General features: G+C 38.3%; 7 protein-coding genes and 2 long non-coding RNA genes across 15 annotated transcripts; 5 read left to right on the plus strand and 4 right to left on the minus strand.

Moving 5' to 3' along the window:
• The first annotated feature begins 13,999 nt into the window (after positions 1-13,999).
• Positions 14,000-14,491, plus strand: LOC147503283 (uncharacterized). Its single transcript, XM_086604769.1, has one exon. The coding sequence runs from the start codon at positions 14,000-14,002 to the stop codon at positions 14,489-14,491; it is 492 nt and encodes a 163-aa protein (XP_086460895.1).
• Positions 14,492-19,318: 4,827 nt separating this feature from the next.
• LOC147503284 (uncharacterized) lies at positions 19,319-25,900 on the plus strand. 3 transcript variants are annotated; one of them, XR_015221976.1, is made up of 3 exons: positions 19,360-20,178; positions 20,329-20,746; positions 25,375-25,900. It is a non-coding gene; the product is annotated as an uncharacterized LOC147503284 (long non-coding RNA). The 3 variants fall into 3 exon arrangements; XR_015221975.1 differs by having other exon boundaries at positions 19,362-20,498; positions 20,638-20,746; XR_015221974.1 differs by having other exon boundaries at positions 19,319-20,746.
• Positions 20,920-23,423, plus strand: LOC147503285 (uncharacterized). Its single transcript, XM_086608024.1, has 3 exons — positions 20,920-22,384; positions 22,472-22,700; positions 22,780-23,423. The coding sequence occupies exons 1-3, from the start codon at positions 22,013-22,015 to the stop codon at positions 23,259-23,261; spliced, it is 1,083 nt and encodes a 360-aa protein (XP_086464150.1). The 5' UTR covers positions 20,920-22,012; the 3' UTR covers positions 23,262-23,423.
• LOC147503286 (uncharacterized) lies at positions 23,700-24,229 on the plus strand. The gene is made up of 2 exons (XM_086603691.1): positions 23,700-23,880; positions 23,951-24,229. The coding sequence occupies exons 1-2, from the start codon at positions 23,719-23,721 to the stop codon at positions 24,227-24,229; spliced, it is 441 nt and encodes a 146-aa protein (XP_086459817.1). The 5' UTR covers positions 23,700-23,718.
• A 17,209-nt stretch (positions 25,901-43,109) lies between the features above and the next one.
• On the minus strand, positions 43,110-47,610 carry LOC147503287 (sucrose-phosphatase-like protein). 2 transcript variants are annotated; one of them, XM_086608026.1, is made up of 6 exons: positions 47,267-47,610; positions 47,147-47,189; positions 44,847-45,066; positions 44,339-44,671; positions 44,002-44,261; positions 43,110-43,583 (listed from the first exon to the last, which is right to left on the minus strand). In XM_086608026.1, the coding sequence occupies exons 1-6, from the start codon at positions 47,319-47,321 to the stop codon at positions 43,343-43,345; spliced, it is 1,152 nt and encodes a 383-aa protein (XP_086464152.1). In that variant the 5' UTR covers positions 47,322-47,610; the 3' UTR covers positions 43,110-43,342. The 2 variants fall into 2 exon arrangements, with proteins under 2 accessions (XP_086464152.1, XP_086464153.1); XM_086608027.1 differs by having other exon boundaries at positions 44,847-45,082; positions 47,267-47,359.
• A 677-nt stretch (positions 47,611-48,287) lies between these two features.
• Positions 48,288-53,114, plus strand: LOC147503288 (F-box protein At3g07870-like). The gene is made up of 3 exons (XM_086604770.1): positions 48,288-48,327; positions 50,053-50,982; positions 52,662-53,114. The coding sequence occupies exons 1-2, from the start codon at positions 48,288-48,290 to the stop codon at positions 50,958-50,960; spliced, it is 948 nt and encodes a 315-aa protein (XP_086460896.1). The 3' UTR covers positions 50,961-50,982; positions 52,662-53,114.
• A 5,638-nt stretch (positions 53,115-58,752) lies between these two features.
• Positions 58,753-59,136, minus strand: LOC147503289 (uncharacterized). Its single transcript, XM_086604771.1, has one exon. The coding sequence runs from the start codon at positions 59,134-59,136 to the stop codon at positions 58,753-58,755; it is 384 nt and encodes a 127-aa protein (XP_086460897.1).
• A 1,455-nt stretch (positions 59,137-60,591) lies between these two features.
• LOC147503290 (uncharacterized) lies at positions 60,592-63,279 on the minus strand. The gene is made up of 6 exons (XM_086604773.1): positions 62,884-63,279; positions 62,521-62,661; positions 61,916-62,431; positions 61,515-61,843; positions 61,221-61,339; positions 60,592-61,073 (listed from the first exon to the last, which is right to left on the minus strand). Exons 1-6 carry the CDS (start codon positions 63,277-63,279, stop codon positions 60,592-60,594), a joined length of 1,983 nt encoding a protein of 660 aa, XP_086460899.1.
• A 4,168-nt stretch (positions 63,280-67,447) lies between these two features.
• Positions 67,448-69,444, minus strand: LOC147503291 (uncharacterized). Of its 4 annotated transcripts, none has more exons than XR_015220160.1 (3): positions 69,074-69,444; positions 68,153-68,324; positions 67,448-67,934 (listed from the first exon to the last, which is right to left on the minus strand). It is a non-coding gene; the product is annotated as an uncharacterized LOC147503291 (long non-coding RNA). The 4 variants fall into 4 exon arrangements; XR_015220159.1 differs by having other exon boundaries at positions 68,153-68,304; positions 69,074-69,441; XR_015220157.1 differs by having other exon boundaries at positions 68,153-68,307; positions 69,074-69,438.
• Between the last annotated feature and the right edge of the window lie 1,889 nt (positions 69,445-71,333).

The following is a 71,333-nucleotide window of genomic DNA, read 5'->3' on the forward strand; positions in this document are numbered from 1 at the left end:
CGGCTAGTTAAAACCAAATCTTTTATTATTAATCTCTCTCTGCCTCAAGTTCTGGAGACAAGAGTATAAGTGAATTGGAAAATTACATGAGGCACTTAGGTCCTCTATTTATAGGGGTTACAATGAGTTCTAGAAGCATTCCAAACTCCCATTTGTTTCCTAATACAAATCAACTTCTTTTAGAGTCCAACTTCGTCTCCAAAACTGAGAAGGAATTGGCTACAGTGTCATTTCATGCGTCTCAGACGTGAGCAATGTGTCTGGACGCGCGATCCATGCGTCCCAGACGCGGAAGTCTATTTTATCTCTTCTGCTCTATCCTTCTATCCTCTTTTGCGGACTTTGGTCCAAGCAACAAATCATTTGGCCTTGGGCTTCCAAATAGGCTTTAAAATAGGTCTAACTCGCATCTTTAATAGCTTCAATTCCTTGGCCATCTCCATTATTGTCCACGGGCTTCCCATTTGATCCTTAATGCTCTGAATTGCTCTGTTTTACCCCTTTTTCTCTAATATTCCACAAAACTCTCTTTTTCACCTGTAGAATCATAAAACATAACTTATAAACATTATTAGTCCACTAAGATGGCTAAACAAATGGCATAATCGAGGGTTAAATTGCACTTTTTAGGCACTTATCACAACTCCCAACTAGCCTTTTGCTAGTCTCTTAGCAAATAAGATAAAAAAATAGATAAGTGATCAAAATCAAATCCTAACTCACTTTTGCAGGCATCGCAATTGCATTTATCATATGCAACAAGGCTTTAAACCTTTAAGTTCCCTAAAAAGGACGAGTTATAGTCTCGTGAGGGTTTTCAGGTGATATACCCACAAAATCAATCAATAGCATGTTTAAGAATGATAGTATTTTTCAGAGAGAGAAATTCTTTACCTACTTACTGCTTACTCCAACAGACAGTCTCCATTGCTAACTACATTGCTGCAAAGACTCATAGATTATGATGGGAGATAGTAAAAATTGACAAAATTCTCAATCAAGGCTTATGTGTGTACTTAGTCAATCTCATGTACTCTCCTATCCAAGAAACGAAATCCCTAGTTTACCATAGGCAGATAATCTCGACTTTCAATCCCCACTGGTCATACTCTCAGAAAAGAATCTCTCAGAAGATGGTATACTATTTTACTTCATGTATGTGGGGAAAAGAATAATGCATACGAACATCCCACATACTACCTTGAAAAACAGACTTCTGAATAAAAATAGTCTCATGGAAAGAATGTCAATCATATATGAAGTGTCGGGTCCTTCACTTTAGCATCCTCTCACCTATTCTAGACTTCGTACTATACTGTAGTGATAAGTCATGGGTTATAACTTGGCTTGGATATTAGTTTATGAAGGAAAGGTAAAAAGGATTCAAAGGTTGTTTCTGAAAAACACTAAGGGTTTTGCTTCATTCTTTGGAAGATTTCTTCAAATTCTGTATTGCAGAGAAAATTCTTCCTTTGTCTTAGCTTTTCCATCCATTCTATTTTTTTTTTTTTTTTATAGCTCATTGGTATATCCTTGATTAGTACTAGATATGCTTGTTTTCCACTAGCTTCTTTCACTTTGAACAGAATAATGGTCTTCATTGTATCTCTCTGATATTTCCTTGTAATCTTCCTTTTGTGCTCTTTCTTCCTCCTTGTTCCCCTCGTATTCTCATAAACATATAGGTATGGCTGATAAAGGTTTTTGGCTATATTCCTTGTCTGGAGTTGGGTAAAGGGTAAAAGGTTTTATAAAAGAAAATGGCTTATTGTAAGGCTCAAAAGGGTTTAACATGATGGTTCTACTAGGTGGGATAAAGGCTAAATGGGTTCACTACTTGACTTATCAGTATGATACTCTATTTTGAATAGACTACAAGACCTAATGGCTATCTCCCCAGTTGATGTCACTTCGTGATTAACCAAATCAACAAATAATGAGACTATATTACCACGACATAAAGAACTGAAAGATGTTGAGTCATTAAAACTCGGATTTTTTTGTAAGAACTTTCCAAAGAATGGGTATAAAGCTCAAGTCTCACAGGCTAAGTCTAAAAATTCTACTTCCAGTTTACTAGGGGTTTAAATCTCTCTTCTAGAAAAAGTACACAAAACTGACCAAGTACTATCGTGGTGCCTTGATAAATAATTCTATCAACAAGAAACTATGTCTGAGAATAATAAATAGCCTAAGCGGTAATGAAATCAACAATATCAACTATCTATCAAACTCAACACTAAGCAGTATAGAATCTATATCCCAGACTCATCATTAAAATTCATTTTTCTCATACTACTGATATAGAAAAAACAAAAATATTTTTTATTTTTGAAAACTAATTTTTAAAATTCATTTCTCAAGTACACCCTCCCCTAACTTAACATATGCATTGTCCTCAATGTATAGAAATTAAGTAAATGAAATGAATGAGAAAAAGGGAAGATGTTACCATTGATGCCGAATATCAAAATTAATCCAAAAAATAAGAACATTTCCTTTTACCAAGATTTTTTTTTTTTTTGTTAGGTCTTTTTAAGTCAGATCCCTAAGACTATATATCATGCATTATCAATTTGGAGTGAGGAGATCAGATTTTCTTACCCAAATCTGACGAATGTTTGGAGGACGAGGAGGTCTCACCTTGTGGGTTGTCAAAAATACTCCTTGATATGCTGGAAAGATTGCTGGTGAAGTTGCTTTTTTACCTTGAACTATTTCAGGTCTGATGATTGTGTGATAGGCCTTAAGGTTCCTCTGTGTAGAAAATTGACGAAAATCTTTCTTTCTAACAGGACAATAGTATCTGATGTGCCCTTTACCACCACAGTAATGATAATATATATCTGACTGACTGCGCTTAAGGTGGGCGGTAGACTGGTTCACATACTTCTCTCGTTCAGACAATGATGGTGTAGAAGAGGCTTCAACAGTGTAATGCTTCTTATCAATATGGTCCACTTTCTACTTTAGAAGACTCGATTTCAGTTTCTAGATTCTGTTATTTTTCAAAAACTTCTTTAAGCTAATTCTCTAGCAACTGATTTTTCTAGGTAGAATTCTGTTGTTCATCCTAAAATGTAGAGTTCATTTTCTCAAGGTATGATACTCTCTCTGCCAATTTTCCATTCTGCTTACTTAAATCCTGAATTTTCTGCAAAGATTCCAAGAACATGGCTAGCAACGCCTCTGTGGTGGGGTTTTCAGGTTTATCACAGTTTTTGTAGATTGAGCACTCTCAATTGTATCTTCGAATGGGAAGGATTCTTGTATCATGCTATCAAGGAAGTACACCTCTCCACCTTCAGCGTCATCACAAACCTTATGCAACAGGTGAAAAATATTTATGACCATGGACATCTTACCAAAGTTGATCTTCATTTCACCGCTGTAACAATTTATCAAAGCTTTTGCGGTAGCGAGGAAAGGTCGGCCTAAACTAATTGGAATTTTATCAAAGGCCTCCTGGGTGTCTATCACAATGAAATCCACTGGATAGTATAAATTGGCTACTTGAACAAGAACATCCTCAAATATGCCTCTAGGGATCTTGGTAGAATGGTCAGCTAGCTTCAATTTGACTTTTGTAGGCTTTAGGTTCTCCAGGCCCAACGCTTGGTACACATGATATGGCAAGAGATTAACACTAGCACCAAGGTCTAAAAGAGCATTACTTGTGAATTTTTCTCCTATCTTGCATGATATTGTAGGAATGCCTGGATCTTTGAGCTTGACTGGAGCTTGCTGATGGATAACAGATGTTGTTTGTACAGCTAGAAACGCTCGCTTTGGAACATGAGTACTTCTTTTTATGTTGCATGCATCCTTCAAGAATTTGGCATATGATGGCAACTGCTTGATCGCTTTGAGAAAGGGGATATTGATGTTATCTTTCTCAAATGCCTCCTTCATCTCTAAAAATTGCTTGTCCTTTTTGCTTTGAGCAAAAAACATAGGAAAAGGTGCCTTTGGTACAAACACATCAGCACGTGTCTGCTCTTCTTTCTCTTTGTCATTCTTGCATATCTTGTCTTGGTCATCTTGACAAATGGGAGTGGAAAGGATTTCCCCCACTTCCTTTTGACCTTCATTTGAAATCTTGACCGATTGCTCTGTAGCAATGTCATCATGAGAAGGTAAGTCAACCTTGTTGTCTATCTTCAATCCTGATCTAAGAGTAGTAACTGAGCTGATATGATCATGGAGGTGATCAGTACTAGAAGTTGTCCCAATGTGGCATACATCTTTACTCCTCAATATTGGTTCCAATAAGCTAGGTTGAGTGGCTTGTGTCTTTACAGATAAAGCAGTAGTGAGTTGGTCGACCTTAGCCTCTAGAGAGTCCATTCTAGAACATTGACCTGCCTGAGATTGCTACAGATTGAGCTGAGACTGTGCAAGAAGCTCTAGAACACATTCAAATTTCTGATTTTTCTGTGATAGTAAGGTAATATCATTCTCCAGGTTGGCAGGTGCGGCATAATTTCTCCTAGGATCAGGCACTAACTCTCCACTTGTATTGGAATTCTGCTGAGAGTATAATTGTTGTTGAGAAACCAACTGTGAAGCTTGACTTGTCTGTGGAATATAACTTTGATCTTGAGAAGCGTGGGGGTCCGCGTTACGTCTCCAATAATTACCTTGAAAGTTATTACCACCGTGGTTGGGCCCCTGAAATGAGTTTATATTGTACTCTCAAACTGATGCATGTTGATAGTAACCAGGACATTCTAGAGTTACATGAGAAGTGTCTGAACAAACTTTGCAGTATCGGCTAGCTTGCATGACTGGGAGAGATTTAGCTTGAGACTTGTTGATTTTGGTGGGATTCATGGAGAACTGATTGAATTTCTTACTCAAAGTTTCAATCTTTGGTGGCAGCCGGGCCAATGTAGACTTCAGTTCTTGATCTGATTGTTCATGTGCTTGGTAACCAAATTGCTTTGGCTCCCCCTCCATGCTAGCGACATCTTCATTGCTAGTAGTCCACTGTTGTGTTTCTTCAGCTAAATTCTCAAGAAAGTTGTAAGCTTCCTCTTCATCCATCAATGTAAACTTGCCTTTGTGCATTGACTGTATCATCTTCTTGTTCATCATCTAGAGTCCTCGATAGAAAAAATGAGCCAGTGTGCTCTTGTCGTATCCATGATGTGGACATGAGACTAGTAGATTATTGAATTTCTCCCAGCTTTGATGATATTCTTGACCACCTCCCCTTTGAAATTCTTGATGGCTTGCTGCATGGCATCATCTTACAGTGGGTAGAACTTGTTCATAAACTTTGTTCTCAACTTCTCCCAATTATCTATTGAATTGATCGGTACGTGCGGTTAACCATTCGGAGGCTTTACCTTCGAGTGAGGCGGAAAAAGAATCAACTTGATACTCTCATCTTTGATATTACGGTTCTTGAAAGTTCTCGAGGACGATAGAAATTTGTTCATGTGAACATATGGGTGAACATTATGCGAACCATTGAACTTTGGAAGCATAGAGATTACTGATGCTCTAAGTTCAAACTGGTTAGATTCTGTCTCTGGAAAAATAATACTGCTGGGTGGGTCTCCAATGATTGGTGAATAGAAATCGCTCAGCTTTTTCCTCTGTTGTGCTTGCATGGGTGGGATAGCTTCCGGATTATTGGTGTCCATAACATCTCCATCATTGCGTGCGGCCATTGTATCAATCTTGTCTAGTATTCTTGTGAGTCAGTTGTTAAACCTTGTCTGCTGTTATGTTCTTACCGGACGACAATTGGGACGACGGGGCATACACTAGAAAATGCTATGCGAAAATGACGAAAAACTATCCTACTATGCTTGAATGCAATTAAACTAATATGCAACTATTCTAAATTATACTAAAATGCAATTATACTAATTTTTTGGATTTTTTAAAAATAAAAATAAAACTATTTTCCTTCAACTGGGTTGGGCTTTTGCGACTAGTATCTCGCCGTTGTCTAAAAGTTTGTCTCTTCTAGGGTTATGGTGAATCACTTGGATTGCTTAAGTACCACGGCCTATAGACGATAGTCCGTTTGTCAAGATTCAGACAAGAAACAATTGAGTTTGATATTTCACTGTGTTGGCTTACAACTTCAATTGTTGAAAAGGTCCTAAATACAATTATATTATAAAGCAATAATATTAAACTACGATGCAATTATACTAAGATTTAAATAAAAAGAATGAAGATTCAACTAACCTGGATGGTAGATCTTGTCTTCGAGATGTCCTTCAAGCTTCTCTCTTTCCCAAAAGGATGGATGATGCGGCTAAAATTACCTCAAGATCCAAAGTTCTAATCTTGAAAGAAAACGTTAAACATAAACTTAAAACTGCAGCGGCGCCATTTGACACGCGCTCCTTTTGTGTGTGTAGATGAGATATGGATGATGTAGATAGATGATGGTCGTTGAACAAAACAGAAGCGTATCAAAACCTAATTATCCCTCAATGAGTAAAGGATGAGTAGGGTATTGTTCTACTTTTAAGTGTATGTTTATATGAAGGACAGGACTGGAAAGGGGGTTTGAGGGATTAAAAACTATGATTATAGATATTGTAGATTCTAATGCTAAACTAAACTAAACTAACTAAACTATTGAGAATTTATAAGAGAGAAAATTCAAGAGATTAGAATCCACCAATACTTTTGATCTATGACCTTCTGCTTCATGGTTGTTCTCACAAGTAGACTACAATTAGGCAATCGAGCGAGTATCGATGCCCTCTTGGATGAAACATCGTTAACGAATAACTCTACTTAAGGTTGTTCCTATGTTTATGTTATTAATATCTTCTTTCCTTTTATGTGAGCTTGGGCAGCTATTCAATGAATCACCATCTAAGGCAAACACAAGGAATACTTCCCTTACTCTAAAACACTACACAACTAGAAGAAAATTAGAAAATAATAGTATAATATTCAATTACAATAAATAAAACCCTATTCTAGCATTATATTCAATTGCAATAAATAAAAGCATGTCACTAGCAAATATTCAATTGCAATAAATAAAACCCTAAACTAGCATGATATTCGATTGTAATAAATAAAAACCTTAATCTATATTTCCATCCCCTGGTCTAGGCAATGGAACTAATAACTAAAACCATAATGAACTAACCTGATTGAAGAACACCATGAACCAGAACAATCATTAAACCTTAAGCAGCGGCTTCATCTTCTCCCTTGAAGGAGAAGATTAGCCTTCCATAAAGAAGAAAGAACACGAAGAACGAGAAGAAGAAGAGTCGAAGAACATAAGACTAGAAAGACTAACTTATTAAGACTCGGATAGTTAAAACCGAATATTTTATTATTAATCTCTCTCGGCCTAAAGTTCTGGAGACAAGAGTATAAGTGAATTAGAAAATTACATAAGGCACTTAGGTCCTCTATTTATAGGGGTTACAATGAGTTCTAGAAGCATTCCAAACCGCCATTTGTTTCCTAATACAAATCAACTTCTTTTAGAGTCCAACTTCATCTCCAAAACTGAGAAGGAATTGGCTACACTGTCGTTTCATGCATCTGGACACACGATCCATGCGTCTCAGACGCGAGCAATGCGTCTAGACACACGATCCATGCGTCCCAGACGCGGAAGTCTATTTTGTCTCTTCTGCTCTATCCTTCTATCCTCTTTTGCGGGCTTTGGTCCAAGCAACGAATCCTTTGGCCTTGGGCTTCCAAATAGGCTATAAAATAGGTCCAAGTTGCATCTTTAATAGCTTCAATTCCTTGGCCTTCTCCATGATTGTCCACGGGCTTCCCATGTGATCCTTAATGCTCTGAATTGCTCCATTTTACCCCTTTTTCTCTAATATTCTACAAAACTCTCTTTTTCACCTTAGAATCATAAAACATAACTTACAAACACTATTAGTCCACTAAGATGGCTAAACAAGCGGCATAATCGAGGGTTAAATTACACTTATCATCAGGTCCAGTGTTTCTTGGGGCAATAAAAGTTTTGAGGAAATCATTTGGTTAATATCCAAATAGAAGTCCACTGCAAAATCTGATCTTGAAGGTGCCTATATGTAGCATTATAGGATATATGAGTGGTGGTATTCCTGGTTGAAGGTTTTTGCCAACAATGATGTCCCACATTGGTTTTGTTTCATCCCAAATTTGGAGTAGAGGTGACCTCATCTTCTTACTTGAAAATCACAGTTACTTTTGATTTTCTCTTGCAGTTTTCTCACTTTCGTGGTTCTTGTATGTGAGCAGGAATGTCATATACTCATCACATGCATATAGGATAGTCTTGAGAAGATGTTGAATGCGTGTGATTGCAACCTCGCAGCATGGAACAATAGTTTGGTTCCGAATGTCAATATTGAACTCTTTCAATATGAACTTGGTTAAGTCAGCTCATCCATACATATATTCTACACTTCATACTGTGTATCTGTTGTGCATTTGGTATGAACTTTCTGTCCCAGTCTCTGAAGTATGAACTATGAAGCACTTACCAATAATCCAACATCAAGGCTACGTCCAATGGTATTTCATCCCCCAAAAAACTTGAGAAGCATTCCTCCAGTGGTCCGTGAAGCCTCCATTCATCCAATAGTCCCTAAAGCTGTTACATTTCGAGTTGAATCTTTGTATTCACAAGGGCTAGCCTAAGATAAATGAGGATGACTTCAACATAGCTGGGTTCATCTAGTTTTTGAACTTCCCAGTTTTTTAATTGAACGGACTGTGTCCAACTATGGACGTCAATATGGGTTGGGTTAATTTGATGTAAAAGAATAGAACATTGGTTTGGTTCTATATATACTACTAGAGTCCTAAGGTGTTGATACAATATTTGAAGCTGCTAATCCAATAGAAACTGTGTAATGAAAGTTTGACAACTTGTTAGATGAGGAGGAGCCTTCCATACGAGGTGGTAGGCGAGATACTGTCGTGGTTGGTAGCCAAATACTTATTCTAGTAACCTGGCTTCGATTACTAAAATTAGATCCACATTTCGTCAATTTACATCTCCGTCGTTCTATCCAATCCAACCACTATAGCCTTTTACTTCTATGCAATGATAATGACACAAAAAACACAATAGAGTTCAAGTCTACAATTTACATGAATTTTTGAAACGTCGTTGGTATCTGTAATGGCTTGCTGTGTTTACGTATGGAAGCTTTGTCTCACCAAAATTGATCAATGGAATCAGCCAGTCAAACACATCATCGATATAGACGAATGCGGAGAAATTAAGGTATTTTGTGTTGGGATATTTGGCCTTTACAAAGCCAATGAATATTTATTGATTATACATGATGATGTTTAGTTAAATACATGAATCTTATTATTATGCATATGGGTAAACTAATATTATATGATGAAACCATAAGTTCCATAGGTAATAGAATTAGAACAATCAAGCATATGAAGAGTCATGTGCGGGAGATTTGATTGTATATATTTACCTAGAATGCTCACAGTTAGGGGTAAAGTCAGACGCTTCACTTATAAGATTGTAATATACATAACTGCTATATGATATGATGATGATATCTCAATCATTTGAGTATGACTCGAAGTTTGTATATTGGTGTAGTCACATGACTGACACTGAGGGGATCAAAGTGAGAACACACTATAAATTTGCTGTTAAGGTTAGTGCGCAAATCTCACTGTACCAATTAATCCCTAGACTTGAGGAATTGTGAAAATTCATTGTGTCTCAAATTTATTACTTTGAGACGTTAAAAAGTAATGTCTATTCATAGACTAGACTTAACATTTTGGATAATAAATGTAGGACGTCTTGAATCACGAATTCTAATAAAGGATCCACCACTCTACAGAGTTATGTATTAGAAAATTGTGACATAACTAATTGAGCTCAAACCCGGCCAGTATAAGAAATAGTTTCTTAATGCTCAATTAATGTTAAATGTCAAATTGGGTCAATTAAACATGGGTGTGATAGTGAAGAACAAATTCCCAATGGTCTAATTGTGAATACAAGTAAAGTGGAGGGACTTAGATGTAATTAATGGTAGGAAAGGACTTTCTTGAAAGTTCCAAGGACCTTATTGTAAATATGGATTTGTTAATGGGCACTTTCCATATTAAAGAGATATATATTAAAAGTGTTTTAATATATCAAGTACAAGTACTTGTATGACAAGGACTTGTCCTCTTAAGATAAGACTTGGAATCTTAAGTGGATCCCACTACACACACTTACGTATTCTCAAAATTTCTCTATATAAGATAATGACTTTTTGGAGAAAGGGACCATTAGTCTTTCCAGGAAAAGTACAACTAAAAGTAGGAGTAAAGCAAAAATGTTTTGTAGTGTGTTGTGTGGTGAATACTACTAGAAGGCTGAAGACTAAGTGATTTGGATTCAGCTTTGGAAAGTTTCTATTTACTGTCAATCTCTAATTCTGGAAGCTTTGAAGGTATTTTTATTTTAATTTCTTTTTTGATCAATAATAGATTAGCATGTTAAAGATGTAGGATTAAAGTAATCCCAACAATTGGTATCAGAGCGGGTCATGCTATAATCTAATTTTGATTTGTTTTTAATAGAATAATCATATCTGAAATTTTTTGTTTAAACATATATATATATATATATATGATATATGGTAATTTCATATTTGTATATTCTAAGTAATAAAAGTGATTTTTTTTAAGTATTAGAATATACTATAAAAGAAGGTGTTTGTTACTGTCGGACCCCATATTGTGTTGGGTAGACCCCAAAAACAAAAACAATTATTACAAATGTGTCATTGGCCCCAAAAGTTGTTTTGTGTTGGGCACCTCCCAAACCAAAGTGAATTTGACTTGTTGCAACCTTTTCAGCCCTTCTCTTCTATTCTCTTCTCTTCCACCATCAAAAACCTTAAACCCTTAAACCCTAAAGAAAACTATATCCTAACACTAACACTAAACACTAATGGAAAAGCCCAACCCCATTTTAGAACATGAAGATGAAGAAGAAAATGTAATGCATCATGACCCCATTCAAGAAGAAGATGTAGAACAAGTTCCAAGTGACCCCATTCAAGAAGAAAATGTAGAACAAGTTCTAAGTGATCCCATTCAAGAAGAAAATGTAGAACAAGTTCCAAGTGACCCCATTCAAAAAGAAATGTAGAACAAGTTCAAAGTGAAGAAAATAGAGGAATGGATGATGACGCATTTAATAGGAATAAAGTAAATCTAAATTAAACGTAATTATACATGTAGTAATTATGCATGTAATAATTATTCATGTGTACAATGATATACAGGACTTAAAAGAGAAAATTCGAGGCTTAAACTACCCAGCTAGGTCATTCGTATTGCACACCAAACGGTCTGGTCACACCGTCTGGACTGAGTCCAAAACGATGTGGCCATGTCGTTTGGGATTTGGACTTAAAAAAAACTTACCGGTGTGGTCACACCGTTTGGACTAAGTCCCAAACGACTTGGCCACACCGTTTGGGACTCAGTCCAAACGGTGTGGTCATGTCATTTGGGATTTGAACTTTGAAAAAATATGAAGTTCTATTTTTTGGTCTCTTGACCGGTGTGGCCACACCGTTTGGACTAAGTCCCAAACGACTTGGCCACACCGTTTGGGACTCAGTCCAAACGGTGTGGCCATGTCGTTTGGGATTTGAACTTTGAAAAAATATGAAGTTCTGGTTTTTGGCCTCTTGACCGGTGTGGCCACACCGTTTGGACTGATTTTGAGATATCCTCTCGAGATGGGAATTTCCTTTTCATCCACTTCTTCTCGGGCATGGATTGATTTTTCATGTGACCATTTTCCTCTCTATATGGGAATTTCCTGTTCGTCCACTTCTTCTCGGGCATGGAATGATATTTCATTTGACCATTTTCCCTTAAACTTTTTTTCATGAGAAAGTTTGCCTTTCCACGACCCTTATTAACCTTGTGTGGTTGAGAATTTCCAAATGCCTGGTTTCTCTTTCTTTTGTTGTTATCAAGATTTTGGAGCAGGTACCAAAGTTTCGATGGTTCGGATGTCTCTTGAGGCTTTAGACTTCTGCGCTTTTTCAACCTGCAATTTAAGTAAAAAAGGCATTTTAGCCAGTGCATTTTATGAAAGAGAAAGAAACGAGACTGAAAATTGGTATGCAATTAAATGAGTTGCCATTTTTTTTAAGTGAGTTTATGGAGCCATTTGACCTTTCCAAGATATAGGGTTCAGAGAGTTCAAATTCCCCTTCCTCATTTCTATTCTTTCCGCGTACATTTGGAGGAGGTGTCCTTTCAAAAGTCTCTGATGGCTTAGAGTTGCCATTCTTCATTTTGTTTTTGGTTTTGGTCGGTTTGTTTGTGAATTTGACGAAGGGTGGTAACTGGCTATTGCCGGTTTCTCGGTTTGTTGAGTGTTTTGGTTGGGGGGTGTATGGTTCGAAGTTGCGCCCAACACAATGGGCAAACCCCGACCCAACTCGGCCCAACACAATATGGGGTCCGGCAGTAACAGGACTCTAAAAGAAAAGGATGAAGATGTATATGGGTTATTGACGTGATATATTATTTTGTTAATATGATCACATGTTTTGTTTTAAGGTTAGCATATATTGATCGGTTTAAATATCTAGCTTTAATATGTTGGTTTCGGTAACGTGAGTGAATGATGGATTTTTACTAGATCTGTTTTATTCTATGAGGTACTGTTCACGTTTATGCCTTGCATAAAGTTCTTTGTTAATATATAGAGCATTACCAATGAGCTAAAAGACAGAAATCACTTTACAAAAAGTGGATATGACGTTGGCATCTTAAGTTCTTAACTTGGACTTGTTAAAAGTATTGTATTAGTATATGACAAAGGTTTTTTTCTAAAAGTGGTTGAAAAGATGAAGGACTATGTTAATAGTCTTGTTCATAGCTAACGACCACATGCAGTGACACGTGTTTATATGTAAATAAAGCTTACATTGAAAGAAAAGTAAAAGGTATATACATGCACGTTTTTTTTAACAGTAGCTTTTGAGTTAGTTCTTGGTACTATGGGCCACATAAAAGATGCATAAAGGATGTGTACTTGCTGTAAGAGATAGGAATAAAGTCACATGTGAACTTCTTTTCCTTTTATGCTTAAGCTTTAATGTTTTATGTTTGTCGTCTCACACCTCCTGCATGGTAGTTATACATGTGTTTAACTGTGTAATTATTAGCAATATTAAGCTAGGTACATATAAGGCATAACATGTACCAGGGACTATTGAACGATATATGCTTCTAGTTTCTATATCTAGACTTTCCATAATATGACAGTAAAATATCTATGACATTATGCATGTATTTATTTTGGCATGAGATGCATGAGACGTTATTGTCATTATTATTAGAAGCATATTATGTAATCGGTTTTATTTTTAACTTAGAAGCAAGTGTTGATATTTAGGCACTAATACCCTCAGTCTATATAAAGCAAGTGGTAAAGGCATTTAATTTACGAATTGAATCCTTTGCTACACCGTTATCAATTCAATAGGAATTATATTTTTAGATGTGATTAATATGATCCCTTCGGATAAATTAATTGCATGCTAAAATATTTTTGTCTATTGTCTATTCTTAAGAAGAAAAATTCATGTATGGCTAGTGAGAGTGTTTTCCCTTACGGATTCATTATCTCGCGGTTACATTAATGAATTAAGATGATGGTACACTTGGCTGAAATATAATTGACAGCCCTATGGTTTGTGCAATTATGTTTTAGTAGCAAAAGGAATAATAATAGAAATCATATTACATGTATGTAAAATTGTTGGGTCTAGTAGAACTCGCCTGATTAAGTTGAATAATTTTGATGCCCTACGGATAAGAGATTATTCATAAGTATTAGGTTTCCATTGCTTATATTTGTCTTATTGATACAATATGGAGGGTGTTGTATTTTTATTATATAAGCGGTAAATTGGTTTATTAAATTCCCAAAACCAATATTAAATGCATTATAATATTTTTTTGTGTATATGTATATGTTCCAGATATGTCTCAATCAAATTTCAGTCCCTTAGCATCTATCTTGAAAGAGAACAAGTTAACTGGTCCTAATTATGTGGACTGGAAGCGTAACATTAACATTATCTTGACTGCTGAAAGTTATAAATTCGTTCTTACTACCCTTTGTCCCCCTAAACCAGCAGACAATGCTAGTGCAAGGCTAAAATATGAGTACAAAAAATGGCAAAAGGCCAATGAGATGTCCAAGTGTTATCTCCTGGCATCCATGTCAAACGTACTCCAACACCAACACCAAAATTTTGGTACAGCTACTGAGATCATGACTAATTTGCAAGAGATGTTTGGCGAACAAAATCGCACTAAACGTCAAATTGCAATGGAAAACCTGATGAATACAAAAATGGATGATAAGACTCTAGTTAGGGAGCATATCCTTAAGATGATTGGCTATGTCAATGAATTGGAGATCCTAGGCGCTGAAATAGACGTCAATTCTCAGGTTGATGCTATTCTTTAGTCTTTGCCAGTTTCATTTAATCAGTTCAAGTTGAATTACAACATGAACAATATGGATCTGACACTACCAGAGTTAATGATTTCTTTGCAGCAGGCTGAAGATTTAGTTAAGGTTAAGCTAACTGTAATGGTCTCAGAAAATGTTGGTGTTTCCAAGCCTAAGCCGAAAGGCAAAGGTGATAAACATATAATGAATAATTTACCTACGAAATGAACGATGAACTCAAAACGTAAGTAAACTAAAACTATTTACGTGTCTATATTTATCAAAGTTTCTACTCTCAATTCTATCGAAATAGAGTGGAGTAACAAATTCGTTCCACTCCTAGTTCTCTAGCATGGAATGTTTTCTAATCTAATTAATCGGTCTTAAGTCTAATAAGAGCTTTACGAAGGGTGTTATACTACGATACAATATGAAATTGATTATGTTAAATTTAAACTACGAATGCTATGGAAATATGATTGTTTTTGAATCTAGATAAAGGATTAGAGGGGAATTGAATCCACCTCGAATCCAACTTAATAACCTAGCATAGATTCTTGTATCTCGAAATTCTCACGTTCTTACGGCAAGAATTTCGAGTTCTAATCCCTAGTGTTCATGGCATCTCTACCAAATACTAACTAGCATGTGAGGTCGTCCACCCATTCTCATGGCGAATCACGACCTTCTAGAGTGGAATAGATTCTACAACGCGTCTACACTATACCACTAAGTTTTCATCAAGGCTTCATCAACCCCTCTAATGGAGGTTTTAGCCTTGAGTCATCAACCCATCATTTCCCATTGAATTATAACTACACATCATATTAAAATTCTAACTTAACTAATTTAACTAACAATGTTTCAATCTACTTAAACTACGAAATGATAATCAACAAGAATTAAAATTAGATCTATAAATTGAAATGACAAAAATCAAAATTGATAAAAATAACTATTTTATTTATCTAATCAATCAAGAACAATGATTCAAGACTTACTCTAAAACAAGAATTGAAATTGGAACTTAAACTTAATTACTCTACTGAAAACTAGATCTAGAATTACATATATTTTTTAGGTCTAACTAGCTACCATTAACAAAGAGTTAAGCTTTGGTTTTTATACTTTCAGATCCAAAAATCGTGCATGGGCTTGGAGCCATGTTTTGGGCCAGAAAATCAGGCCCAAAACCCAATTCTTTCAGTCCAAAAAGTCCTCTTCAGCTGCAGTTGGCTTCAACATACTTTTCGTCCACTTCTGCTCCTTTGATTGGGTCAAGGCTTAGACCATTGGAAAGCTCTTTCCGAGTCGGTCGTTTTGACATAAGGTAGGTCTCATTCCGAGGTCTGAGTCCAAAGATACGGCCTGCGGAAATTCTGCTGACTTGTGTGCTGTTTCTGCCCGCGTCGACTTTTCAGCTTTTGACCGGGCTTTAGAAAGGCTTTGTCTTCTTGAATCTTGGCCTTTAATCACGGAACTCCTTAGTAACCGACCTTTGCTCCTTTATCTCACTTAAGTGGCACATTTCTGCACATAATGGACTTTGAAACCTGAAATGCATAAAAACACGTAATCAGTGTTAACTCTTAATTATTACTCACATAATTGGTCTAAAAATATGACTGTTACAGGGTTAAAACTACAGTTTTGGGCTCTTATCAAAAGGCAAGTGGAAAAAGGGTTTGCCCTTGGGGCAAAAGGGGGAGTAGAGAAGAATTCAGGGGCTAAAGCAAAAGGTAATTGTTATCATTGTGAAAAGCCTGGTCATTGGAAGCGAAATTGTAGAGAGTATCTGGCTATGAAACAAAAACAAAAATAAGGTATGCAATCCTTTATTCTTGAAACCAAAGAGTTGGTTTTTCCTTCTAACACCTGTTATGTGGAATAAGAGGCCACTAACTACTTTTGTAAAATGTTACAGGAGTTTCAAAGGAAAAGAAGGATGAATGAAGAAAAGGTGTACCAGGCACTAGGGACAGAGGCAAAGGTTGTTGTAGTATCAATAGGAGTTTATTATTTAGCATTAGAAAAGAAATTGTTGGTTTTAGAAGACTATTATTATGTTCCAGGGATAAGGAGAAATTTGGTTTCTGTTTCTGTACTTTATAAGTTATAATATAATATTCTATTTCATTTTATTCAAAAGTTGTAATCAGATTAAATAGAAAGATTATTGCCTCTAGTATTTTGGAAAATGGTCTCTATTTACTTTCTTCTACGCTAAAAATAAATGATACTGTTGTTAGTAATTCATCATATGTTAAGTTTTTACCTCAAAAGAGGATATTTTTTTCTGAAAATCCAACAAACTTGTGGCACTTAAGACTTGGTCATATCATTCTGAATAAGATTGATAGCTTGGGTGAAAGATGGGATTTTAAGTTCACTCCCTTTATAATCTTCCTCAACTTGTAACCTTACTTAGAAGGAGAGATGCCTAAAAGATCTTTTAAAGTAAAGGATTAAGAGCCACATAGTTAATGGAGTTAGTACATACAGATGTTCATGGGCCTATTAAAATGTGAAAACAAAAGGTAACTTAATACAAAATATGATTTTGTTTCAATTAAGTGCACCAAGAACTCCTCAACAAAAAGAGATTGCAGAAAGAAGGAACATAACCTTATGAGGCATAGTTTGGACTATGGTAAGTTATTCAAACTCTCCCTATATCTTTTTAGAGATAAGCCTTAGAGATGTCAACAGATATTCCTATTTATGTTCAATCTAAATTATAAGTCAATCTAGATTAACTTATAGTTTAGATAAAACCTCCATGTAAAGTTCAGAGTTCACCTAAACCTACTCCAGTACTTCGTCGTAGTGGGGGGGCAAATAGTCCTCCAGAAAAGTTAACCCTATTATTAAGGGAAACTTTATATGTTATATCAGATGACATGGATGTAGATCCTATAAACTATGAAGAAGCAAGTTCTGACATTGATTTGAGTAAACGGCTTGTATCAATGAGATAAGAAATGAAGTCCTTATATTCCAACAATGTCTGGGAGCTTGTTGATCCACTACCAAATATTAAGCCTATTAAGAATAAGTGGTTATTCAAAAGGAAAAGAGGAGCCGATAGAAAGGTAGAGACTTTTAAAACGAGACTGGTGGAGAAAATGTTTACTCAAAAAGAGGGTATCGATTATGAGAAAACTTTTTCGCCAGTAGCCATGAAAAGTCCATTAGAGTCCTTCTAGTGATTGCTGCTCATTATGACTATATGATTTGGTAAATAGATGTAAAGACCGCGTTTTAGAACCTGGAGGCTTTACAGTTCCTATAAGCTTTAAGGAGTTGGAATGTAAACTTTGATCAAACAAATTGTTTGGTTTTGATCAATGTAAGGAAGGACTTTGTGTTTTATAAGAAGGTTGAAGGTAAGATAGCTATGTTTTTGGTCTCATATGTATATGATACACTATTCATTATGAAAGATATAGTCTATGAGGACCAAATACTATATATTGGTATATATGTATGTGCAAACCCTTAAAGAGATATTATGGGTTTTAGAATGGTTCCTAAATGGCTTTGAAGGCTAGTGGGAGATTATTAGGATATTTGGCCTTTACAAAGCCAATGAACATTTATTGATCATACATGATGATGTTTAATTAAATACACGAATCTTATTATTATGCATATAGGTGAACTAATATCATATGATGAAACTATAAGCTCCATAGGTAATAGAATTAGAACAATCAAATATATGAAGAGTCATGTGCAGGAGATTTGATTGTATCTATTTACCTAGAATGTTCACAGTTAGGGGTGAAGTCGGACGCTTCACTTTATAAGACTGTAATATACATAACTGCTATATGATAGAATGATGATATCTCAATCATTTGAGTATGACTCTAAGTTTGTACATTGGTGTAGTCACATGACTGACACTGAAGGGATCAAAGTGAGAACACACTATAAATTTGCTGTTAAGGTTAGTGTGCAAATCTCACTCTACCAATTAATCCTTAGACTTGAGAAATTGTGAAAATTCATTGTGTCTCAAATTTATTACTTTGAGACGTTAAAAAGTAATGTCTATTCATAGACTAGACTTAACATTTTGGGTAATAAATGTAGGACGTCTTGAATCACGAATTCTAATAAAGGACCCACCACTTTACGGAGTTATGTATTAGGAAATTGTGACATAACAAATTAAGCTCAAACCCGTCCGGTATAAGAAATAGTTTCTTAATGCTCAATTGATGTTAAATGTCAAATTGGGTCAATTAGACATGGGTGTGTCAGTGAAGAACAAATTCCCGATGGTCTAATTGTGAATACAAATAAGGTGGAGGGACTTAGATATAATTAATGGTAGGAAAGGACTTTCTTGAAAGTTTCAGGGGCCTTATTGTAAATATGGATTTGTTAATGGGCACTTTCCATATTAAAGAGATATATATTAAAAATGTTTTAATATATCAAGTACAAGTACTTGTATGACAAAGGACTTGTTCTCTTAATATAAGACTTGGAATCCTAAGTGGATATAGCCCACGAGGCACCTTCCACCCACCACCCCACTTCCTACTGAGGACATGGCAGGGGAAACACGACCCCTCACTGAGGCTGAACCCCCCTGTCATCGAGGCACTACCACCCCCTTCTCGGTGAAGGGGCTCCACCCATTTTAAAAGAAAACTAACTTAGAAAAAAAAAAAAAAAAATCCTAAGTGGATCGCACTCTACATACTTATCTATTCTCAAAGTTTCTCTATATATAAGAGAATGACTTTTTGGAGAAAGGGACCATTAGTCTTTCCAAAAAAAGTACAACTAAAAGTAGGAGTAAAACAAAAATGTTTTGTGGTGTGTTGTGTGATGAATACTACTATTTTTTATCAATAATATATTAGCATTTTAAAGACGTAGGATTAAAGTAATCCCAACATTTTGAACTTACGAATATTACAAGTTAGCACTTCATTTATACGTATTAGGTGTTTGGATCTCTTGGAGCTAAATTTGTCTGTGTTACCTAGCTTATATACATGTTATACAACCACTGAATGTTCTGTTTAACTTTTTTATGGAACTTTCTATTTCTGATAAACTTATTGGGGGGAAATCGTAGTTCTTTTGTCGATGTTTGGGCCTTAGGGTACTACCTCCCTCTTTGTTTGCTTGCCGTCTTTTGGTTGAAGAAAGTTTGTCGGACAAGACTGTGACATCATTTTTACTAGCAGTGTACGTTCCACTCAAATGGCTATTTTTTGTTATTATTTATTTATTTAATATAGAATTGCGATTTTTTACGTAATTTTAGTTTCTAAACTTTGTATGTTTTCTGTTGTAACTAGTAAGCTTCAGGCCAAATTATGTTTTTGATTAATAAAATTTGTGTGTTATGTGAGAGAAGATTTTCTCTTTTGTGTGTGATTTGATTTGAATACCTGCGGGGTGCTAAAAAGTAGGAACTTGTCATCCCCTTCTTCAAATTTGTTGGTTTCAAAGCTTGTGCACAATAAACCATCTGGCATGTATATATCCTTCATTTGCACGCAAGTGCATCAGACGCTTGCTGTGAGAGAGAGGCGTTCAAAGTGTAGAGCACAAATGTCGAAAGGAAGGAAGGTGGGTGCGCCTACGGCTTCATCTTCCCTTGTGTACACTACCTCTGAACTTGGAACTCCAAACGCCTTGTCTGCGGCAAATGCCTTCAACCGAACTCCCCAAATGTAAGGCTTTCTCTCTCTTATGTTGAAGTTGGCAAAGCTTCCCTAGGGTACTCGGCCAATGCAATAATGTAAAATCTTCTTTCTTGTGCGCCAAACCATGCGCTGTAAAACGAAGTTTTTCCTCTTCAAACTCGTAGGCATTTTTGGCAGGGTGGAATGCCATGGGTCAATCACCCTGTTTTCTGTGTAGAGATCTACTTGGCTATAGAAATGTGTTTTACTCAGCGAGACTCAGTAACTTGGTGTTGATACTTGTATTGATTGGTGGCATAAGTGTAGCTGATTCTATTGACGTTGCTGGATAAGTGGGTGTCTCATGTGTGAGTGTTTTGATAAAAACAGTTCAGTTTGCACTTTTAGTTTTAAATTTTAGATGCATGACTTGCAGCCTGTCGTATTTCAAAAATTATACATTTTATGCATTATGGATGGATTGCTTGTATAATAATTTTATTTTAGGGAAGAAGGCATGTTGAGGAGGTTTGACGCACATCATTGATTTGATCTATACTTGATTAAAGCTCGCTCATGGAGGCACCACATTTGGTGGAGTATCTGTGGTTTTGAGGTATTGTAACTTTGAAATCCGAAGGTTGTAAGTTGTAACTTATGCAGGTCAAATGTTATATACATCATATTCATTTTGGTTTCTAATTATGGAGATTTTCTCAAGGAAAATTTGTGTTTGTGTGTGTGTGTGTGTGTGTGTGGTAAGTAAGTGGTAACATCGAGAATGATTTATACTTCTGTCGCTCTCAGATGGATTTTATGCTTAAGTTCTTGTATGCAATTTTGAAGTGAACAATATGCATTTTTAAAAAAATGCATATGTTGTGCATTATTGGCTCCGCGCGTGCTGCCTTGCTGACTGTTGTTGTTGTGGTGGTGGTGTGTTTTTTTTTTAATCCTGATAAAATACTGCATTTATTCATTCATAAGAACAAACATAATTTTAGTTTGGTACATACAAAAGTCTCGAGTGCCATCAGGTTCCACCCACCAAGCAAATTTGATAGGCCAAGAGGTGGCATTCAGCATTCCTACTAGAAAGCGTAAAAAAGACAAGAAATGAAAGAGGATTCTACATCCTTTATATTTTCCACCATCGTCTTCCATGTGTTGGGTTAATACCAATACCAATTGATCCCCACTACACAGATAATTTGTATTTGAACTCACTTCAACTCTAGACGAATTCTAAATATCAACTATAACTGAGGGCCTGCTTGATAACCCATTTTCCCGCTGGCAAATCCAGATTTTCCCACTTAACAGTGTATTTTCCCCTGCTTGGTACCATTTTAGGACTTGGCAAATCCTTTTCTCATTTGCCAGCAAACACATCACGTGACCCAATTTTCCCACTTCAAGCGGGAAAAATTTATCTATCTCCGAGATGGATATATTTTGCTAGAGGAAAATCGCCCAAAATTTTCCCACTTCATTTGCCAAATTGAATCAACCCTAGGTCGCAATCTCTCGTACTCACTCTCTTCTCTCATACTCACTTTCTCTCATTTGCCAAAATTTTTCTTGATCTTCTTGATAGATCACTTTGTTCAGAATGACTTTATATTATTGTTAGTCATTCCGTATATATGTATTTGTATCTCGACTTTGTGGATATTTTAGTTGTTATTTATTATTACACTTTATGAATTTGTGTAGAATGAGGAGAACTACACGTGAGCGTAGGGTAGTCGCGACTTTGGTGGTTGTTGTTATTGCTCAAGCTGTGATGGCATACTACGATTGGTGGTATAGGATATATATGACTAGGCGTAGGGTTGTTAGAGCTATATAGACACCCGTACCTAGGGCTCCGCGTAGGAATATGGATCTGCAATGGAGTGTTGTGTTGAGAAGGTTTTATATGGACAGTGACCGCTATTGTCATAACATGTTGAGGATGAATAGAGAAATGTTTCGTCGCTTCTGCCTCCGTTTGCGCGGACTTGGTCTTAATGACAGCCGGTATCTGTCAGTCGAGAAGCAAGTCGCGTATTTCTTGTACACAATCGGGCATGACATGCAACAACGAAATATTGAGTTGCAATTTTTCTGCTCATGTGAAACAGTTCATCGTTATTTCCATGTGGTATTGCAAGTGGTTTTGAGGTTATATAGAGAAGTGGTCAATAATGCTACCGCTGCAAACTCTCCTAAGCAGTGCTCGGAAACAAAAGAATGGCATCAGTATTTTCAGGTTAGAGAGATATAGAAGCATGTTAATGTCCATTCTATTAAACTTTTGACTTATAAAATTGTCGTTAACAACCATTTTTGGTTTTAGGACGCTGTGGGTGCTATTGATGGTACTCACATTGCTACCAAAGTAGATCTGGAAGACCAGGGTAGATATCGTAATAGAAAGGGTGTCGTCAGCCAAAATGTGTTGGTTGCCTGTACATTTGACATGAAGTTTACTTATGTACTTGTTGGATGGGAGGGTTCTGCCCATGATGGTCGAGTCTTGAGGAGTGTCGTATCTCGCCCTGGGCACAAACTTACTCTATCCACTGGTATGTCAAGGTTTATAATTGTAATCTATCTTAGCACATAAAAATGTCATATACTAAACTTAACATGATACCGTCCCAGGATCGAAGTACTATCCTACGGATGCTGGTTTCGCATTAGTCCCGGGATTCCTCACACCCTTTCATGGCACGCGATATCATCTCCGTGACATAGGCACAGAGGATGCTCAAGATTACAAAGAGTTGTATAATTTTAGGCATTCGTCATTGCGTATGGTTGTTGAGAGAACAATCGGGTTGTTGAAGAAACGTTTTACATGTCTTAGGCATGCTCCTTATTATGATACGAGTGTACATACGAAAGTAATCCTTGCATGTTGTGCTATCCATAATTTCTTGAGGGAGGAAAACCCAGACAGTATGTTAACCGATGAAGAATTGAGTTGGGATGAGGAAAATGGGGATGTGGGCATTAATGAGGATGGCACTAATGGTAATGAGGACCAACAAGTACCAATTGATATGGTACCTGCCCACGGTTGGACAAGTTGGAGAGATGCTTTGGCTTTAATGATGTGGCAAGATACCATGGGACCACATTAAATATGTGATAGTGTTTTAATTATCTTTTATAATGGATCACGTTGTCTTTTTAATGTGAATTTTTATTAGTGAATTGGTGCTTGTATTAATTATGGTTTTTAATGGATATTGTTATCTATGAATTTGTTTAATGAATACTTATTAGAGGTTGTTAGTTATTAATGAATTTGATATTGTTTTTTTATTTCTTTGTTTGTATTTTAATGATACTTCTAACAGTTATGGCTAGGTGGGCGGGCAACTCGTCCAAGGGTAAGGGTGTGGTTAGTGAGGGTAAGGTGACCAAACCACCTATTCCCAGGCATAAGAAAATTCGTTGGTACCCCTCAATGGATGAGATCTTAATCGAGGTCTTGTTAGAAAAGACTTTAAATGGTTTAGGTAGGAAGTCGGACAATGGGTGGAAGCCCGAGACCTTAAAAAGAGGTTCTTTGAATTTGTGAATCAACGATTGAATATGTCAATCGGGAATGACAATGTACGTTCTAGGCTGAAAACAATGAAGAAAGATTACCTTGCTGCCAAGACGGCTGTCGAGGCTAGTGGTTTTGGTTTTTCGTACAACCTACAAACTAAATGTATTGATGCTGATCATGTGGCATGGGAAGAGTATTGCAAGGTAATATATTTTACTAACTTGTAACTACTTATTATTACAATATCTTCTAAGCAATTGATTATTGTTATAGGCCCATCCTACAGCGAGGCCTCTACGAAAGAAGATGTTTCCTCATTTTGAGGAAGCTTGTATTGTATTTGGGAGTGATGTGGCAACTGGGGAAGGGGGCAATGCAGGACACGATGATGAGGAAGTAGTGATTCTAGATGAAGAAGTTGGAGATGAAGGGGCAGAGAATACAGAGGAAGAGTCAAGTCAGCCTCCAAGTCCACATCCTAATGCCAATGATGGTGATAGTTCACCTGGTGAAAGCTTTGTAGTTGGTGATTCTATTACACAAAGCTGGTAGTCGGCGCGATTACTACCCCTCCTTTAGTGAAGCGCAAGAGGTCTCGTCTTGGTCTTGAGGCCATGCCTCCACCCCCAGATTTCAAGGAGTTGACCGAGGCAGTGCGTCAACTAACTAATGCCTTCACTCCTGTTGACCCTTCCACCTTGTTAATCACTGCTTTAGAAGAACTTCCTAACATGGAACCTGATCTCATGTTGAGGGCCCTTGATTTGTTGGTAGAGAATGAGGCCTTGCTTAAGTTCTTTTTGGGGATATGTAATCCTCAGTTGAAGTATTCGTGGCTTATGAGAAAGCTTGAGCAGTCAGGGAAATAGATCGAGTAGTAGAATGTAGGCCGTTAACTTGTGTCTTTTGGATATTTTAGAATTATATTTTGATTTAGAATTCACTATATGTATGATATTTTGAATTAGAATTAACTATATGTATGAATGCATGTCTTTTATATAGATTAACGTTGGTTATTGTGTTGTCTTTTATATAAGGCTTCATGTCTGGTTGTTTAAGAATACAGTTTATGTAGTTTTCTTTTGATACGAGGATAGGTTTCTACCAGCTCACTAGGAAACTCTTCTGACACGTGGATCGAGTGACGGTGCTTTTAGCACAAGAACTGGGAATCGTGTGAGTTGAGTTAGGAGCAATGATAGTAAACTTTTTGAAATAATTGTTTGTATATGTGACTTGGGTTTTGATTTAAGTTGGTTTAATTCTTGAGTTTACGACTGAGGCATGAGGTTTTATATAAGCCTTGGATGTATTTTTATTGGATTTTCAGGTTAAAACAGGATGTGTGCATATGAAATGTCAGAAATACAAAGGAGACTCTGCCGAATTTTTTCTATAATGTGATGTTTTATAGTTGGTTTTAGTAAATAGAATATAGTTGGCTGATCCATCACATCTGAAGTTTTGGATATAGTGTGTAGTGTATGAGTGTTTGAATTAGAACTTGGTATATGGATGAATGTATGTGGCTTTTGGATACTAGAACTTGGTATTTTATCCGTTCTAGAACTTGGTATTTTATCCGCTCTTGGATACTAGAACTTGGTAGTTTATGTGGCTTTTGAATGCTATTGATGGTGATAGTCCACGTACATATGTTTAGTTTCAAATTTAACATTAGAGTTGTGATACAGATATGGGGAGGCATTTTTGCTATGTAGTCCTCGAAGGCTTCACTCGTGGAGTTTACAAAGATTGGGAAGATTGTAAAACTCAAGTAAAAGGCTATAAAGATGCGGAGTTCTATGGATGCCCGTCCATAAAAGAAGCTGAAGAAAAGTTGGCCGCTCACCTTAGGCGTAGAATGTCTACTACATCTATTCTAAGTAGGTGCATTCGACCCGTTGAAGAGACCCAGACGATGATTGCAACTCCCCAAATTGCTATGAAACCTTCTGACATTCCAAATGCACCAATAGAGAAGATGGGACATAATGTGGTTGAGCAACGTGATGATTGGGTGTACATCCGGTATTTGATAGTTGTGTTTTTAGTTGTTTTAATTGCTGTTATGATTATGTTACTTTTCGTGTTGTAGTCGAATGCGTTGTAATTTAAAGACTTTGAACCAAGTATTAAGTTATCTTTGTTCGTGTAAGGTTGTACTTATATATTTTCATCTTTGTTGATGTAAGGATATTTTACTTTGTATTCGTCTTTGTTCATGCATTGTAATTTATTAATTAAATCTACATTTGAACCAAGTCTTGTTCTTTGCGTCGTATTCGAATGTTTTGCATCAGTTTTGCAGGTGAGTGCAGACTGTGTGAGTGCTCTGTGTAGGTGAGTGCAGACACTATTTCAGGTGGTCTGTGTGTGCGCTGCTAGTGTGTGTCTGTTCAGGTGGTGTGTTTTATGTGTGCATCGAAGACTTGTTATGACTTAACACCTTATTCCAGAAGCATATATAATACTCTGAGCAATTCAAGCAACACAATAAGAAAGAGACAGAAGATGCTGGATCATTACATGAATTCAACTATACTATTTTCAGGTTGTTTGACTTTGTGTTTGTAAAATATCTCTAGGATTACTAAATAGAGTTATACTTAACTGCTTATCAATTAAAGCTATTGTTTTTAACATTGTTATGTTTGCCTTGATATTCCCTGATTTCCTTCTTGTCATACGCAGACATCATTCATTGCTCCATTTCAGGTATCATGTCCCCCGCTCCTGGGTACATTCTGGGGAAAATCTTTTGGTTCTCCATGAAGAAATCGGAGGAGACCCTTCAAAAATCTCTATATTAACTCGGACAGATCAGGAAATATGTTCGCTTGTATCAGAGTTTGATCCTCCAGCTGTTGACTCTTGGAAGCCAAATTCTGAAGTCATGTCTGCCATCCCTGAAGTACGGTTGAGCTGTGAACAAGGGAGGCATGTATCATCAATTAATTTTGCAAGCTTTGGAACTCCTACAGGACAATGTGGAAAGCTCAGTCATGGGTTATGTTATGCTCAAAATGTTCTACAAATTGTTCAGGAGGTAAGAATATCCCTCACTCGCTAACTGTGAGGGATAGCTGTCCTTGTCCTTGTCCTTACAGTGGTCATTATAAGTGACATTGCCATTGAGTGTGCGTGACTGTGGTAGCGGTAGCCATAGCTGTAGTCATAGTGGTGGGGAGGTGGCTTAGAGTATTTTAGACCCCAATATGTTTCTTGATAGCTGCCAGCCAAGTTTATGTTTGTAAAGGGTCTATTATATAGGTATTTCTGAAACAAGAAAGTGAATGGTCATATGGCGGATATCAATTTAAATGGGTTCGGTCGACATTTTCTTTTTGAAGGCGATCGGTTTAGTTAGTAATCACATAGCTTAACCGAAGCTTAAAATGAAAATTCTTTGTCGATTTTCAATATCCGGAAGGAGTTGTTGTTAAGCTCATATAGTTTAAAGCCATTTTATAGTGATCAAAACTTTGTAAAGGCCTGCTTGGTACCCCTCAAATCATTTAAGCAAAATGTACTTTTCAAACTTCAGCTGGTAAGAGCAGAAGCTGCAATCCAAAACCTATAGATTGTTCATTGGTACAAAGCCAAATTCAAGTTCCCGGCCTATACTTGCACAATGAAATCAGGGTGGTTGTGATGTTTTCAGGGTCAATGCCTCAATGGGGTTTATTGTGCATTTGTGTCTCTGGCGGAGGAGGGCTTGCTGCTGCTACCAAGTTCAAGTAGTATGCTGACGTTAGAATGGTAAGATATGGTGCAAATATTCCACTTAAAACTGGTGCAGTGACTAACAAACCTGCTTTTAAAGTGAGATTATTTAAACATCATTAAAACATTGACATCTTTAGCAGAAAATTAAAAATAAAACATACACGTAACTATGCAAATCAATATAACGTAACATAGTTACTTGATAGGGTCGAACAATGGTCAATAGGTCAAATATTTTCCATGTCACTCACCCACTTAAATGAACCCAAATATGGCCACTTGAGAAATCTCCATAAAGCGATAAAGATGTGTGAGCCTGCGCTAGTTTATTCAGAACCCAGAAGTCACACAACGAACAAGCAGCCTCCTAGGATGACAAATCAATTACAAAGGCCGGGTTGATGGAGCAAATTAATATTACAAGAGATTCTTCAGACTATTTGTGGTACTCAACAGAGTGAGTAGTTCGCCCATCAACACTCTCACTTTATCAGTTTTAGTTGGTCATCTTTACCTCTAATCCAAAGTCTCCTCTTCGTTCAGTGTCAAAACACAGCAGCACACCACACACACTCGCCTACACTTCACACAGCAGCAGCACACACTTCACACGCAGCAGCACACCACACACACTCGCCTACACTTCACACAGCATCATCACACCACACACACTCGCCTACACTTCACACAGCAGCAGCACACACTTCACACACAGCAGCACACCACACACACTCGCCTACACTTCACACAGCAGCAGCACACACTTCACACACAGCAGCACACCACACACACTCGCCTACACTTCACAAAGCAAAGACACACTTCACACCAAAGAAGACACCACACACTTTCGCCTACACTTCACACACAACAACACACACTTCAACAAATACGAAGTCTATCTGCCATGAATACTCCACTGCAGGGAATGAATACTCCCACTGAAGGGAGGGAGGGGTAGTATCATCAACCACACGGAAGGTTCACCAAGTCCACAGCGTTTTCAGCACTCTCAACTTGTGTCTCACCAAAGCTTTCACCAAGTACACTTTCGCAGCTTGTGGAGTGTCACCAACAACGCGGCCCAAAGCTTTCACAAACATTCGAGTATGAAGTGAGTAGTCATTCCCAAAAATTACACAAGCTTCAAAAAAAGGTAAACATCCTCCCTTTTAGGTGTCATTTGCGGGATGTGCCTATAACAATAAACAATTTCTAACAAGCACGGTATGGTTATAAACATAGTAATAATTTGTTACAAGATAGTCAAGTAAATTACCCTGAAATACGCATCCCATGCTTGACGATCAGCGTCAATACACTTGGTTTGTTGGTTGTATGAAAAACCAAACTCAGTACTCTCGAGAAGTTCTTTAACAGCTATGTAATCTCTCTTCAACGTTTTCATCCTAGAACGTACATTACCATCCCCAACTGACGAGTTCAATCGTTGATTCAACTCCCTAGCCATCATGGACAAGGTCTCACACTCCCATCCATTATTTGACATTCTGCTCGTACTATTTACAGTATGATCCAACAACAATTCAATTAGGATCTTATCCATCGTGGGAGACCAACGGGTATGCTGACGATTTGCCATAACTACGAGAAAAAAAAAGTTAAATGTGAACTAAAATAATTGTCCAAGAAGTCTGGAATCTACAATAAGCCCTTAAAACAAATCAAATGATGGAACAAAATTGTCGACACTCATTCAAATTAAACCCCCCAAAACCAAAGTAAAACTGGTTGTTGAGATTGAACCCAGGTCCCTAATGGGATACAAGGGTAGTCACAAGCAGAACATGACTACATCGTAAGCTGCCGGATAAACTTTGGCGATGCACTTGCGTGCAATAGAAGATATGACCGCAAACCCGATTTAATTGCAAACTAGATGCTTGTGAGCTACTATGGTTATTATGCTGGACAACCAGACTCAAAAGAAGGGAATCAATCAACAATTGATCAAATAAGAACACACACTAAAGAGAAACTCTTCTCTCGACAAAACACAATTCTATTAATTAATCAACCAAGAACAACAAATTCATTCAAAAACAGCAAAGAATAAAATACAAAAGAAACATAAATTTTCAAATGAAGAAAAAAATGAGTGAAACCTAGATAATTTCTCACCTTGATTGAAGAAAGAGATGAACCAAATCTCCTTGCGAAATATGTTAATTCAATCACAGTAAAGTCAAAGGAGATAGAGTTGAGGTGGCTAACTTTCACTTCACAGAGAAAGAGTGAGAGAAGCTAATGATTCAAAACTAGGGTTGAATTCATTGAACAGTAGATTTGTCGAATGTTGTGTTTGCCAATTTTGTGTTATTAAGCAGAGGAAAACCTGACAAATGAAATTTGCCAATCGTTTGCCATTGACGAAACAAGCAGCGGCAAATCAATATTTTCTCGCTAGTTAGTTTGCCGGTAAATTTTGAAGTGGGAAAATATTTTCCCATTACATATTTGCCCCTCAAGTGGGAAAATTTAACAAGCATGCCCTAAGCTAACATGCCAAACTCTCTAAATAACTATTAACAACAGATAATAATATAAAAAAGTAAAACGCATACCACAACACAAAGATATACCGTGGTTCAGCTAATAGTGCCTACTTCCACAATAACTAATTCTTTTATAAAGTGGGAATGAAGATTACAATCACTCCTTTCTGTCTCTCATCTTACTAGATCATTCCTCTCTCTTTAGAGGCTTGTCTCTCTGTAAAAGTTATCTTTCAATTTTAATAGCTCTCAAAATTGGGTTTCAATTACGTTGCTCAGGTTTTCCAAAACCTTATTTTGGGTTTTATACTACCCTTCCAAATTCGCGGTTACTGTAGCGAATTAGAAACCCTAAAAATAGGCATGGGTGCGGGCGCGCTCTCGGCAAGGCCAGTGTCAAGCGTGAGCGCCCTCAAAGTACTGGAAGTTGTTCACAGCATGGGCGCGGGCCCTCCTTGGGCAAGACCAAACTGAGCGCGCGCGCTCAGCCTTCTTTACGCAAACTAAACTTCTTTTTCTCTCCTCATGTGAGGGATAACTCCAACAATCTCCCCCTCCCGAACAGTGAGGGGGGATACCTCCATGCAATTTCAAAATCAACAGGAGGAGTGTGCTACCATTTCGACGGTAGCACAACAAACATCAAACTTACCTTTTGGTAAGACTTTGGTCATCATATCCGACCCGTTCTTATCGGTATGGATCTTCTCGATACATAAATGCTTGTCTTCAAGTACTTCTCTAATCCAATGATAACGCACATGTATGTGCTTGGATCTAGAATGAAAACTCGGATTCTTGCTCAAATGGATGGTGCTATGACTGTCACATAGAACTACAAACTATTTTTGCTTTTGCCCTAGTTCATTGAAAAACATCTTCATCCATAGCATCTCTTTGCAACACTCAGTGGTTGCAATATACTTGACTTCTGTAGTGGAGAGGGCAACACACTTTTGCAATTTAGATTGCCAAGAAACTGCTCCCCCTGCAAAAGTAACCAGATAACCGAAAGTGGACTTCATCGAGTCAACATCACCTTCCATGTCTGCATCAGTGTAGCCTTCAAGTAAGGGCTTACTTCCACCAAAACACAAACACGATTTGGAAGTGCCTTTGAGATATCTCAATATCCACTTAACACCTTTCCAATGCTCCTTACCCGGATTTGACAGAAATCAGCTTACAACACCAATGGCGAAAACAATATCCGGTCTTGTACATACCATTTCATACATCAAGCTGCCCACTGCGGATGCATAACGAATCTTTTCTATCTGACTCTACTCATGCTCACCCTTTGGACACATCTCTTTGGTCATGCGGAATTGGCCACCAAGCAGACAACTGACTGGCTTCACTTGATCCATGTTGAATCTCTTCAACACCTTCTCAATGTATCTTTCTTAAGAAAGCCACAACTTCCCACTCTTTCTGTCATGAGTGATCCGCATCCCAAGTATCTGCTTTGCTTGACCCAAATCTTTCATCTCAAAGGACTTACTTAAGTCTTTTTTCAGCTTGGATATCTTGTTGATGTTTGGGCCAACTATCAACATATCATCCACATATAACAAGAGCACTATGAAATCCCCATTTGGAAATTTCTGAACAAACACACAATGATCAGAAGCTGCTTTCTTGTATCCTTGCTACGCCATAAAGGAATCAAACTTTATGTACCACTATCTCGGTGCCTGCTTCAACCCATACAAGCTCTTTATCAGCTTGCATACTAAGTGTTCCTTGCTTTTGGCCTCAAACCCTTATGGATGGTCCATGTAGACATCTTCTTCAAGGTCTCCATGAAGAAAAGTTGTCTTGACATCTAGTTGCTCAACCTCTAGGTTCATACTTGCGGTCATACCCAATACCACCCGGATAGAAGTCATCTTCACTACAGGAGAGAAAATTTCATCAAAGTCAATCCCTTTCTTTTGACTGAATCCCTTCACAACAAGGCGAGCTTTGTGCCTTGGGTGTGGATTATTCTCCTCATGCTTGGCTTCGTAGATCCACTTATTCTTGAGAATTTTTCTTCCTTTCGGTTTCTCAACTAACTCATAAGTGTGATTCTTATGCAAAGAATCTATCTCATCATGTATGACCTTCAACCCCTTCTCTTTGTCTGCACCTTCAAGAACCTCTTGATAGTACATAGGTTCTCCACCATCAGATAGTAAAATATACATATGTGGTGGATACCTGGTTGAAGTTTGTCTCTCTCTGTCAGACCTCCTTACCCCAGCTTCTTATAGCTCAGGAGGATGCACTTCTGCTTGCTCAAATGGTGGTTCATGTACTTCATCTGCATCTTCTATACCAATAGGTTATATCCCATCATGAGCAATAGGATCATCATCATGACCTTCAAACTCATGGTTCTCTGCATTCTCAATGCCTTCTGCATGTTCCACAATAGGAACTTCTGGTTCTGAATCAACAAGATCATTAGTGAAAGCATGTAGCTTCTCACCCTCCTCGAAATCTGTTATGGTTTGGTCTTCTAAGAACACAACATCTCGACTTCAGATTACCTTCTTGTTAATCGGATCATAGAGTTTGTAGCCAAACTTCTCATCCCCATAACCCAGAAAAATGCACTGTTTGGCTTTGTCATCAAGCTTGGATCTCTCATCCTTCGGAATATGAACAAATGTCCTGCACTCAAATGCCCTCAAGTACCCATAATCAACATCTCTGCCTGATCATACTATCTCTGGATAATCACTATTCAGAGGCTTTGACGACGATAGATTGATCACATGCACGGCTGTACGCATTGCTTCTACCTAGTAACTTCTAGGTAACTTAGAATGAGACAACATGCATCTCATCCTTTCTACAATGGTATGGTTTATCCTCTCAGCTATACCATTCTGTTGCGGTGTCTTGGGAACGGTCTGTTCATGACGAATCCCATAACTCTTGCAATACTCTTCAAACGGCCCTATGTACTCACCCCCATTATCTGAGTGAATACACTTCAAAGGCTTTCTTGTCTCTCTTTCCACCATACTATGGAAAGTTTTGAACATGCCAAGTACTTTATCCTTGGTCTTCAGACTATATGCCCATATCTTTCTTGACGCATCATCAATGAGGGTCAAGAAGTACAAAGCTCCCCCGTGGGACTTTACTTTCATAGGACCACATAAGTCAGTGTGAAATAGCTCAAGGACATTGTCCTTTCTGTGAGACAGGAATCTTTGGAAAGACACCCTGTGTTGCTTTCCTACCAAACAATGAGTAAATCTATTTAAATGTGTACCTTTGATGTCTGGCAAGGCCTTTTGTTTGACAAGAACTTCCATGCCTTTTTCGCCCATATGACACAGTCTCTTGTGCCATAGTTTGGAGAAAGCTTCTTCTTCTGCCGCATTTACTTCTGCTTTACGCAAACTAGCATGTGTCTTGTAAAGAGAGCAAGTTTTCTTTCCTTTGGCTGCTACTATGGAACCTCTGCTCAGTTTTCATACCCCGTTACCAAACAAGTTTAGAAAGCCATCATCATCTAACTTCCCAGTGGAAATTAGGCTTAGTCGAATATCAGGGACATGTCTTACATCCTTAAGTGTCAAGGTGTAGCCGACATTGGTTTCTACATGAACATCACCAATGCCTACAATCTTCGAGACTCCACTGTTACCCATTTTTATCTCACCAAACTCACCACAGTTGTAGGTAGTGAAGAATCCTCTGTGCAGTGTGATGTGATAGGATGCTCCTGTATCTATCACCCACTCTGTATCCTGGCATGAGATACTAAGACAGCACACACCACAATCTGACACAATTCCCACTAGATCGTCGACTAGCACGGTAGTATCTCTTCCTGTGTTTCCGTTCCTCTGTACCATGTCTTCATGTACACAATTATTCTTCTCATCCCTCTTCAGTGTTCTGCACTCAAACCTGAAGTGACCCTTGGTGGCACAATAGTAACATTGCCTCTCTGCTTTAGGAGTTCTAGCTTCACCCCTAGATTTGCTTCTGTCATTACCTCTAAAATGAGATGGTTTTATGCTTTTACCTCTCCCCCGCTTCTCTGTGACAAGTATCTCTGAGTGAGAGGAGCTGCTTCTTGAACCCCTCTTGTCTCCTCATTTAACAATGCCCCGGTAGCCATCTCCATGGAAATAACTCCATCATTTACGGTTCCGTTAAGAGAAACTGCTAACGTCTCCCAACTTTCGGGTAGAGAGGTTAATAGGAACAAAGCCTCAACTTTTTCACCCATATTAATTTAATTTTCATCAAATGCAGCTGATTGATGGTATTCTGCAGTTCATTAAGATGCTCATACATTGAAGAACCCTCTTTGTACTTTGTGTTGGCAAACTTCTTAATGAGCAGCACTTTATTTCCGGCCGACTTCCTCTCATAGAGGTCTTCGAGTTTCTTCCACAAGCCAAAAGCAGTAGTCTCATAGAATACATGGTGAAGGACACTGTCGTCAATCCACTGTCTAATATACCATATTGCTCTTCTGTCAAGCTTGCTCAACTCAGCCAAAGGAATCGTTTCCAGTTTTTCTCCCCCATTCTCAATGGGTTGTGCCAAGTCCTTGCAGTATTGCAAGTCTTTCATCTTAGCTTTCCAAATGGTGTAGTTAGCTCTATTCAGACTAATCATGCGAGTGTTCATAGAATGGTCCATCTCTACAAGTTATTTAAACTCAAATCTTCTCTCAGGAATTTAGTCAAACACCTTTCGAGCAAAATTTGGATAACATCCTAAGTTAATCTAACCTGGCTCTGATACCACTTGTTGGGGTTGATACCAATACCAATTGATCCCCACTACACAGATAACTTGTATTTGAACTCACTTAAACTCCAGACGAATTCTAAATATCAACTACAACTAAGCTAACATGCCCAACTCTCTAAACAACTATTAACAACAGATAATAATGTAAATAAGTAAAACGCATACCACAACACAAAGATATATCGTGGTTCAGCCAATGGTGCCTACTTCCACAAGAGCTAATCCTTTTATAAAGTGGGAAGGAAGATTACAATCACTTCTTTCTGTCTCTCACCTTACTAGATCACTCCTCTCTCTTTACAGGCTTGTCTCTCTGTAAACGTTATCTCTCAATTTTGATAGCTCTCAAAATTGGGTTTCAATTGTGTTGCTTAGGTTTTCCAAAACCTTATTTTGGGTTTTATACTGCCCTTCCAAATTTGCGGTTATTGTAGCAAATTAGAAACCCCAAAAATAGGCATGGGCGCGGGCGCTCTCTCGGCAAGGCCAATGTCGAGCGCGCGTGCCCTCAAAGTACTAGAAGTTGTTCACGGCATGGGCGCGGGCGCGCCTTGGGCAAGACCAAACTGAGCACGCATGCGCTCAGCCTTCTTTATGCAAACTGAACTTCTTTTTCTCTCCTCATGTGAGGGATAACTCCAACACCATGCCCAGCTGTAGTTAGCATCAGGATACTTCATACGTCAAAAGATTGATAGCTGCCTTCTCATTCCCCTTAAAAATATGCAAAGGCTTTAATACCAGCTTTTTCCTTTGTGGTAGTTTTTGTGAAGCTGTCGTAAGGAATACTCGATACATGTAACTGTGATATTGTGAACCACAACACAAACACACAAACCTTTAGTTCTAATATACTCTGTGAGGGGCTAATATACACAGCCAATGTATATTACACACGTGTCCAGCACAACTCATCAAGAGAGCACTCCCCTCTTATAACAGCTCGCTTCATAGTGAACCAAACTGTCTCTCCATCACAAACTGACACTATCAGAAGACACCTCCCCCGACGAACTCATGACAAATCGCTTCACAGAGAACCATCAAACTCACTTCACCTAACGACCTCATACACTCACCCTACGACCTCACTTCAAAGTGACTCGAGTCGAATGAACGACCTCGTCCTGGAGCGACCTCCATAGTGCTCGCTCACCCCGTTCCATAACGGCTAGTAACGTACGTTTTTACTGATGCATTCAAGGCCGCAACTTCAATCGCGCACCTCATCAATCACCATAACTTTCCATCATGACCTGAAGACCAGAATCTGATCTGACGTTAATGAAGAGGAAGGACCGCCAAGGTTTTCTATATAAAAGGGACAGGAACTGCGTCTGACCTGATTCAAGTCTCCCCCCAGCAGAGAGAACTTGATACGTAGGCAGTTCGCTCATAACAAACTCGGTCAAATCCAACCCTAAACACCATCTTCCCCATAAACTACCTACATTTGTAAGGTTGACCAAACATAACCTTTACATTAGCGCCGTCTGTGGGTCGATTTTCTAGAGAAAACAACACGATCAAGTCGTTATTCTCAGGCCCACGAAGCATGGAAATCCTCATGGATTCAGTCAAGCAACTTGTTTCTGCCGTGAGTACAATGCAACAAGCAATCTCAAACTTAGAAGAAGACAACCAGAACCTGAGGAGAACATCACTCCTAATCGGGCGCCCTGCATCCGGCATCAACGCCCTCAACACCGACGAACCATTCTAGCCAGAAGATTACTTAGAAGACCGAACCAGCGCAACCATAAGGAGCACGCCGTACATTCCAGTTCCATACGAATTAGAGAACCATCGTAGCCATGACAACAGATATAGCACGAGGAACGCAATACCCAATCCTGAAGTAGCTTCAAACCACCAAAAGAAAAGAACACGACGAGAGAGCAGACATTTCTACTCGCTATCCAAACCAATGGAAGAAATCCTCGAGGAAATCAAACGCACTCCATATTTTTAACCCACCCCCTGAGAGCAGACAAGCTCCCCAAGAAACCAGGTAATTGCTTATGCTATTATCACCAACTCTGCAACCACCACACCAATGAATGTCAGCACTTGAAATGCTACACTCAAGACCTTATCGATAAAGGTTACCTATATGAGTACCTAGCGATTCCAGAAATCAACTGGTTAACCCCCATGGCACAACTCAATCTGCAAAACTCTCCAAATCGTTAAGCCACATTTTCAACAGCATTTGAAACACTCCATTTTTCAATCCAGACATCAAACCAATTCCAAACGTTACCGGTCAGCCGTTCTGTCAATTCCACCAAGTTCACTCCCATCACACCGACAAGTGTAAGTGCTTGAGAAATTACATACAATACCTGATCAGCAAAGGACTCTTGAAGAAATTCGTTGACAACAAACTGCAACAACCTAGCAGAGGTCCAAAACAAAGGGACTACGTCCACCAAAACGCCAACAGTGGCGAACCACAAAAACAAAAGAGAGGTCGAACTACTGGGGCTTTTACTCTAACACACGTCCCAACAGTCAAGTCCAGATCAGAACATGACTCCCCCCTCTTCCATGCTCCCAGTTCGCAAGTGGATCCACCCATATCGTCCAGATTCACCGACTTACATCTAGGTCACTTAGCACAACGACGATGTATGGCAGCGCACACTAGCCAATTCAGCACAGTACGCACAGTTCGCAAAGAACTGTCATCATCTGAGCAAAGGAGTATCTACGCTTTCACAAAGGTCCATTCGACATGTTTTCTTTATTTCACCAATGTTTTGCCTTTATGTTCATCAATAAAGTTATCCCTCTTTCATGGAACATGTTTTTCTCCGTACTAACAATTCAGTATAGAAAAATACCTAGTTCACAATGTCAAACCAGTTCACTTCCACACACACGTTAGAATGACTAACGAATTACGATAACCACGAAGTCACACTTCGACTCTCCCATAAAAGGGAGACGAACATTACACCAGGACGATGCTCCTAAGAAACTCCGTCCATACGAAAAACACAGTAACTAACTCAAAATTCACTCTTACTCAAAAGAGACGTCACCAAACCACATAGTACGAAGCGTACTAATCAACCAGTTGTACGCTCAAATACGTCCTGGCTACAAACAGCCCCCAATCTCACATACTCAAAGCAGATCGATACCAGTCATATGCCCACACAAAGATCAACGCATTATCATAGTCGCACAGCGCAAACCATACACTGGGGGTTTTGCCAATAAACAAATGCACCGATAGAAGCACCTCACCAATCTGGACGTATCTTCTACCATTAGTCTATATTAACAGCCACGTGCAAGGTCACATTTCTTTTTTAGACCAACTAAAATGCCATGTTGACGACTTACAAAAGATCTAATCAAATTCAACAGTCGTCACATGAACTTATCTCACGAGCTCACTCTAAAGTGACTCCAGCCGAGTAAATAGTCTCGCCAGCTGGGGACCTATATTTCTAGGACCAGTTCAGGATCGAGCTATCATGGTATCATACTAATGGAAAGCGGAAGCTAGGAGCAACTCAATTTGAACTTACCTCACGAGCTCACTCCAAAGTGACTCCAGCTGGGTAAATAGTCTCGCCAGCTGGGGACCTATATTTCTAGGACCAGTTTAGGATCGAGCTATCATGGTATCATACTAATGGAAAACAGAAGCTAGGAGCAACTCAACTTGAACTTATCTCACGAGCTCACTCCAAAGTGACTCCAGCTGGGTAAATAGTCTCGCCAGCTGGGGACCTATATTTCTAGGACCAGTTCAGGATCGAGCTATCATGGTATCATACCAATGGAAAGCCGAAGCTAGGAGCAACTCAACTTGAACTTACCTCACGAGCTCACTCCAAATTGACTCCAGCCGGGTAAATAGTCTCACCAGCTGGGGACCTATATTTCTAGGACCAGTTCAGGATCAAGTTATCATGGTATCATACCAATGGAAAGCGGAAGCTAGGAGCAACTCAACTTGAACTTACCTCACGAGCTCACTTCAAAGTGACTCCAGCCGGGTAAATAGTCTCGCCAGCTGGGGACCTATATTTCTAGGACCAGTTCGGGATCGAGCTATCATGGTATCATACCAATGGAAAGCGGAAGCTAGGAGCAACTCAACTTGAACTTACCTCACGAGCTCACTCCAAAGTGACTCCAACTGGGCAAATAGTCTCACCAACTGGGGAACTAAACTTCTAGGGCCAATTCAGGATCGACCTATGATGGTATCATATCAATGGACGACCTCGTCCAGGCGCAACTCATCATGTACTTGCCTTACAAGCTCACTCCAAAGTAACTCAAGCTAGGTGGATGACCTCATCTAGGAGAAACTCAGCATTGGAATGGCCACTCAGTCTACTGAAGCGCCACACAACCTACAGATCAGTCACTCATATGCAAGATGATATGAAGCTAGGAGCAACCCAACAATGGAATGGCCACTCAGTCTACTAAAGCGCCACCCAACTTATAGATCAGTCGATCACTCATACGCAGGACGATTTGAAGCCAGGAGCAGCTCATCATGTACTCGCCCCACGAGCTCACTCCAAAGTAACTCAAGCCGGGTGGACGACCTCATCCAGGAGAAACTCAGCGTTGGAACGGCCACTCAGTCTACTGAAGCGCCACCCAACCTACAGATTGGTCACTCATATGCAGGAAAATCTGAGGCTAGGAGCAACCCAACGATGGAATGGCCACTCAGTCTACTGAAGCGTCACCAACCCTAAAGATTGTTCACTCATACACAAGACGATCTAAAGTTAGGTGCGTTCCAGCATAAAACTACAAGCTATGGAACTATACTTCTAAGATTATAGCTCCCACAACAACATCAACAGAGTTTTACTACGCTAAAAACAAAGGAACATTCAATCAAAAGAGATCATCAAAGCTACTCAAAATAACTGTTCGAGCTACCTCAGGAAACCAGTCCACAAAGCTCCATAGTATCAAAAGAACTGCCCGAACCACATCAAGAAACCAATTCGCAAAAGCATGATTGCATCAAGTAACGACCTACTCAAACCAGTCCAAAAAGTAAACAACATCCGTCACTCCAACGTAATAGGCAAAGTTTAAACATTACATTACTCAAACTATGGGGATATGCCCCCATCATCCATAACTCCATCAACAGAGTCGGATAAAATAGCATGACGATCTCCGAAAAGCATAACAGGAACATCAAAAGTTAGATCGGCACCATTTGCACCTCTAGCCAAATCGTCAGATTTCTTCTTCAAAACATAACAAACATTCACCAACTCCTCATTAGCTTTCTCCAGCTCCGCATGAGCCACATCTAGATTCCTGTTATAGGTATCACCAACCAAAGCCAATCGTTCAGATGTTGGTAACCAGCAAGCATCTGCAAAACAAATTAAAGTCCTCATGAAAGAAAAAATCAAAACACCACAAAAGCGACACAAAATGGAGTACTTATATAACATAGGCTAACATCCATGGATCTCAGATTATCCACCAACTCCTTGCCTTCAACCAACTCCTTCATATCACCATCCAAAACAATACTATCCAACAAGCAGCTCGCCACCAATGGCGACTTGAAGCTACAATCAAATCACTTCACCAAATGGGTTTTTCCCATCTTAGGATGAACATACAACAGACTCCTATCTAGCTTCGTACTTTGGCTCCATGTTTGCATCCCCTTAGAACAATCCTTCATAACACTTCTCTGCTTCACAGTAGGAGAAGAAACAAGAGTCGCACTACCGACCTCCTTATAAAAAACATCCAAGTCAAACTCACTAAGGTCAATAGTTTTAGAGAGAGATGGACCATCTATCACCACCTTCCCATCACAAGTTCCTATAGTCCCCACATTATCAGCAACATCACCGACTTTCATTTTCAAATTTGGCGGTCGAACTGCCACAGTCACCTCCTCTAGATCAAAGAAAGAGCCTTCTGGGCGCAGAAGATGTTCTCGGTCATTTTCACCCACAAGACGCTTACTAACAGAACGCAGCGACAAATTATTTCCAGCATTCGAACTGCCCCCAAGGCTACCACCAGTCCTCATCCGAGCTGAAAGACACACACACCTCTCGGTTCATTCACAACAGCTTCAACCACCTCGTTCCCCATGACAAAGTCCGAATCACTCACAAGTAAATGACGTCTAGTCATTACCTTATATGCTTCCCACGTGTGAACTTAAACTCTCATCAGCTCGCCCCAATGAACAGGAATGAACTAATGAGAGGGGGTTGTGTGAGGGGTTAATATACACAACCAATGTATATTATACACACGTCAAGCACAACTCATCAAGATAGCACTCCCCTCTCATAACAGCTCGCTTCATAGCGAACCAAACTGTCTCTCCATCACGAACTGACACTATCAGAAGACACCTTTACCGAAGAACTCATGACAAATCGCTTCGCAGAGAACCAACAAACTCACCTCACCTAACGACCTCATACACTCACCCTACGACCTCACTTTAAAGTGACTCGAGTCGAATGGACGACCTGGTCCTGGAGCGACCTTCATAATGTTTGCTCACCCCGTTTCATAACGGCTAGTAACGTATGCTTTTACTGATGCATTCAAAGCCGCAATTTCAATCGTGCACCTCATCAATCGCCATAACTCGCCATCATGACCTGAAGATCAGGATCTGACCTGACGCTAAAGAAGAGGAAGGACTGCCAAGGTTTTCTATATAAAGGGGACAGGAACTATGTCTGACCTGATTCAAGTCTCCCCCCAGCAGAGAGAAGGCAGTTCGCTCAGAACGAACTCGGTCAAATCCAACCACAAACACAATCTTCCCCATAAACTGCCTACATTTGTAAGGTTGACCAAACATAACCTTTACATACTCCATCCATGTCTCTCCGCAACTTTTATACTTCATCCATGTCTCTCTACAACTTTTAAAGCATCCATTGCTGAGTTTTGCTAAAAGTGACTTACGGAACATAAGACCATTTAGACTCGAACCTCAACTTGTAAGTGTGAAAGTATAGTAGATAACTATCTGTTGTACGTGCATTCAGAATGAATTTACTGTCCCAGTCTCTGAAGTCTGAAGTACTGACTAACACCAAGACAGTACAGCTCTTACATTTCTTGCATTTGAATTCGGGCTTTTACATTTACCTCTATCTGAGGACGCTCAACTGTTGCCAATGTTTTGGGTTGATTCCTGCTTCTTTGCAAGGGCCAACCCAATCCAAGGCCCATGATAAATGTAAAGTAAACCCGTCGGGTGACCTGGAACCCTAGCTGGGCTCGTTTAGTTTTGAACTTTTGTGCTTCACAGTTTTATAAGTGAGATCTTCCAAAGTCCAAACTATGGAGTATGGACCTCAATATGGGTTTGGATATAGACATATAGTTATTCCCTATAAATATATAAATTAATTTGCAAAAGTCTGACGGAGATGTAGCACTTAACATCAGGCCATCAGTTATCTGCAAAGATAATAAGATGTATCGCACTGTCCCTAGGCCCACTGCGAGTTTACGAGGATAAAATCCTTGTTATTAATGTTTGTTGGCGTATGCAGCCTAGAGGTGGAAATAGTATAATACTTGTTTCAAGGTGCCGTTTGTAATGCATGGTTTCGATTACTCAAATTCGATCACCATTTCGTCAATTTTCATATCCTTCGTTCTATCCAATCCCCAACCACTCTAGCATTATTCTGCGGAACTATGATATATTAGGAGGAAAGAAGAGCAACTGTATATTACCATACAGATTCTATAACATTAGCAAGTTATTCACCTAGATACAAACAACCAATGGTGTTTGTATTTTTTAATGGCTTGCTGTTTTTAGTCAATGATTTGGGTACAATATGGTTTGACTTGTACGTATGTAACCTGCTCACCTATAATTCGATATGATTTTTGCCAATTGTTGATACGTTTACCTTAACCGAATTTGCGTTTGGTTTTCGCAAGGCACTAACGAATATAAGGTGTTTGTTTGGCGATACCAGAGCGACTGGTTTTCTTCAAGGCACTAAAGAGTATAAGGAGTTGAGGATTGTTTCCTGTCCTGATTTTCCAACACATGGTGTGTACAGTCTAGGAGGCACAGGATTGTGCAAGTCTCTTGATGATATTTCCAATCGTATCAGCCTTTCGAAGCCTGCACTCTATAAAGAACCTGTTCTATTGGCTTGCAACTCTCCGTTTTACTTGAGATCTCAGCTACCATAACATAATATACCGATCAATGCCCTAAAAATTGCTACAGTAATAGTAATTATTATTACCTTGGAAAGGAAAACTCGACCACAGCGCCAAGTTCTCGTCCAACTTCCTGTTCGAAGTTCTCTTCAGTGAGAATTATAACATCCTCTGCTAAAAAACTTGACACAAATACCAAAGCTAGGGTCACAAAAGAGAACCAGATCTGATGAGATCTCCCAATTTTTTATTTTAACTTTCTTCTCATCAGGTTTTTTTTGTTCTTCTCAATCAATGTGAGAAATCAACGGGACCAAGAAACAAATGATACATATGTAGGAAAAATGTACTGAACATGCACGATTCCTTTTTTGATGTTAGTGGAAGGGGACTTTAGCACAATAATCAACAGATTTGTTGACCTACTGATGGCCATTAGCACGCCGGGAGCTGATGGCCATTAGCACGCCGGGTGCTCTTGTAGATGCATGATGGCCTGGTGCAGGAGCACCAAGTCTTCTAAGTAAACCTTCTTCATTTGATACTGCCTTTGGACATCCTCCAGGAATTTAGTCAATTCTGACCCTGCTTCCTGTTGGACTGTGGGAGCATCAGCAGTAACATCAGTAACAGCCTCGTCTTTGGATTCTGCAAGTATCTCAGCTGACCATTTGCTGTTGTCAACAAACATACCATTTAACCTGAAATATAGATGCATAAGTAGAAAATCATCAGCAACTATTCCGAGTTACTAGATACATATTCATCACTACTTGTCTCTACAATGACATGCACCTTGAGGGAAACAAGAAATAGACTGACACAACCTTTTCCAAGTAATGAAGAAAGAAAAGAAGTGTCCATATATCACAAAAAAAAGTATAATTTTGGACACTACAGAAGAACTTAGGCTCATCTTGGAATCCGGGAATACCTATTAAATTGAGTGCCAAGCAACAGCAATTTCAAAATTATCAGAAAATTTACTAGTTAAATAGAATTATCAAGTCATACACTGCCCAATTTATCCAGCTAGATACTCAAGACCAAACAACAAAAAGAGAAACCATTCAAAGCAATGAAAAATTTACTGAAAATTATAGTACGTGAAATTCTTACTTTTCAAGAATGTTGTTGCCAGAAGAAATATCCTCTACATTGAAGACAACATCCACAGAACCTTCTTTTGTCTTCGAAAGGCCTTCAACAGGACCACATACCACGCATGTCGAGTGTATGACAGGTTCTGCAGTGTCCAAACTAATGTTGCTAACCTTAATGGTAATATTCTCTGCTTTACACAGACTACGAAGTGGCATATGAAAAAGGTTGACAATAATCTCCCCAGAAGAAAGGGCTCTCCTTTTAGATTGCATTGTCTAGACAATTATTTAACAAGCAGTTAAATAGATACACTAAAAGAACCAAAACAAGAGGGAATCTTAGTAAAGGATACCTTGAATTCCACATCACAACATGTAAACCCATTGTGGTCAGATCTAACTGAAACATTTAAGATCTCTCCAAAGGATGAGACTGCACTTTTCAATTGATCAAGGCTTATCGTAGAAGGAATCTTCCCAATAATTACAGACTTTGAGCTTCTGTTTCTGGGTTTGAGCTTCTGTTTCTGGGTATCTTCATGAGCTCTCAAAACTTCAGAGTCATTCTCATCCACCAAATTGAGAGCTACACCTTCTTTTCCTTGTTTTGGAGGTAGGCTATTTATTTTGGGGTTTTCTTTTCCATGTGAAAGCCTCCCAGGTTCAAATAGTTTGATAAGACTGCTCTGCATCAAACGAAAATTCAATATCAAGAATTGAAGGAAAAATCTACTCAAAGACCAATAGATCATTACCTAAAGTTTGACCAATAGACCATTACCTAAAGTTTGAAGAGATGAAGAAAAATAACTGAATAAGAGAAGAAAAAGAGGAGGAAATGATTAATCTCAAGATGCATACCGATTTTCTTGGCTTTTCAGTTACCAAGTTCAAACGCGTACCCTCTCCCTCTAGCACTGGCAAGCCCAATTCAGAGAATTCATCCTCATCACTGGAGAAACTGTGCAGTGAATGCTTCAAAATTCGATCTCGATGAACTCCATATCTTGGACTTGACAGTGACAGCTCCAAAGCTCTCTGGATGCTGAATTCGTTCAGTGTACCTAAGTGAGATATGTATCTGCACAAGGAAGAATCTACACAACTGAATCCAGTAAAGAATCTATATTATAAAGCAGAGCACCAATGAACCATTATTTATGACAGAGTGCTACAAGAGGTGTAGCCGTATTGCCCATGCTCTCATCCATGCAACTATATCAGTTTTTAAGATTTCCTGCTATAGAGATCTTGTTTTCATGTTAAAAGGCTGTCCAGAAATTATAAAATTACTTTTCACGAGTGTTAAGTGAGAAGGGTGAAATGGGCAGTAACACAAAAGATAAACCAAAAAGGCAAGTACAAGATATTTGACCAGAACTTCAGCAGGTAATTAGTATTGGAGAGATCACGTAGGCTATGTTGCCATGCTGAAGAACTTGACTCCGTGGGCTATGTGGGAGAGATTAGGTAGGTGGTTTGGGTGGACATTAGTGTGACAGTCCCTTTTAGATTTGAGTTCTACAAAAGCATTGAAAGTCACGTTATTCATTGAATATAGAATTTCGGTTTGTACAACATGGTATCAGCACCTAATTGAGCTTTTCCATTAACAACGGAATTAGACATTTTTTCTTTCTCGAAATAAACTATATTCGCTTTGTCTTTCATTTGTTCCAGGTCCTTGCTTACTCCCAACTCAAGTCCATGTCCATCTCTTTTGACGTGCCTTATCCTCTGCCTCATCCAATATGGCAAAACAACAAAAGAAAAATGAACCATAGGTGTTTGCTGTCTCATTCTGCACTCTATTGGTAAACCAACCACGGTTCAACTTGTTATGTAATTGTCGGCCTAAAAAATGTGTTCCAATTTGTTAAGTTCTTAGTAAAAGTAATCCCTTGCTCCCGAATTTCCACCCTTTTGAGTAGGTGGTCCACAAAAGAAGATCTTCTACTCCAGATGCTTTCCCCACTCGCAATCAAGTTCACAACTAGTAAACTTATTCTGTTTCTTAATTCTTCTTCAATGGCATACCATCCTTCACGATATTCTAGCACCAAGTACTCATCTAGATGTTTAAGAATTTTACAAATACGAATGAGTGAACCAAAACAAGGGCAGTACGATTGTGCTTTCACACAATTAGGGTCCAAAATGAGACGGCAAATACATATGGTTTCACTATCTCTGTTCCGAAAAATCTCTCTGCCTTTTCTAACTGATAGGTGTCCCTTTAAAGAGATGAGATGGAACCATCCTACCTCATACAAAAAGAAAAAAAAGTGTGACCTGCGTGACCTCTTCAGATTTTCTGATTTTACCAAGTCACTGAGCTGGAAACATCATCTGCTCCAAATTACAGATAGGAGGCTACAAGGATGTTCGGTTGAAAACCTACTCCAGCACTAAATTAGCCACAACCAAGATCCTCCACCACCAGCCGTCCAATCCTGATCCCTTTACAGTGTGAAATCTAACAGTTCTACCCATATTGAAACCCTAAAGTTTTTTAACGTAACTAAAACCATAAATTGTTGAAAACTTTAATATTTTCTTTCCTCCTCTTGGCGACTTCCATACATCCAGCCAGTCAATCCAAACCTACTACTCAATGTACTAGTTCATCTGCACATAGATGGAAGAAGAAGAGAGTAGGGTGGGAGTCAGTTTTTAAACTCTTGTCAGAGATGTGTGTTAAGAAATCATTTATCCCATTCCCATGTCCTACTAAAATCAGATTTCACTTAACGGCTGTGTTTGGCTCAACGAATTTTGATTCTCAAAGAAAGAGAAAATCCAGAAACTAATTTGCCAGAATCCATTTTTGAGGAATGTGTTTTCTAGTTGTTTGGTTCACAATTTTAAAAACTGGTCCACTGGATCAAACCCCACCTAAAACCTGATAACCTGATAACTCTATACACGAGTGATTTTCTAGTTGAGCGACGAAGATGGAATAACTTCAGCAAATCTCGGCCGACAGACAAAAGGAAAGCAACTTCTCTCGTTTTAAAAAGGATGTTGTTTTCCCCAATAGTGACCCTGAATGGAAAATGTTTTCTCTGTTTATCATTTTCCGTGGTCTACCAAACACCTAATAGAATTTAGAATCCAGGAAAACATGTCAGACAATTAAAAAAAAAATATTATTGTCATACCTGTAATCATGTCTGTTAAAGAAAGAATTATTCAAAACCCCACCTGTAGACAATCAAATAAAAGTTGCTCAGAAGTGAAAATTAAGTGTAGAATTAGGGCTGGGGTTTTGGAGATGTCACCTGTGTAGAGTGGAGAAATGGAGGCTTTGAGACGACTGTTTATTAAATTTATCATTTCTAAACACTCAAACAACTGGGGAGGGTTTAACGCTTTTAACCAACCAAAATATTTGCTTCTGGGCCAATTACATTGTACAAGAAAACAAAATCAGAAAAATAGTAAAAACAATCCAAGAAATTGGGCTAGAGAGCCTGGTTTAAGAAAAAAACGACTTAAAAGCCAGACCAATAATATTTGCTTCTGGGCCAATTACAATGTATGTACAAGAAAACAAAATCAGAAAAATAGTAAAAATAATCCAAGAAATTGGGCTAGAGAGTCTGGTTTAAGAAAAAAACGACTTAAAAGCCAGACCAATAATTTTTTTGGGTTTTAATACCCCTACTTTCTTTTCATCGGCATAAGTATTGTTTTATAGAAAATCATTAGAATTTGGGCTTTTGACTCGAGACCAGCCCGATAATATTGTTTAATACACCAGTGATTTTTTGAGATAATTTCTTCACTTTTTCACCCTTGCAAAATAACTACTTAGTAGATAAATAACCGCCCTTAATTTATTTTGTATTCTTCTTCTTTACATAATTTTTTTTAGTTTATGCAATCATCATTTTTTTAATCTCTTCTTAAAAGCGCATGATGCTAATCTATGAGCCAAAACAATTTCTGATCATCTAATGAGCAAAGCACTGTTTGGAGAGCAATGAACAAATCTCCTGCAGTAGAGGCAGCAGTGAAACCCACAATGATATCTCATATCCTAATTTTTCTTTGGGTTCACATCAGCAAGTTTGGGCTCACTGATATAGATTTAATGGTTTGTAGGAGCGATCAAGAATAATGAATAGGAAAACATTATTTGAAAAACTACATTTGTGTGTGTGAGTTTATTAAATTCCTTTACATTACCTTTTGTTTGGGCATAGAATTATATAGAGTTATAAAATGTAAATTTACTTTGACAAAATTGTGGGAGTGTGTACTTTTTATGGAAGGTGTAGGAGAACACCTTACTTTTACATGGTTGATGTTCAACAGTTTCGGTTTGTGATTATGAATGGTATTAATGGTGTATTCTTTTCTTTTACTTGACTGTACTTCTTCCTCAACACCTCGTATCTCTGATGTTTGCCATGTCAGTTTTGATGCACATTACTCTCTCCTTATTTTATAGGTTTGTAAATCCCCCATCTTAAATCTTAAAATTTGTGGTTTTGAATTGTATGGATACACTTGCAGATTCTATGAAAAACGTTTTACTGAATGCAAACATTTTAAAATGCAGATGCACCACGTTATAAACTTATACATTTAAAAATGCAGATGCACCACGTTATAAACTTATATATTTTAAAATGCAGATGCACCACGTTATAAACTTATATATTTTAAAATGCATACACACCACGCATTTTAAAATGCATATACAAAATGCATTTGATTATTTATTTTGTGGGTTTGATTAACTACTATTAAATACAACGGGTTGGTTTAGGGTTTAGGCTTAGGGTCTAGTTTATAGGGGTTAGGGTTTAGGGTCTTAAGGTTTAGAGTTTAGGCTTAGGGTCTAGTTTATAAATATTTTGGGTTTAGTGTCTAGTGGTTTGGGGTTTAGACTTAACGACTAGTGTCAAATGCCTCCACAAAATATTGGAGGTATAATATTTTTAGTTTTTTTTTTATTATATGCATTTTTAAATGTAAAGCCAGATGGTTATAAGTGAAAATTTTGTGTGAAATTCAAATTTTTGTTTTGCATCCCACTACGTTACTGGGTAGATAGTCGGTTATGCTTGTTTCCAAGTGAGAATATTTTCGTCTATTCCTGGTAAAGTTGGGTAACAGGTGGTCAGTTTCATATTCTAGTCAAATTGGAGTATTAAATTCTAAAAAAATTTAAGAAGAGTCTTAGGACTACTAAATATTTATAACTGACTCCTCCAGCCTAATTTTCTGAAAAATAATCAGGGTTAACTTAGGGCGTTTTATCCCGTGTGTTTGGTTAGAGTGCTCTAGCCTAGAAAGTGATATTAAAAGAAGTTGCAGGCACTTGTGTATGTTTAAGGTTTTTATATTGAGCATGTCTTCAGTGCGCGAGATGTATGGTGCGCAGATAATGTGGGCCTTTGGATCAATACTTTTGCCATGCAATACACACGCACCCCTTGATATGAGTGGGCCAGATTTGATAGCATACCATACGACACCATAGATTTAGTCTTTTATATTACTTCCATAAATATTGACGCGTCTATATATATATATATATGGAATATTAAAATAATAATAAATTGTAATTGTTAGAGTCTAAAATGTCAGATTCCAAGGAATATGACAATTTGAATGAATAAGTCCAACTAACTCCGCAGTTAAAAGAACCTTGGATGGGGTAGCACAACTGGTCCGGCCATGGGTTTGCTCTCCAATGGTCACTAGTTCCATTCACCTCGGCCTCAAGACCACTGGCGCTGGCGAGGTCGAGTTGCGCGTAAGCTGTCCCCGGACACCCATTTAGCAAAAAAAAAAAAAAAAACTCAACGTGAATTGAATTTCTTTGGGCTGTGACCACTCGAAGAAAAACAGAGAAATGACCAATAGGCAATTTCCAGAGGATGTAGTGATCGAAATACTCTCCAGTTGCCCGCCAAAGACTTGATCAAATTCAGGTGCGTATCCAAAACATGGCTTCGTTTACTCAAGTCCGATCATCATTTCATCAATTTACATCTCCATCGTTCTATCCAAGCCAACTACTCTAGTATTATACTTGTGCGCACACACTAAGGCACTGAGAACCTACGACATCATCTAATCGACGTGTCGTCACGGGAATATTTTATCATTCCTAGTATTTGTAACGGCTTGCTGTGTTTGGCCTATGAGTTGGAAGAATATTGCTTTGATATTTACATATGGAACCCGGTCACGAAAGAACATGTTACCATCCCATGTCCACCTATACCATCTGATTTTCCTATTAATGATCCGTTTACCAATACCAAATTTGCGTTTGGCTTTCATCAAGGCAGTAATGAGTATAAGGTGGTAAGGATTGTTTCTACTTATCCTCCTAATGATAGTTCTGGAAAGGTTTTTCAAACTCATGTTAGTGTGTACACTCTAGGAGACACAACAGGCTTGTGGAAAGCTACTCTAGATCCTTTATCCTCTTATATTGACAGTGTCAAGACTGCACTTGTTAATGGATCTCGTCATTGGCTTGCATGTAACCCTTTTGACCGAATGCAGAAATTTATTGTCAGTTTTGATATTAAGGATGAGGTTTTTCAAGAGATTTCACTGCCCAACTGTTTGGACTATGATTGTGACACAAAAATTCGGCAGTTGGGTGGATTGCTTTGTATTTTTCTTTATTGTTATGAAGATGTAGTTGAGGTATGGGTCATGAAAGAATATGGTGTGGTTGGTTCTTGGACAAAACTATTTAAAGTTGGAAGACCGGATATAGGCGGGCATATTTTTTTGTTGGAACCGCTAGGTGTTGCAAATAGTGGAGATATTGTAATAAAGAAAAATGAATTGGAATTGGTGGTGTATAACCCAAAAACCAACTCGATCAGGACACTTGAGACGTTTGGCTTCGACTTTTCTAAATCATACACATATATAGGAAGCCTTCTCTCGCCAAGAGTTATAGATGGAGTCAGCAAGTCAGCCACATCATTGATATAGAGGAATGCAGATGAAATGAAAGGTATTTGAACTTATTACTATTTACAAATTAACAATTCATTTATGCATATGCGTTATTTGGACATGTTGGAGCTAATTTCATTCGTATATGTCATCTGTTATACATTCTGTTGTACCGTATATGTATCTCTTTTATGAAATAGTCTTTTTTGGATAAATTTATATGTTGACAAATACAGTTCAGCTTTTATCTGCATATCGTGTTGATGAAGTCTGTAAATAGATGAATTTACAACACAACGTGGATATTGCCTTTGGGTAAAGAAGAAGGGGAAGACAAAGACCAAAGAGGGGAAAAGACCATGTGGGCTTGGAAGTTGTGTTTCTCTCATGGAGCATTTGCTAAGCACATGATAAAGAGGTGGTTATGGAAATAGCTGGCAAGTATTTTCACGTCAGCTCTTTCTCATGTGGGACTCGCCGTCTCGGCCCCTGTGGCGGCTTACATGATGACCTGCCTACTGCCATGTGTTTGCCTGTATGGTGACTAGACATGGTGGCAGGCTTATATAAGCACTGGGAGTAGGGTGGGTGATTTGGCTCTTTATGGCCGTCCAGAGTTCCAGATCACTAAATCCTTGTTTTTTTTCGCACACAAGTAAGGATTTTATATTAAGAATAAAGAATGTTACAGCAAGATATGAGTTGAATTTAAAAGAAAACGAATACCAAGAAATCCTAATCAAATCTATAGGAACCGGGACTCATGTGTGAACCCTTCTTTGCTGCAGCATCTGCACTGAAGTTTCCTTCCCTCAATGTATGGGAAATCCTCCATTGTTTTAGCTTCTTTAGTGATCTTTGCCATCTTGTTTTCAATTGCCAAGGACGCTTTCCCTCTTTGATTGCTAGAACAACTGCCATGGACTCGCATTTAATCCATAATTATGTCCAACTGTTATCCACTGCCATTTCCACTGCTAAGACCACTGCTGTACATTCAGCAACAAAATTAGTGATAACACCAAGTCTTTGTGCATAGACTCCCAACAGATGTGCATTTGAATCTCTGAATACTACACCAGCCCCTCCATTTCCTGCACTAAATCCTTGTTGACTCCCATGTTCTTTGCCTACAAAGTCTATATGTAAATGTAGATGTAGATGTATGTATCAATTTTTATTTTGAAATGTGGTTCTTTTTATCCTGGATGCTTACTCTATGAGGCACAAAAATATAGTGAGTCTTCGGACGTCAGAGTCAGAGTGTCAGACCCTTTAAAGACATTCTTTTCTACCCCTTTTGACCATAGGTTATGGTCTTAATGGATATTTTTAATTTTGAAAGTGAAAAGAAAGGGGCAAAACGTATCTGGACAGGGGATGGAGGAAAGAGGATGGCATGGGAGAAGTTCAGGTGGCTAATCCGAATATGGGCTGGGGGATTGACCAGTAGATCGTTGGTACTTTCTATCCCTTTTGACCAGGAAACTAATAATGTTGTAGAGAAAATTTGTTGTACCCACATTCTGGAAATCTTAGGCATAAGTGTCATGGTGGGTGTGTTGGAATGTGAATTGTAAGGAGCATGAAATAGCTTAGAACAAGTGCTTCATTGTTAAGACCTGGTTATTTGAAACCCCAAAGGCCCAAACACGCACATTCACATTCAAATGATTTTATTACTTACTCATGTTATTCTATAGACCTTCTAATGACCTATTTGTCATTGATATTCAGAGCTGATGATCATGGGGCTAAGGAGCTTGAGTAAGTTACGGAGCTAGCATATCTTCTTGCATACTCGTGATATTTTCTGAACCTACTATTTACCTGTTGTCATTGATATCTCGGAGCTGATTGTGGCGCTATGGAGCTTGAATAAAGTTCTGGAGCTGGCTTATCTCTTTTCATGGCTGTATAAGATATTTACAACGAGCATCAGGGGCGGATCCAGGGAGGGGACAGGAGGAGCTGTAGCCCACCCCAAATTTGCCAAGAAAAAAAAAATAGTAGTAGTAGTAGTATAGCATATAATTCACCCCCCAAAAAAAAATGAGTAATATAATTTAGTAGTAGCAGCCTACCTAGGTTGGAAATCCTGTATCCACCCCTGCCAAGCATCTATGAGTTGTCTTTTTGTTCATGTTGGATTTACGTTGTTTATCTAATAGCACAATATTACGTTGTCTTTTTCTTTTTTTGAAAAGTTTGCTAGGGTTAAGGCAGACCCCCACCTGTTTATTGCACATAGAGAAACATTACATACCCTCCCTAAGAGTATGGTCATTAGAAGGAGGTACATATAACATAAGGTATCAAGCCTAAAACACTTGAGATTTCTCCCTACACGTACAGTCCTGAAGGAACAAACATTGGCAATAAAACCACAATCAGCAACCCCATCAACCATAGCCTGAGGGACCATCTACTTTCAATCCACAAGCCCCATACAAAGACAAAGGGAGTATACAAAGACTACAGCAGACATGAAGCCCTCACACAAATGAGATTAATCATTACACATACCACAAGCAAGTATTCATAGGAATCGTCTCATTTGATCTCCTATTTTTTAGCCTTCAATTACTTTACTATCTTAGGATGGTCTTTCCTAAGATGAAGTTGCGTTTTCTCATAGTCACAAAAAAAACACCCACAAGCACAACACACGTATGTGAGTCCCAAAGTGTCATCCCAAAACTCTTTCGTATAATCCTCAATATACCTCTTTTTGTTTTTGGTTAGTGACTTTACCTTCTTCATCATTGCGAGAGTAGGCTCAATTTCTCTAGAAGAACGCTCTTGGATTCTTTTGCTTCTTTTTGGCTTTACAGTTGACCAATCCTCTGAAGACGTTTCATGCCTCGACTTGTTTTTAGGTGATCATTAAATATTTCTTCCTCATAATCTGATAGATCATCCATATCATCTACATCCTCATTTTCAGCAACTAACCCTTCATTTCTTTATCGGCTATTGGGTAGTTGGGGAAGAGAAGTAATCCTATCTTGGTGACTCTGGATAGGTGTAACCATAATGCTCTCCTCAATATCTCCTTGGTCCCCAATAACACCACCTTACACCTGTGCAATATCGGTTCCCGTATGTATGTATACATACCACTACACCTGGTGAGATCAAATGAAAGTTACTCTCAATTGCTCTCTGTAAATGGGGAGGCAGAGTTCACCCTTATGTTAGATTGTGCTCCACTCAATCTAATTGGTTCATTGTCTTTTGGAGTTCGAGGCCAAGGAGCCGACCCTAAACTCACTCTAAGCAAACCCTGAGAGATTGGGGTTTGGACATGACTAATGTGAATCACTATAGCAGTTGAAACTATTTTTTCCTCACTCACACGATTTGTCTCTGTATCCACTTCCTGACCTACATAGGGAACTAATGCATTATTTTGAATCACATTGTTTTCCTGCTGGCTCATCATATCTTGTGTGTTATCCCCCAAGCTGTTGTTGTTCCTCTGATTCCCATTCTCACCATCATTAGCATCTATGTTCGAGGAACTACTAGTATCACCTCTCTCTCGTCGAACATTCCATCCGCTGACAGTTCTAACACCACATCTGGTTGTAGAATGCCCAAACTTGTTGCATATCTCCCATGATGAAGGCTTCCATGTATATTCCACACCAACAGCTACCTCCCTCTCCTTCACTTTGAGCCTCACTGTTGGTTCATACTTGTGGTTCACTGGGATCTCCACACAGACCCTTGCAAACGATAGTCTCTTCCTTTTAGTAGTTGCATCATCCATGAACATAGGACCTCCTACTAAGCTTGCAACATAGGATAACCCATCAAGTGTCCACATTTCTTTTGGAACATCATTAAGCTTCACCCACACTGGAACAGTGGTAAGTTTGTGTCTTTGAGTATCAATACCCACACTCCATGATTTAATCACAAAGATCTTTCCAGCAATAAAGACCGGACCTGCTTCTAGAACCATTTCTCTATCCTCTCTACAAGTACAACTTAAATAGAATAGTTCTTTGTCAGTTGTTATATCAAAATTCGCCTTACGTTTCCAAGTTTTTGTCAGGAAATCTTTAACAAAGGGGAATAATAATCTCTTATCAAGGAAGTAACCAACAAGGTAGTCTTCCCATTGTTTGATGCCCTGGTCCACCAAATCATCTGGGACCAATGCTACCCCATCATTGATCACTGGTGAGAAGCTTTTGAGAGTGGTGAGGTTAGTTGACGCACCAGACCCTTGAAAAAGGGCACTCCAAGTAGTAGGAGTAGCGTTATTAGTGTTTCTAGCAGAAGTGTTAGTGGAAATCACCATAGTTTTAGAGTAGAGAGATTGCTTGAGGGAGATGAAACAGTCCTATTCGGGAAAGAAAGAGTGAAAAGAAAGAGATAAGGTGCTCTTGCCTAATAAATATTAATGCACATAGTAATATTTTGGTACACAGGATCAAAAGTTGAGATGGCTTATGTTACCCCTGGTCTTAGAGTGAAGTTGGATGCCTCGTAGATATTTTGTTTCATTTTCATATTGTCATGTTAATATGCCCATTTTCATTATTTTAAAATTGATTGTGCTAAAGGTGTCAGTAGGGATCCTGCAGTCACTTGATGGGTGTGCTGTGTGCACATGTATTGCAGTCCACCATTGCAGTTACCCTTGCCATTAACCCAATTTCCTAACTGGCGGAAAATTGGAATAATAGCAAGAAAAGAGGGGAAAAGCGCATAATAGAACTTGTTTATCCCTAATGCGGATGCTGTAAAAGGGTGACAAATCTGCGTTTTTGACGCTGATGAGGGGTGTGATGAAGAGTTTCTCAAGATGAATCGAACCAAAATGTCACAACCCGAATTTCTAAATAATTACAAAGTTAATATTTGAAATATAAATATCTCAAACATCGTTACGTTCAATTGTCTAAAAACCCAGGCTATGACAGGGTGGATACAACACATGCCAAAACCGAAAACCCACATCACAAAAGAATTAACTTAAATTAAATAAACCCAAGAATTTTCCACCATCACTTTATTAAGCTATATTCTGTCCAAACAAAACATCAAACAAACTCTAAGAATAAAAGTCCTTACTACCATGTTCTCATGTCATGCTGAAAATATAAACTACGTTATTACATCTTTCCAATAAGAATCGGACCTAATAAAAGAACTAACAGACTGCTCCAGGCAAGAATCCAAATCACACGCCGTGGTTCCACTGTCTTCCACCTATGTTCCCAAGAACACACCCACGTTGCCAAAACAAAGCAAACATGATTGACAAAATAGAATTTGTTGGTATGAGTAGACTAACAACATAAATCATTTCCAGACTTTAATCATCCAACAAACACTTTATATGTACCCATATCTTAATCATTCTCAGCTTGGAAGACAGGTAGTTTCGATATTTCAACCGGCATAGTTTCTTCCCAAGCAAGACTTCCATTCTATTAACTCATTATAATAACTCGTTTTAATAACTAAGTAATTGAATTAAAACTTACCGATATCCACTGCTGTATAAGGGTAGGACCGCATCCCTGCACAAAATATTATTAAGTCTTACCCTCCTGCAAACGGAAGTTAGGAATTCTAAATAAACATATGTAGATATCATATCAGTATTCAAATGTAAGTCCAAGCACACCCGTACAATCAAATCAATTTCTCTTATTAATTAATCAATTACTTTTCTAATACACCCACCCTTTAGTACCTATTCCATGATTTGCACTCCACACATTTGCCAAATCACACATTCCTGTGTGCCTCTCTCCCACCGAATACTATAATATCATAGCCATCTCTGGGCTTTCATACACATATTTCATAGCCTCTTTGGGCATAAAACTCAGGTCATTCATGGCACATTCAATGAATACCTTAGGTCATTCCCGCCACATTCAAGGAATACATATCATATCACTAACAGGCCATTCATGGCACATTCAATGAATGCCCTGGGTCATTCCCGCCACATTCAAGGAATACCCAACCCTACATTCCCGTACACTCAAGGAATACAACTAACATGCAAGGCGAATACCTTAGTTCCTCTCTAGGGCAGTCCAAACAATCTGGTCATTCATGGCACATTCAGTGAATTCCTAGGTCATTCATGGCACATTCAATGAATACCTATTTATAACGTTAACGGGCCATTTATGGCACATTCAATAAATGCCACCTAGCATATGACATCATCAGTCATAAAAACTCATTTCCAAAACTTGAGACGTGGAGAGTTCTAAAAGGGTGCAGTAAATTTGTTTACGCATTATTGAATTTTATTGCATATATTATTTCAGAGAACGGAGGAGTATCTTGTTTCATGTATTATTGTTTATGCGTTATTAATTAGATTGATGTCTAAGTGTCATAGCGTCGTATCTCATAAAAGACTGAAATATCACATAGTAGTTAATACACGTACACACGTATATATATAAAGGTCTTAGCCTAAAGCCAAACACGCTAATAGCCCTAGACCTATCCTAATAGACCAAATCATAATCTGAGTTAAAAGTCAAATTTGGTGAACTAGTCAAAGTCAACTCTGGTCAACAGTCAAAGTCAACTTGCCAAGGGTCAACAACAGTCAACCAGTCCTAAAGTCAATCTAATCAAAACCCAAAGACTAAGGCCCAAAGTCTAAAACTTAAGCCCATAAGTGAAATCTAAAATTAAAACACTCAAGCCCACATACTGAGTTCGGCCCAAGCCCAACAAAGAGAAATGAATAACATCGCTTTTGTCCCTTCTTCTTCCTCTACTGCGCACCTCCACCACCGATCAACCACCACAACCCGCCTACTCTACTCTCCTATAAACCCCACAGTTTTACTCCTCTCTCAAAAGCCCATCTTTCTATACCATAAAATTTCAATTCCCTCACCCTTCAAAATCGCAATATTGACGCCATTAATGGCTTTTCAAAGCTTCAATCGCCCCCTCTCCAGCACCCATTCAAACATCAAATACCAACCTCAAATCAACACATTTAAAAACCTAACAACAAGAGTTCAAACCAAATTAAATGGGACAGGCGACGCCATTAACAGCTTCTTCAAAGCTTCGACAACCCACATCTCACTACACCAACAATCACAGTCAATTCAAAATAAAAATGCATATATAACTACCTAGTTCGACCACGACATTTACAGTAACCATTAATCAATTTATGTACTCGTTTTGTTTCAATGGATCGGGGCAGGTTTTCCGGAGACAATTTCGAACCAGTGAAAAATAGTAGTTAAACCATAAAATTTTAAATGTATAATCGACCATATGAACACAATGTGTATTCTCCAATTCCTCCCAAGATCTGAGTGAGCAAAACGAAACTTAAAATGAGCAAGAAAGGTAAAAGTAAAGCCCGATATCATTATAACTTTGTCAGTAAACCCAAAAACAGGCCGTAAGAGTAATAAGAGTAAGAAATTTCATGTTCAGTGAAGTGATGTATTCTCTACTCGCCCGTAGTACGCTCTGACTATCAGCTAGCTATCAGTAGATTTCCAAAAAAACTTCATTTTCCTCTCTCAATAAAACTCTCCCTTTTTCTGTGTAAAACTCTCTGTGTTTTCCAAACTCTCCGTGCAAACTCCTTTTTGTTTTTAAAACCCCGCGAAAAACAAGGAAGGAAGGTTTATCTCTTAACCTACGGGGTTTCCTATCCTTAACAAATGTTTATCCTATTTTTGTTTTATCTATTATCTATTATCTATTATCTATTATTATTATTATTATTATTATACTAGGAAAAATAAAAGAAATAAATGAGGTGTTATAATATACACACCTTAAAAGGATCTCGTCCCGAGATTCATGGTAGAGTGTCAGAGAAAAGCTCAGGATGCATCTGTCTTACTTTATCTTCAAGTTCCCAAGTCACATCATTTTCCCTTTCACTCCACTGCACTTTTACTAAGTTTACAATCCTCCTCCTAAGGTGTTTCACATCCCTATCTACTATCGTGATAGGCCTCACTATAAAAGTTACATCATCGTTCAACTCTAGCTCTGTTTGCTGAACAACCTCGGTAGGATCTTTCACACATTTCCATAGTATAGACACATGGAAGACATCATGAATCATCGCTAAGTTAGGCGGCAAAGCAAGACGGTACGCCAAACTACCAACGGAGGCTACTATCTTATATGGTCCAATATACCGTGGACTCAACTTTCCTTTCATGCCAAACCTCATAACTCCTTTTATAGGGGAAACCTTCAAAAACACAAAATCGCCTACAGAAAACTCAACCCATTTCCTCTTCAAATCTGCATAATTTTTTTGCCTACTTTGTGTTGTCTTAATCCTTTCTCTAATGACTTTAATCTGTTCAGATGTCTCTTTCACTATCTCAGGCCCAAGTAATACTCGATCTCCCACGTCTGCCCAACAAGCAGGTGATGGACATGGACGCCCATACAAAGCCTCAAAGGGTGCCATAGCAATGCTCGACTAGAAACTGTTATTATATGTAAACTCCACCAAAGGCAAATGCTCCTCCCATCCTCCACCAAAATCCATTACATAAGACCGTAACATATCTTCTAATATCTGATTCACCATCTCCGTTTGTTCATCTGTCTGAGGATGATAAGCAGTACTATCGCCAAACTAGTACCCATAGCATGCTGAAAACCCTTCCAAAACTCGGAAGTGAATAAAGGATCTCGATCTGAAACAATACTCACTGGAATCCCATGTAACCTAACCACTTCCCGAATGTACAAGGAAACCAACTTATCTGTATTTCTACGCACGTCAATAGGAATGAAATAAGCAGACTTCGTTAAACGATCAACAATAACCCAAATAGATTCATTACCTCTCCGAGACTTAGGCAAGCCATCAATAAAATCCATAGAAATGTGCTCCCATTTCCACATCGGTATCTCTAATGGTTGTAATAATCCAGAAGGCCTCTGATGTTCTGCTTTAACCTGTTGACAAGTTAAACCCTAAGAAATATATTCTCCGACATCTCTTTTCATCCCTTCCCACCAAAAGGTCCTCTTCAAGTCATGGTACATCTTCGTTCCTCTAGGATGAATTGTAAACCGAGAACGATGAGCTTCATATAATATCTCCTTCTTTAACTCTGCATCATCTGGTACACACAATCTCCCATGAAATCTTAATCCTCCCTCAGAATCAACTGCCCAATCAGACGGACACTCATCTAAAATATCAATGACCAGATCATCTAACCGACTCAAAAGAAATCAGTCTCTGTGCTGCATGACAATCACTCTACTGAAAATCACTGGCCTAACCTCCAAACTGCATATATATCCCTCATCTGTACCTGGTGTAGTCCGAACGCCATAAGCTGCTATAGTCTCTAAACTCTTCCACTCTTGCACCATAAGAGTGGTCAAAACACCGGCCAGGCAATCGACTAAGTGTATCCGCAACTACATAGCCCTTGCCTGGGTGATACTGAATCTCGAAGTCATAACTACTTATGAATTCCATCCATCTCTGCTGTCTCATGTTCAACTATTTATGTGAATAAAGATACTTCAAACTCTTGTGATCTGTGTAAAGCTCGAACTTCTCACCATATAAATAATGCCTCCACACCTTCAAAGTAAAAACCACTGCCGCTAACTCCAGGTCATGAGTAGGATAACGTCTCTCGTGTATCTTCAACTATCGTGAAGCATACGACACCACCTTCTGGTCTTGCATTAACACACAACCCAAATCAGTTCCACTAGCATTTGTAAAAACCACTAGTTTTCTACCTCTAGTCGGGATTACTAGAATTGGAGCTGTAGTCAACCTCTGTTTCAATTCTAAGAAAGCTTTCTCACAATCATTAGTCCACATAAACTTCACATCCTTCCTAGTTAACTTCATGAGCGGAGCTGCAATAAGCGAGAAGTTCTCAAGAAATCTCCGATAATATCCAGCTAACCCCAAGAAACTCCCAATCTCTGTAACAGTGGTTGGTTGTTTCCATTCTTTCACTGCAGCAACCTTCTCAGGGTCTACAACAATCCCCTCACTAGATACCACATGTCCCAATAAACGAATTTCTTCTTCCCAAAAATGGCACTTGCTAAACTTAGCATACAACTTCTGTTCTCTAAACGTCTGTGTCACTATCTGCAAATGCATCTTATGTTCTTCTGTGTTTTGTGAATACACTAAAATGTCATTAATGAAAACAATCACAAATTTATCCAAATAGGGCCTGAAAATACAATTCATCAGGTCCATAAAGAATGCAGGTGCATTCATCAACCCAAAAGGCATCACAGAAAACTCATACAAACCATACAGAGTTCTAAATGCCGTCAAAGGAATACTCTTCTCTTCAACTCCCATATGATAATAACCAGTCCTTAAATCAAACTTTGAAAATACCTTAGCCCCTTTCCCCTGGTTCAAATCCCTGAAGTCAACACACATCCTCAAAGTACCATCCTTCTTTGAAACAAAAATAGCAGGTAAAGTTATAGTTGCTCGGTCGTATGAACCTGGTCATACACACCTTAAAAGATCCAAACCCATATACTCAAAAGATATGGTTAAGCCAAAAACAAAATCACTAAAACTTAAACTCTTACCCGTTATTGAGTAATTCCTTGACTTGCACTTTCATTTCGTCCAATAGCTTATGCACCAACCGGTAAGTAGACTTTAAAACTGGTGCAGTCCTTGGTAACAAGTCTATACGAAACTCCACCTTCCTCTTGGGTGGCAACCCTGGAATCTCCTGAAAAACATCTTCGAAGTCTCTCACTACTTCTACATTGCTGATATCCCTTGTGGGTATCTCTATAGAGCACAAGAAACTAGACATCATCGAGTCCTCCTTACTAACACAAGTGTGAATCAACCTCGACATGTCATGTGTATTCACTATAACTTCCCTCCTTGCACAATCTAAGGTAACCTGATAACGCGTCAACCAGTCCATACCAAGTATGAAATGGAAACCCTCAAACCCCAAAACTATCAAGTCTACCACAAAGACACGGTCTAAGAAATACAACTTAAAACCTTTGCACTCGTCATATAAGGTAACAGAACCTCCTAGTGGTGTCTCAACACACAAACGTTTAGATAAAGGTGTAGTTTTAAAACATTCCTTCTCAACATACTGACGAGATATAAAAGAATGTGAAGCACTCGAATCAAACAAAACTCTAAATATAAACTGAGATGAACTAAAGGTACCTTTAACATTCCCATGTTTTGGCATAGCTGCATAGGCTCTAGCACGAGTGACTGGTGCTCTGTTCTGCTGATTACCCTGCTTGGTAGGGCAATAACGAGATAAATGACCCACCTGCTTACACTCCAAGCAAGCCCTTTCAATAGGAACTATGGCTTTAAGTGCTGGTGCTGGTGCAGGTAAAAGTAACGTTGTTGGTCGATATGGAAGAGCGGAAGCACGACCTTGAAACTGGTTACCCTGCCTCGGCCATTGATTCCCCTTAGGTCTATAGCCTCCAGGCTGCCCCGGTGGCCTATAACCACCCTGCTGTGCACATTCTCCCTGGGGTTAGAATACACCCTGCTGGTGAAATCCTCCCTGAAACCCCTGGGATGGTGGTCTCTGAAACGGACCCTCTGAGCAATATCATAAGGCCTAAACCTATTTGGCTGCCTACTCTCAAAAGGCCTAGGGCCAACAACTGGTATCTCACCAAACTTCCTCTTCCCCGTCGACTCTCTTAGGGATGCATTCTGCTTTTCATATCTCAATGCCTAGTCCAACACACGATCAAAGGTGTCCCCATCAAAAGGAATCAACTTGCTGGACAAGTAACTCTCTAGTCCAAGTATGAACTTTTGGTTTTTTCTCTTATCAGTATCCACAAGATAGGGAGCAAACCTCAATAACTCATTAAACTTGGTCATATACCCAGTCACAGACTTCCCGTCTTGAGTCAACTCAGAGAACTGTTAAGCCAACTGCTCTTTTATTGCTTTAGGAATGAACTTACTCTCAAATCTAATCTTGAAGTCCTCCCAAGTCAAAGTTCTAGTGTCCAGACTAGGGGTGAGAGCTCGCCACCAAAACCTAGTAGCGTCATCAAGTTGGTGAGCAGCCAACTCCTGCTTCTGTACCTCAATAAGCTGCATACGCTCAAATACATTTTCACAACTTTGAATCCAAGACTCCGCTGCGATCGCGTTCCCAACACCAGTAAACCGCTGTCCACCAAGAGTACCAAACTCCTTATTACGCTTAGCAAAAGGATCTCCCTGAATAGGATGGTTATTCTGCGTAGCCTGCAACAACTGATTCAACTGTCCTCCTGACATCTGTATTGGAGTGTTCATTGCAGGTCCAGTAGTATTACCATTACGTGTCTCAACCATGATCTACAGTTTCAAACAAAACTCCCGTTAATATTCACATATTTCCAAAACTCTCAACACTATAACTGTAACGCCCGTATTTAAAATACGTATTTTTCTATTTATTAATTAATTAAATTATTTATTTAAAAATCGGCTGGATTGGATTTGGGATATGCGGGCTTGATTTCTGGGCCCGAGTCTGTATTGGGCTTGGGTTTCAAACCCAAGTATATATTCGTATTGTTCTGGAGAATAGGGTTTTGGGAGAATAAAAAAATAATAAAAATGGAGGCAGAGATAGAAACTCGTTTGCTGGAGGGTGGAGTGCGACGATTCGGACTAGGAAGATTCGTCGAGCTGTTAGTTAAAGTGAGTAGATATTTTATGGATTTATTTTATTAAATTCTTGTTACTGTCGATTTCTTTTCAGTTGAAATATGTCGTGTTATTAAAACTTGAAACTCTGGAAATTTGTATTGGTACCGTCGAACTGGGAATTGGGATATTGTGGCGGGGTAGATATTTTATTTAGTTGAACTGAGGATTTGGGGTATTTGTGGGTTGAAATTTGGGGGTTGATGTCATGGTCAAGTGTGCAAGTGGTTGATGTAGGTTATTGGAGGTCGGTTGGATGCTGTCGAAGCGGGAGCGTGGAATTCGTTAATGGCAGCGCTGTCGAGGAAGGGTTCGATACACTTTTAATTGGTAGTTGTCTTGGTTGGGTGAGAATGGATGAGTGGGGTTTGAGTGAGTGCTGGAGGTTGGTTGTTGGTGATTGGACGAGCTGTCGAAGCTTTGTTAATGGCGGCACCAAGAAATCGCCAGCAATAGTTTATGTAACTGTTATTGTTGGTTTTTCGTTTTTGATTGTGGATGATTAGGTTGATGTTTGGTTTTGGGTGTTTGAGTGCGTGAGGGCTGTCGAGTGGTGCAGAGGAAGCTTTGACAGACGTTAATGGTGGTCGAGATCTAGAGTTGGGGAGAGATCTCGACACTTGATAAAAGGGTGTGGTGTATTAATTAAAGGTGTTTGGTTTTTGATAAGGAGTAAAATCTGTTTGATGAAGTTAGAGTTGGTGGTCAGAAAATTTTGGTGGCTGGTGGAGCTGCTGGAAGAAGGAGATGACAACTTAGGCTTGGGCTTGGGTCGGGACCAAGTGGGTCGGTTTTGGTTTAGGCCTGATTCTATTTTAGTTGTTGGGCCCGATTTTATTTGGTTTAGTTTGGGCCTAGTTTAGGTTAAGTTGTTTGGGCTAAAACTAGTTGGTTTTGGGCCCGATTTTAGTTTGTTTTGTTTTGGGCTAGTTCTATTAGTTTTCTTTGGGCCGGTTTCTAATTTATGTGGGCTGGTCCTTATGTCCCCAATTGGGTCAGGTGGAATAAATAAGTTGGTTTTAAACTTTTGGAGCCGGGTTCTAAGGTTTGGGCTTGGCCAGTTGGGTCCGAACCATTACCTTGGTCATGAGCCCATGAGCCATGCACCTTGACCTTAACCATGAACCATGGCTATGACCATGAACCTGTTGAACATAGAAACGACAGTTTGACTTTGACAATGACAGTTTGACTTCGACCATGATGTGTTGACTTTGACCATAAAGTGTTGACTTTGACTTTGACAGTTGACCATTGACAGTTGACTTTGACCGTTGACTTTGACCATTGACCGTTGACTGTGGAATGTTGACTTTTTTTTTTTTTTTTTTTTTTTCCAGTTTTTCTCATATTTAAGAATATGGAAAAATATAGTAATAAAATATTGTTGAAAATTATATAACGTTGTTTGTCATTACCTAATTAAGATTGGACGTGAGAAGTGTGTAAAACATATAACGTTGTTTGTCATTACCTAATTATAGGGGCAGGCTAGGTAGACAGCAGATTTCAAAACAGCATCTAAACAGCAAAATTCAAGTCGTTGGATCATAGCTGATCAGATCAAGATTAAAAAACGAAATTTGAATTGAACCCATAAAATCAAATTTCAGTTCTCACAAAATCTGAAATTTTGAAATTTCCCACTAGCAAACAACAACCGATCTCCCTGCTCCAATCAACCATTTCAGATCCAATCATCTCTTGCCAAAGAACCCATTTTAAACCTCCAAAATCAACCCATCTCCCGCTCCAATCTCTACGGGTTTCCAACGATTCTTCACTCATTGGTTGTTATGAATAAAGTGTATTACCTTGAGTGGGAGTGCAAGACTTGGATTTTGGTAAGTGTTAAATTCTATTTTGTTTAGGACAATATTTTTTGCCGTGAATCTGGATGATAAGGGTAATTGACAATTTGTTAACAATTACGTGGGGTCCCGCTACCGATTGGCCCGGTTCTTAAGGTGCTATGATATGGAATTTATAGTTTTGCCACACTATACGGCTATACCCCCGTGTATTGTTTATACAATGGGATTTTTGCTTGGGCAGTTTAGTGCAATATTATATCTTGATCTTTTTATTCGCGGAAGCACTACATCCTTTTTCTTTGAGGGGTATTAGATGAATGTTTTCCTCTTTGTTGTTAGACAATGTGTGAAGGCATGTTTGATGAGATCACTTTGCCTTTGTGTTTGATGAGCCCCATGTTTCTGTTTTTCTATTTTTTGTATGGCAGGATTAGTAGCTTCTACTTAAACTATGTAAAACTATGAATTTGTAGTTTGGGAATTTTCAAAGTTTGTAGTTTGGGAATTTTAAAGAATGTCCCATGAGCCACCCTTTTGACGGTAGGTCTTAGTGTTATATATTGTTTTGCGGATTTAGGTGTTCTATACTGATTAGTGACATATATTGTTGTTTCTCTCGAGTGTTCTTTCCTATTTATGGACACAAAGTTACGTGCTTTTTTTGAATCTAGACAAGTATGTGTATATGGTACCCTCGACTCCTGCGATCAAATTCAAGTTCTTTCGCAACTTTCGATCTACAAGGAGAAAACTTAGTGAATTGCATTTGAAAACTCTAGAAAACATAGTGACAAATTACTTATCAAAATATCCGCACAAGATTCTAATATCTGGTGTGAGAGATAAAGGGTTGTATATATGCTCTAACAAACCCCTGCACCGAGAACAAGTAAACTACCTTTTACATATAGCTGAAAATCCAAGAGGCATGTAATATATCCTTAAGTTCTTGAACTTGTATGACAAAGTTCTATGTCTAAATATACTTGTGCCACGGGTTATCCCATGCAAATTTCTGCAAGAGAATTAGCCAACTAGTTGAAGTTCTCCTAAGCATACAAGCTTTTGTTAGAGGAGCTGAGCTCCTTTTATGTTTGTTAGTACGACTATACAAAATGAAAGTCAACAATGTGTTTGAACCACTGAATTTGAGCATTTAATATTTAGGGAGAATTTCTTTATATACTGACTTGTTTCTTGTCTGGAATATCTTACAGAATATTTAACAGGACATTGTGAGGCTTGTTGGATGCGCTTGTTGATGAAAACATGGTGCATCATTGATGACAAGAGTGACTGAAACCTTCTAGAAAAGATGTAATCACCAGGGAATAGAGCTTGAGATTGCCGTCTGGTCTGATTTCCCTGGGAGCATGTTCGATTGGTTTCACGCAGGGGAGATGAAGAAAATAAAGAATTTCCCTTGTAATACTTAGATTTCCCATTAATAAGAACGATAACTCAACAAAGAAATTCTGGTATTGCTTGCTCATTTTCCCCCTATTGGAATTGTTAGTACTTGTGTACTATTTATGCTCCAAACTGTTGTCCAAGTTTCAAACAACCGAGCTCCAAAATCTGATATGTATCCAAGTAACAACGTATGCATTAGCATTCAGAGGAATAAAGTAATTAGATTGATGTATTAAAATGAACGAAATTGTGGTCCAATTTATCATTAATCAGGCTGCAACTTAACGATAATTCATTTGCCTACATTACCATCCTGCACAATTCGTATTGCACAATCTCAATCAACCGTTTTTTTTTTATTATAATAAGAACGTGATTTTACATATGAGAGAAAAGTTGGAGATCGAACATGGAACCAACCACAACTACAAATGCTACAAGTAGATAAATACTACAAGCGAGACAATTTCATTAGTACTATCCAAGAAACTTGTTTCTGCTCTTTCACCAATCTTTCTGTTAGAGATAAAGTCTACAACATTTGAAGTTTTGTAGAGTACAGTGAATTGAATTTGAAAACATGGTGAACTCTGCAATTATTGTTATAGCTTCAAATACGTGTTGGTTACAGTTAACTCAAACAACCAAAGTTTAAGCCATTCGGTACACTTCTGCTCAAGTTAACTCAAACAGCCGAAGTCTGCAGCCCATTTACCACAACCAATATTTGAAGTGCTCTGGCAGTAGTAAAAAAGTCATTTGGTACACTTCAATTTCCAAAACATAGATTGTGCACAAGTATAATCATCCGCACTATCGGCTATTAGTTAAAATAGCTAGCACAGTACAATTGATGAAATGAATCAGGTTCAAAAGGAACTACAAAGATGAACCTAAACCAGAGAAAACTTCAAACAAGCCATTCTTATTCTTCCTCTTCCCCATCATTCTCAGCAATGTTGAAGTACCTCAGCTCATAAACATTCTGTTCTTTGTTGGAAGCAATCACACCGAAGCAAGTCTCTTACACCGTGTTTCTTCAAATACTTCTTTGTTAGGTACTTCAGATACCTGAACAGCAAAAGAGATAGTAATTAGTACCCAGTTTCCAATGACATTGTATACATAGAAGATGATTCAACAACACTTGAAGGCCAGACATAATGGAAAGTAGTATAGATGAACACTCTCAAAAGTCAACAGACGATTTGAAAACTTAGCAACCAAACCATGTCAAATACTCAAATACATTGCTATACCATATAGAAATATAACCGTGCACCCCTTACCTCTAAATGATTTCTCAATTCTCCTTTGTTCCAATGATGCAAATACTCCAGTTTTCCCTGAAATAGATTTCTCCAGATTGTGTTACTTAGTCCCTGTCAGTTATTTGACCAACTTTATAGCTCTGCATCACAGCAATGACTTCGTCATGCTACTTCTAAGCAAACCAATAACCTCCAATAAGATGAGATTCAAAAACAACACACTGTCTACAATAAAGCGGTAATTTATTTCAAAGATGAACAAAAGCGGCGTGATAGAATAATAAATAAGTCCTTGGGTCATCAACCAAGAGCAAGGAATTAATCACAAAATTTTACACTCTTTTTCAACACAATAATAGATAATCTTATTATATATAGCCAATTGAAAGTTACACAGATTGGAAGACTATGCTATTTCAGACATTGAAGATATATGAGATTGGCATTGGTCATCCTGAGGCCCCTGAGCTATTATGGCCGTTGTGACTTTTTGACTTAATAAAATTTACACCTTATCCAAACACAAAAATGTATGTTTTGAGATGAAAACGATACAAGAGAACAAAAAAAAAGATCATCATGCAATAACTAAACAATAAGGACTTTTCTCATCTCATGAATGACACCCAACTGAAACTAAAGTGCTCCAAACGAATTATCCTGCGACTTCACTTGAATTTTGACCCAAAAAGATAGTACGCCCTTCAACTACATATTACCTACTCCAAACCCCACATCACCCCAAATCATCTCAAGTACCATAAAGCTAGTAACTATTTCACTGACTATGGCCTATGGGCAAACCTTAAACCAATCATAATCATAAAAAAACATCATCTAATAACTAGCATTTCAACAAACAATGAGAGATTGTACTCAACCAACATAACAAACCTAAGAAGGTAATACAATTTATTTGACATGGAATTTAACACTTACCAAAATCCAAGTCTTGCACTCCCGCTCTGAAGGTAATACACTTTATCCGTAACAACCAATGAGTGAAGTATCACTAGAAACCTGTAGAGATTGGAGCTGGGAGATGGGCTGATTTTGGAGGTTTAAATGGGTTGCTGGCAAGAGATGATTGGATCTGAAATGGTTGATTGGAGCAGGGAGATCGGTTGCTTGTAGAATCGCTGGAACCTTAAAGCAAATTTGGAGATGAAATGGGTTGATTTTGGAGGTTGAAATGGGTTGAATTTGGAGAATTTGATTTTGGAGGAGCTACAATGGGTTGATTTTGGAGTTGGAATGGGTTGAATTTGCTGAAATGATTTCGTTGTTGGAGAGAGGAATAGGAGAGAGAATGAGCGAAAGTCTCTATTTCGATATTTAGATCGAATCTGAAAACGTGATCCAACGGCGCAAAAAAAGCTGTAAGATTGCTGTTTTCTTTTTGGCTGTCTACCTAGCCGGCCCCATATATATATATATATATATATGTGGACTGTGGGCTTTGCTTGTGGATTGTGGACTGTTTAATTGTGCTACATTTTATGTTGTAAATTGTATGGACAAATCAAATGCTAAAATGCTGTGAAAGCTTGTATAAATTTGGTTGTCATTTATCTAATTAAGATTTGACGTGGATATTGTGACACTATATAATATGTGGGATATATATATTGAATGCAATAGTTTTGGAGACATAGATTTATATAAACACTCTATTATTATATATGTGAGATGCTACTATGAGGTAGTATAGTATTGGTGAATATTTTCCCACGGGAGTGTGGCGTAGTGCAATAATATATTGGCACGTGAAAGAAGGAAAGTGGTTATGAGATATAATTGAGATATTTCTAAATATTTTGGCTTAGTGCAATAATGTATTTGACCTACACGTGATACAGTGGAATGATTATGAGTCATAAATGTATGACACCTGAATAAATTACGTAACCAAAATCCTAGAACCTGACTACCATAACTCATGTGATTTGCCCTGTGTGGGTGTATATGATATGATTGGCCCTTGTGTAGGGTGTATATATATGAGATGTTGATTGACCCATGTGTTGGGCAATCGTAGCCGAATAGTGGCTTGATTATTCCGTTCGCAAAATAGAGCGAGACGCGTGATATTTTATGCCGAATAGTGGCAGTACTTACATAATAATGGAGGGCATTGTCCGGGTTTAAAACGGTATACTTGAAAAAACTTAGTTAGGTTGTTTTAAGCGGAACGTCTCGGGGGCATCCGGGTTTAAAGCATTATAATAACATTATAATCACGTAAAAAAAAGCGGTAAAACCGATGATAAATAATATAATAGATAAGGAGTTTGATTTTCTATAAAAGTGGGAAAAAAAAAAATAGACACATAAAATAAAAATAATAATAATACAAATGAAAGAAAATTCAAATACATGAAAGTATCAAATTATCATTACTCATCCAAATACTAGAAGTTTTGTGCCAAAACACTATTCAAAATAAGATACTACTAATTACCAACCATAATGGCATAATTAAATACTACAAATAAGTTAATAACTTTAAATTTTTAATTAATTATTATTAGTCTAAAAGCAAAATAGAACGGTCTCAATAAGTCAATCTAAGCCCACTCTTCAAAAGGTAAACTCCAAAACCCTTTTCTTTTTTTAGCATTTTCTTTTAAAAAAAAAAAAAGTTTTAAGCGGGAGATTTTTTCAAAATCATCTCGGTTTTAAATAGTTAATAACTTTAAATTTTTAATTAATTATTAATAGTCTAAAGCAAAATAGAACCGGTCTTTCTCTTCAAAAAGGTAAACTCCAAAACCCTTTTTTTTCTAGCATTTTCTTTTAAAAAAAAAAAAAAAGTTTTTAAAGCGGGAGAAAATCTCGGTAAACGCGTTTAAAACGGGTTTAAATCGTTTAAAAGCGGGTTTAAAGCGTTTAAAGCGCATTTTGTTGGGTTTTAAAGCTGGAACCGATTGCAATATTCGGTTTTAGCCGGGGTTTTAAACCCTAGGTGTGAGCACATAGATACGACGTGGATTTTAGGGAGGCATGTGGATGTACACAAAGAAAGCGGGAAACTAGGTAAAATAATATTTTAATTATGCTAATATGTTGGTTAACTATATATCTTTAAATATATGATTGTATATGGCTTTGCAGAAGTGTGGGTCAAACTAATTACTTGGGCAGAGACGACCCACTCTGTAGTTGAGCATGAAATGCGGTACGGATATAATATGCTTGG

Source organism: Coptis chinensis, chromosome 4, assembly GCF_015680905.1.
Source record: "Coptis chinensis isolate HL-2020 chromosome 4, ASM1568090v1, whole genome shotgun sequence".
Lineage (NCBI taxonomy): Eukaryota > Viridiplantae > Streptophyta > Magnoliopsida > Ranunculales > Ranunculaceae > Coptis > Coptis chinensis.

Excerpts from the sequence above, each read along its gene's own strand:
- LOC147503285 (XM_086608024.1), top strand. The coding sequence starts at position 22,013 with ATGGATCTGCAATGGAGTGTTGTGTTGAGAAGGTTTTATATGGACAGT. Across the intron at positions 22,385-22,471 it reads AATGGCATCAGTATTTTCAG|GACGCTGTGGGTGCTATTGA; the intron begins GTTAGAGAGATA and ends TTTTGGTTTTAG. Across the intron at positions 22,701-22,779 it reads CAAACTTACTCTATCCACTG|GATCGAAGTACTATCCTACG; the intron begins GTATGTCAAGGT and ends ATACCGTCCCAG.
- LOC147503286 (XM_086603691.1), top strand. The coding sequence starts at position 23,719 with ATGTCAATCGGGAATGACAATGTACGTTCTAGGCTGAAAACAATGAAG. Across the intron at positions 23,881-23,950 it reads CATGGGAAGAGTATTGCAAG|GCCCATCCTACAGCGAGGCC; the intron begins GTAATATATTTT and ends TTATTGTTATAG.
- LOC147503283 (XM_086604769.1), top strand. The coding sequence starts at position 14,000 with ATGTCTCAATCAAATTTCAGTCCCTTAGCATCTATCTTGAAAGAGAAC.
- LOC147503287 (XM_086608026.1), bottom strand. The coding sequence starts at position 47,321 with ATGATAAATTTAATAAACAGTCGTCTCAAAGCCTCCATTTCTCCACTC. Across the intron at positions 47,190-47,266 it reads CATTTCTCCACTCTACACAG|GTGGGGTTTTGAATAATTCT; the intron begins GTGACATCTCCA and ends GATTGTCTACAG. Across the intron at positions 44,262-44,338 it reads GTTGTGATGTGGAATTCAAG|ACAATGCAATCTAAAAGGAG; the intron begins GTATCCTTTACT and ends ATAATTGTCTAG.
- LOC147503288 (XM_086604770.1), top strand. The coding sequence starts at position 48,288 with ATGGTTGATGTTCAACAGTTTCGGTTTGTGATTATGAATG. Across the intron at positions 48,328-50,052 it reads TCGGTTTGTGATTATGAATG|GCACTGAGAACCTACGACAT; the intron begins GTATTAATGGTG and ends GCACACACTAAG.
- LOC147503290 (XM_086604773.1), bottom strand. The coding sequence starts at position 63,279 with ATGGTTGAGACACGTAATGGTAATACTACTGGACCTGCAATGAACACT. Across the intron at positions 62,432-62,520 it reads CTTATGATATTGCTCAGAGG|GGTGGTTATAGGCCACCGGG; the intron begins GTCCGTTTCAGA and ends TGTGCACAGCAG. Across the intron at positions 61,844-61,915 it reads TCTTAGACCGTGTCTTTGTG|GTTACCTTAGATTGTGCAAG; the intron begins GTAGACTTGATA and ends ACGCGTTATCAG.
- LOC147503289 (XM_086604771.1), bottom strand. The coding sequence starts at position 59,136 with ATGAGGTTTGGCATGAAAGGAAAGTTGAGTCCACGGTATATTGGACCA.